This window comes from Stegastes partitus, unplaced genomic scaffold, assembly GCF_000690725.1.
Source record: "Stegastes partitus isolate 25-593 unplaced genomic scaffold, Stegastes_partitus-1.0.2 Scaffold337, whole genome shotgun sequence".
NCBI classification, from domain to species: Eukaryota; Metazoa; Chordata; class Actinopteri; family Pomacentridae; genus Stegastes; species Stegastes partitus.
Window position 1 is genome coordinate 457,156 of NW_007578068.1, and position 64,994 is coordinate 522,149.

General features: G+C 41.5%; 2 protein-coding genes across 9 annotated transcripts in view; one reads left to right on the forward strand and one right to left on the reverse strand.

The window, feature by feature from the left end:
• The window catches only part of ppm1h (protein phosphatase, Mg2+/Mn2+ dependent, 1H), a 38,743-nt gene extending 25,076 nt beyond the window's left edge, over positions 1 to 13,667 (forward strand). Inside the window, exons 7-10 of the mRNA XM_008284007.1 lie at positions 4,248 to 4,311; positions 6,533 to 6,640; positions 11,544 to 11,695; positions 12,055 to 13,667. Coding sequence (XP_008282229.1) covers positions 4,248 to 4,311; positions 6,533 to 6,640; positions 11,544 to 11,695; positions 12,055 to 12,202 — 472 coding nt within the window. The 3' untranslated portion in view covers positions 12,203 to 13,667. The remainder of the gene's footprint in view (positions 1 to 4,247; positions 4,312 to 6,532; positions 6,641 to 11,543; positions 11,696 to 12,054) is intronic.
• An 8,307-nt stretch (positions 13,668 to 21,974) lies between these two features.
• On the reverse strand, positions 21,975 to 59,130 carry mon2 (MON2 homolog, regulator of endosome-to-Golgi trafficking). 8 transcript variants are annotated; one of them, XM_008284010.1, is made up of 36 exons: positions 58,639 to 59,130; positions 51,251 to 51,314; positions 49,303 to 49,430; positions 45,833 to 45,964; positions 45,235 to 45,364; positions 44,929 to 45,026; positions 44,395 to 44,520; positions 44,035 to 44,229; positions 43,494 to 43,618; positions 42,616 to 42,755; positions 42,196 to 42,349; positions 41,199 to 41,389; positions 40,730 to 40,811; positions 39,939 to 40,120; positions 39,169 to 39,281; positions 37,974 to 38,078; positions 37,534 to 37,614; positions 37,352 to 37,425; positions 37,010 to 37,100; positions 36,766 to 36,867; positions 35,359 to 35,361; positions 34,388 to 34,498; positions 33,475 to 33,641; positions 33,132 to 33,294; positions 32,269 to 32,562; positions 31,918 to 32,116; positions 30,621 to 31,291; positions 29,978 to 30,121; positions 28,973 to 28,990; positions 28,293 to 28,421; positions 26,065 to 26,255; positions 25,923 to 25,983; positions 25,712 to 25,835; positions 25,255 to 25,462; positions 23,247 to 23,329; positions 21,975 to 22,740 (listed from the first exon to the last, which is right to left on the reverse strand). In XM_008284010.1, exons 1-36 carry the CDS (start codon positions 58,744 to 58,746, stop codon positions 22,577 to 22,579), a joined length of 5,151 nt encoding a protein of 1,716 aa, XP_008282232.1. In that variant the 5' UTR covers positions 58,747 to 59,130; the 3' UTR covers positions 21,975 to 22,576. The 8 variants fall into 8 exon arrangements, with proteins under 8 accessions (XP_008282232.1, XP_008282235.1, XP_008282230.1 ...); XM_008284013.1 differs by having other exon boundaries at positions 30,648 to 31,291; positions 33,475 to 33,650; XM_008284008.1 differs by having other exon boundaries at positions 33,475 to 33,650.
• Between the last annotated feature and the right edge of the window lie 5,864 nt (positions 59,131 to 64,994).

The window sequence follows — 64,994 nt, forward strand, 5'->3', positions numbered from 1 at the left end:
TCCTTCTTTAATGGGAGGGTATGAATACATTTGAGAAGGACTGTATGTACTCAAGTAGCTAATGGAATTTTCAGGAATATCTTGGATTATTCAATCATTATTATATATTATAAAGTGACTCTTGAATCTTAATATGCAACTTAGCTGACTAGCTGTCAGATCAGTGTTTTGGAATATAAAGTAAAAAGAGAAAACAGAAGAGAAATATAGAAATACCTCAAAATGCATGAATCCAGGGTGAGTAAATATACTTGATTGCATAACAGCACTGTTGTTGCAACAGTAATTAAGATATTCCGAAAATTGAGGTTCTTTATTTTTTAAGCATCTGAATCGTGTTTACCCTCTGCAGAATATATGTATATATATGTGCTGATGCAGATGCCAGTGTTAGAGGGACAGTGAGGGTAAAAGGCAGAGTGGACCGAGGACAAAGCTGGTGACAGACGAGGGATGAACAGTATTTTTTCTGACAACATCTCCGTGCAGTCGTGTTTTGCGGCTCAGCTCAGTTCAGCAGATGTAGGTCAGTCAGTGGCTGTGTTCCTTATTGGGCCCAGAACTCTCAGCCCGCCGTCTGCCTGCTTACTGTCTCAGCAGTGCAGACGGCCTGTGATGTATTTTTAATAAGGTTCTACCCATAACCCAGTTCTGCTTCTGTTTCACCCGGACTAAGTCTGGGTCTTAAATTAGTACCCTGTCAGTCGGCGTTGCTGATTGCTCTGTTGTGCGTGGGTGTGACTTAACTGTGTCATCTCGTATAGGTGCAGTTCACAGGCTCTATAGGCGTCAGAGGATCAGTTTTTGATGTCTGCGCGGCTTTTCTCTGTCTCTGCATGTACACGTGCGCGTTCAGCCTGTGTGCCCACATGCTGTGCGTGTGTGTGGGTGTACGCTGCCGTCCAATTCCCTCAAAGGCATCTATGATCAAGGCTGTGCTCTAATGAAGGCATACAGGCCTGCAGCCCACCTCTCTGTCTTCCTCCCTCGCTTTCTTTACCTCCCTTCCCTCCCTCAGCCAGTTGGACCGGAGTGAGATCTGGCTTTGGCATCGCAGACTGTAATGGTGGTCGTTGGCCGGGACGGCAGGCAGGCGGTTTTTGTTTGCCCAGAGTGATGGATGTTGAGTGGTCAGCCGTGTTCGGCATGATCCAGACGCCACGGTAGCACAGGCAGTCAGGTGGAGGGAGGGAGGGAGAGAGAGTGGGGGTAGATGGTGGGTGGCTGCAGAAGGAAAAAAAAAAAAATGAAAAGAACAAGATGATGTGGTGGCCACAAAGGAGGGCAGTGACAAATGACAATGAACAGTTCTGAAGCTTTCTCCCTTTGGTGCCCACGTCCACAGGGGTGTCTGCCCTCCCCCCTGATCCTATAGACAGTGAATGAGGGAGGAGGGGGAATAACGCACACTTTCATCACTGTCATATGGTGCTGTGCAAAAGTGTTAGGCACTGTGAGGAAGCTTTAACAAATATGTGCAATAAGTAGAAAAACAGTGAATTAAATCAATGTTAAGTGTGGACTCCCCACCCCCACCCCCTCCTTGAAACAGCACATGTTCTGCTCGGCTCAAGGTAGGTAGGTTGTTCCATAGAACTTGGCCCGTTCTGCTCTTGCTGTCTTCTGTATCTTCATGTAATCTCAGTTTGACTCCACGACGCTGAGATCAGGGCTCTGTGGGGGCCGGACTATCTCCTGGGGGGACCTTTCTTGTTGCTGAAGATAGTTCTTCACGACTTCATGGCTGTATGTTTGGTGTCACTGTCCTGCTGCAGCATGATTTTGGGGACTGATTAGACATCTCCCTCTCAGAATTATATGATTGATAAGCATCTAAATGTCTATAAGTGCTAAAAACTTTTGTCCTGTATTATCTCACTCCCCTATGCTGCCCCTCCCCTCCTCTCTCCTGCTCCGCCCGTTCTTTCTCTCTTTTTCCATTATGCCTTTGTATTGGTATGACTGATTCCTACAGCTTGCATTTGGAGAATCGCTGGGTCACTGCCATTTACTCTGGCCTTGCTTTGCTCCTGAGAGCACCACTCAATCTATGAAAAGCCCATCAAGGTTGCCCAAAAAAATTTGTTTCAACCAACTGTCAATTGCGCCAATTTGTCTGACTCATCCGGTGCTGACACAGGCCCCGCCACAATGTCACCTCGATGTCTGTCGACAGGTGTGTGTGTGTCTGGTTGTGTCGAGATGTATATAACGGTCTGTGTGTGTGTGTGTGTGTGTGTGTGTGTGTGTGCAAATTATGATGCAGCGCACGCACTGCTGATGTTTTTTCTGTCACCCCTCTTTGCACCAAGCGGAGATGACATCACTCTTCTTCTTCTCTCCTGCCCTTCCTTAGTCACCTGCAGAGAAGATGATACAACTCCCCTCTTCCCTCCTTCCCAGTGTCGCTCTGTTCCTCCCTCCCCCCCACGCCACTCCTCCCCCCCCAGTTAGTCACACGCCGCAATCTTACCGGGCAACCAGTACAGCCCTTGAATGTAAAAGCGGCCAGTGTTGTGGTCAGACAGTACGGACCATGAGCAAATCTCCTTGCTGTTTTTGATGTGTCCCCAGAGCAGGGAGCAGGTATCATAACAGGATTAATGTGTATCTTTCTCATTCTGTCACACACTCGTTATCTCAAGTCTGACAGGCTGGATTCGCAGTAAACACACGTCTCGAGAGGGAGACTGTCCCCGACAGCAGGCTCCGGGGATTTCATCCAAGACATCTTTGAAATAATGACAGAAAGCGTGTGCCTCTCTGTTGTAGTTTTTTTTTTTTTTTTTTAGGAGACACTTCTTGAAGGTGAAATACTAAAATGAAAGGAGCTTGAAGTAATTTTGCAGGAGAAACAGTGTTACAATAAGACCTGTTTTAATGGTCAGTTTAAGTTTCGCGTCATCAAACTGCTATTTTAACCGTGTTTTTTTTTGGGGTTTTTTTCAACGCTGTAAGCATCTGTGAGGAAACACTTGTGTGGACTGTTATTTTTGCGATGCAGCTCTCCGCTCAGAAGAGGCTGCAGACTGTATTTCTGTGTTTGTGGGCTGTGTGATAGTCCTCGCTCTGCACAGTTCAAAAAGTGCTGAGTGCAGCAGTGTAGCGCTCGCCTAAGGTGGAAACATATGGTCTCTCTGAGTGGAACCAGCAGTAATGTAAAAACCATCCCGGTCCCTGCTAATCTGCTTCATAGCAGCTGAAATGCATTGGGTCTGGTGTGTGGAGCAGACCTGGGTCACAATTGGTTTGTTTCAACAAACTTTTTAAACTAGCTGGCTATTTTCATTAACTTTTATCATCAAGGGCATTGCAAATTCACTTTAAGCTATTTTTTTTTACGTCAGTTATGTATATTTATTCATTCGTTTCCTCCAATCTGAAGGCTAAAATGAAGAATAACCTGTATTTCTAAATGTTATTCGATACAGGTCGGGACTCAATCAAAGCCAGATTTTTTTATTCGTAGCACCTGGTCTGAGTTGTGAATGGAAAACTTTGTCCTGGCAGCTCGTCTGGAAATTGGCTCAAATTTGTAGTGTTTCTGGTACAGTAAAGTTACACAGCTGTTCCTCTGACGTTCAACTGTTCATGGATGAAAAAGCGCACATTCACTATGAGCGCATGAGCAGGAGTGTTGGGTTTCTTTTCTGCAAGTTTCTGAGCTGTAAATGTGAAAAGTGTATCCTAAGACCTGGCATGAATACATACAGTATTTTACAGTCTTCTTCCTCGTGCTGCAGCTCCGTCTGGTCCCAGTGTGAAGGTGGTAAATTATTCATTAGTTGGGAAGTTTAAACATTGCTCTGAGAACAGAATGTGAACGTGGATAGTCTTGCATCATTCAGCCGTTTTACATCCAGACCTTCAGAGGCATACATGCACGTACACGTACACACAGCTGCTGCAGAAAACCAACAGTAAACCAAGAGAGTCTCACACATCCATAGACGTCTTCTTTGTCGCTAGGGAGACTTTTGCAAGATCAGTTAGACGGGAGAAAAAGAGAGAGAATTATGCTAAGGCTGTGTGTCATTCTCTGTGATGTCTGGGGGATTTTTCTTTCTTTTTTTTTTTTTTTGCTTCACCCTCTCTCTTTTTCCTACTAACATACCCTTTCACTCCATGCCAGTCGCCTCGGCAGCAGGGCCTGTGGGGGGCACGGAAGCGATGCATCTCAAGGGCACGTGTGTGCCGCCTGCCATAAACATAAAAACCCATTAAAGTGTCTTCTCTCCTCTGCGCAGGGCTTATAAAACCATAGACGACGATGACCTAAAGTTTCCCCTGATCTACGGCGAAGGGAAGAAGGTAAGAAGTGCTCGGCGGCCGCTTGCTGACAGAGTTACTCCCACGGCCTTGTGTGCCTCGCCTGTAATCAAAGCTCACCAGGGCACCATTAGTCAGCCCCCTCCTGCCACTGTGTGGAGGAGCCAGCCGGTGGAAAGCATCCCCGGCCCTCTTTTTCTTTTTCCACAAGGATCTCGCATCCTGCACCAACCTATAGCACAGACAATTTCTAGGCCCTAATGGACTTTGTGCTCTTATGTCCCTCAGCTGGTAAAATGGAGCACTAACACAGCTAGGGGTGGAAGGAGGGACTCCCATCTGAAGCCGTCCTTTAGATGGATATGATAGTAGAAGGATGAAAATATCCAATAACTGACGATATGTTAATTGGAGTCTTACATCACTAAAACAATGAGTTGCAGGAGATTCTTGTCAGTGTTTTGACACAAACACAAAAGAAAAGGTCATGAGCTCAGCGCACTGTTCCTGACATTTTCCTTCCCCTCAGTGACGCCGTACATGCGGCGGTGTGCGGCATCTTGTCCTTGTTGAATTGAAAAGGTCAGAGAGGAAACATGATAGATTAGAATATCTCCTCGCCGTGGCCTTCTCCAGCTGTTTTTTTAATACGCGCAGACAGTAGATTTATGTTTGACTGATGACAGGGGCAGATGTCACACCACGGTGTTCTCTGCCTGCAACCACATTCAGGTTTACCCCGGTGCGGCTGCCGGTGCCCACGTCGTGTCCTCTCCCTTTGAAGTGAGGCACGGAGATGGATGGCTAGATAGAGCGAGGGGAGCTTTGTGCGAGGGAGAGGAACGGCAGAGCACTTCAAAGCCCCGGCGCGCAGCCTGCTGGGCCCCAGCGCTCAACAATTAATCCCAGGATGTTTCCCCTTCTCCGCTGGAGGAGCTTCGCCGCCACTTTGAAACGCTCTCCCTTCTCTCCACCTCTCTGTCTCCTCTTGCTCCTCCGTTCTGTGCTGCATACTGATCCGAGCTCATCTCCAGCAGGCCTCACTTGAACCTCATACTTAAATGCCCTTTGTCTGTACAGTGGATTCAATTAGCCCACTTCCCCAGTCCCGTGCCTGCATCCATTTTTAGAGGCAGTCATGGAGATCTGTCCAGACAGTAGGAGTCCAGTTTCATTCAGCTTACAAATGAATATAATATCATTTGAGGCTTGGATGATGATTTAATGCTCTGGGATAACTGGAAGATGCTGATATTGAAGCTTTTTTGTGTCTAAATGCTGCTCATCCATCCAGAGAAAGATTCCCACTGGGAGTGCTCTGTAAAATGTCAACAGGGTAATGCTGTGCAGGTTATTTTTTACAGTTATCAGGGATGGTATACTAGCGTGAAGTGAAAGACTCGCAGGAGGTTCACCGAAGTCTTAACATCATCCAATAAACATTCGCAAAACACTGTATATGCTTCGTCGAAAGTACTCAACAGTAGAAGTTCACTAGAACAGTCTGAGTCAAATGACATGCTCACCAATACCTACACAGTTGTCAAAATGATCTTTAAATCATTCATCACGCCTATGTTTTTTCAAACTTGGACTTAACTGAGAACTCTAGCGCTATCAAGTTACAGAATCATTTCCACTTAAGTCCTTTACTTGGTCTTATTTCCTTTGTTTTAGCCAAACATTTCATTGTGCTCAACAATTTAATTGCCCAGATCTGGAAACACAGAAACATAAATGGAAATCTGACATGATTACGATCAGGATGATTACGAAGCTTTTAAGCAAACCCTCGGGCTAACCGATTGTTCCAAATATTTGAAAAATCAAGATAAATGGTAAAATGATTATCTGAAATTGAAATAATCTAAACTACTGGCTTGTTTCCAAACTGTGTAATCACTGCGCTGATCATGTTTCGTAGCCGATAGCGGTGCCGTCATTATTCCCAGATCTCTGCAATTTATCATGACCACCAGAAATGATGGCTCAAATTTGGATAGTGAGTAAAACAAAAAACAAAAAAAGAAAACAAGTTTTCTGAAAGGCTTCCACTGTCTCCCTTTTTACTCTGTGTTCAATAAAGAAGGATGTCACTCATCATTAGAGAGCACTTAGATGAGCAAAAACAAAATGAAAAAAACTCTTTTCGAGAAACTGAAACATTAGCGTTTACTGCTGCTTTTTTTTTTCACTCAAATGAAGGTTGAGTTTGAAAAAAAGAAAAAAGAACTGTGCTTCATGTGCTGCTGATCTTTTGCAGGCTCGCGTGCTGGCTACCATCGGGGTCACGAGAGGTCTCGGCGACCACAACCTCAAAGTGCACGACTCCAACATTTACATTAAGCCCTTCCTGTCCTGCTGCCCAGAGGTATGCACCGTTTTGAATTTGATCTTTCACCAGGTCCCTCCTGGGGCGGCACTATGCCGTGGTGGTTGTCTCGCTGCGCAGCAAGAAGGTGCAGGGTTCAGCTGGGACCTTTTGAATGCATGTGTGGGTTTCCTCTGGGTCCTCTGAATTCCTCCCACGGTCCTGAAACATTACAACATGCATGGCAGCTCTAAATTGCCTGTAGGTGTGAATGTGAGCGTGAAACCTGTCTGTCTGTATGTGTCAGGCTGGCAACATGTCCAGTCCCCGGAGGGTTTTAAAATGATGTGAAAAAGGAAGTACATTCCTTGCAAACCGTTGGCTTTATTGACGTATCTGGACAAACTGTTAATCCGCTTTGAAACAGCACCTAAAGAGGAAGGAAATACATATTAGCCACAGGGGTTTAGCTTTTTTAATCATTTAGCCATCAAAACTATATATATAATAGAAAGTAACTACACCTTTGGTCACAGAGGCTGTTATAACCCCCTTTAGCCAAAATTACTTCTTGCAGGTGTTCTGCACACGTGTCCATCAGTGCTGAAATTTTTTAACCAGTCCTGCAGAATTCCTACATTTGTAAGAGGTTTTCTTGCATTTCTTGCATATTTCAAATCCCACACAACACTATAATTGGATTCAAATCTAGATTAGGCCATTCCACAACCTTCCTTTTCTTCTTTTTCAGCCATTCCTTGGTGGATTTGCTAATGGGCTTTAGCATAGTTATCACGTTAAAAGGTCCACTTCAACCTTCCCTTTCAGACAGATGGCTTCACATTAACTTCAAGCATTCTTTGATATGATGCAGAATTCATAATTGGATCAATGACTGCCCAGTCTCTAAGGGAAGCAACTCCAAGCCATTACATGTCCACCAACGTGCTTCACAGTTGTACGAGTTTCTTCTCCTGAAAAGCTGATGTTCTGCACCTAACACGTGATTGTGGCTAAATAACTCTGTGATTCCTCTGTTCAAAGTAAAGAATCCTAAAGACCTACTCTTTGCTTGCACATTCACTGGAAAACTGTAGTCTTTCTCTATTGTTTTGTTGTTGTTGTTGTTGTTTTTTAATAGTAAAGGCTTTTTCCTGGCACGTCTCCCAGTCAGGGCAAAGGCATGCAGTCTCTTTGTGATTGTAGACGCAGCACTCTGACATCAGCAGCTGCACAGTTACCTGCAGATCCTGTGATAAAAAAAAAAATCTGGCGGTCTTGGAAACTTCATGTTGCATCAGACGCTCCGCTCTTGGGCTGAAATTGCTGGGGCGGCCAGTTCTGGACAAACTCCAGTCATTTGAAAGCTGCACCACTTGTAGATGATTTCCTTCACAGTGGAAAGATTCATTTCAAATAATTTGGAGATCTTTTTTCAATCCTTTGCCAGACTCAGACATCCACAACCTTTTTTTTTTTTTTTTCTAATGGCCTTGGGGAGCTATTTAAATCAATGACACCACAAACTTCAATAGCAGAGAGAACAGTAGACCTGAGATGCCAGAGGTTTAAATGAAACTGGACCCACCTGTCACTGCCTAAGGAGGCTCTAACAGTCATCTAATCTAAAACCCTCATTTCAGGTATATAGATCTGAAAGTGTGACAGATTTACCTACTTCATCTGTTTCACTGAATGGTTATTTTTCAATTCATTTAAAATCTAAAAACAACCTTGTCGGTGATGTCTCAAAGAAAATCAAGTGTTTTCTTGTTAAATAGGTTTTTAAAAAAAAAACTCAACAATTTCCACTTGCAATTTTCACATGGATGCCACTAGTGGATTCTGTCCTCTTTCACAATGTGCAGACAAAATAACATTCCTTACTTCCATTATTCTTTTGAGTTTTAATACTTGGAATAAACTAAGTTTTGGTGATTTACTCGTTTTTACTTGCTTCCTCTTCTCAGACACCTTCACTTGTCAGTTTACACTATCTATCCATCCTTTAGACAAATTACATAAACTTGTTGCTGACAAAAAGGTGGGTGTTTGGGTACACAAATACAGGATGATGCACACAGAGCCCTTCTTGCGGCACATATACTGGTATTACTTGGACTATTGGTGAGGAAATCTGTGCCTCCTCCTCTCTGGATTTGTTCCTGTGTGATTGTTAAATGTCCAAAAAGTAAGTTTGTCTCGAAAAGTAAAGTTGCATCGGAGGGCCGGAACCTCGTGATTCTCATTGTTAGTATTTCTGTTATCAAACTCAGTCGTTCCGAACATATATTCATAACCGATCATCTGCATTTGAGCATTTATTTATGCAAATGGGAAGAAAGAAAAAAAATGTTAAAAAGTAAACTGGGGTCATCGATGGCAGCGCATTAACAGCGCTGCAGTGTTTTATGATGGATCTACAGTTTTATTTCACCTCATAATCGTGACCTCTTGATAAAACGAGAGCACGGAGGTAACGATGTAAAATGCCTCTGGCCATTAGCAGTCAACACTGTGAACTGTGTGGTCAGCATGCACATTAACATTCCCCGCTGGCCATCGCCCTCAAATGACCCCTTTCCTTCTGCACATGATTGCAGTAGTCACGAAGCCCATGAATTCTCTTGATCTTTAATTCATCGCCCTCCGAGTTCAGTCATAGTTCAGGATCCTTTTTGATGTTTCGCCTGAAATGCTTGTAGTCTCTATTGTTTCAGATGGAGTATAAACACATTAGCGGTATGTGGGACATGTCGTATCTGAGCACAGCATTAGGTGGGAGGTGGGAGAGGGCCCTGCAGGGATGTCAAGTTGGAATTACCGATTTCTCTAGAAAAAAGGCTGGAAAAAAAAAAAAAAAGCTGACCTTGGCAGATGGAGTCATTATGGCGTCAAATATGGGTGCTGGGTTAGAAATCAAAAGCTTGTGTCGTCACCTTTCTCCCAGAGATATTCTGTCGCTGAAATCTCTGTTGAGAATTTGACTCGAGGAGGTGCCGTCTCTTTCATGGATTGATAGTCTCGCTCATTTTCTCTCTTGACTTGTGTCACGAGGTTTACCACAAAAGAGACTCATGATCCACGCGGAGGTCATTCTAATTCTTTTACAACTGCTTTCACAGGCGCCGTGTGCGGTGCTGTTTTCACAGTAGCCTCTGCAGTAAGTCGGTGTGTCTGCTGTGAATAAGCAACTCCCCCACAGTAGCAAAGGAATTACTTGAAGCAACCAAACAAAGGCAGTGCAAGGCCACTGTACATTCTTTTTGCTTGCTATTTCAGAGCACGCTTTTGTTCAGCCATAGTAATTTCAAAGATTGTGCCTCTCAAGAGTTGCCACAGTAACATGAGGATGTCTTTACTCAAGAATATCTTGGAAAGGATTGAAGCTGACAACAGCTGAAAGGGATCGAGAGGAAGATGTGCTGAGAAAATGGGAAATGAATAGTTGGTTCACCTAAATGAAGAATAGAAACATATCTTCTCTCTTACTTAGTGGTTTCTAGATATAGAATAGAATGAAACTTTATTGATCCGTTTGGTGTAAACCTCAGGGAAATTGTTGTACTAGAAAAACAACACAACACCAACACAACATCAGCAACAACAGTAACAACAACAGTAATAATAATAAGAACACTGGATACAGTAACAAAATTTGCCAAAGTGCCTAAATATTGCACACAGTCCAATGTCCTCACTCCTCACCCCTCGCTCCCTACCTCTCCCCACAGATATGCACATAGTTTTGGTTTTGCTTGCAGATATTTTCAGGTATCCATAATGTTTGTAGAGATGTCAGCAGTGTTTGTGGTGTAGCATGTCTTTTTCAATACACATTCCTTTACAGTATATGTCTTGCATTCGACAGTTTTAATTGAAACCACGTTTTTTTTACAGAGGAAATAATGTTTATGAAAACTGTGGACAGTGAGCTCTGTGACTTGTCATCTATTTTTAACCTCGCCAGCTGTGTGTCTCAGTCAAGCGGAAATTTTCGCTGAAAAATAAAGCCAATGTGTAATTGCCAAAAACTGCAGTTCCTCAAATGTCCACTTGAGGCTGGCACCATCAGACAGACAACCAAGCACACTCACATTCACACCTATGGACAATTTAGAATCACCAATTAACCTCAACATGTTTTTGGACTGTGTGGAAGGAAGCCAGAGAACCCAGAGAGAACCCACGCTGCACGGGGAGAACATGCAAACTCTATGCAGAAAGATCCCGGGTGTCCGCACCGGGACGCGAATCGGCAACCTTCTTGCTGTGAGGTCATGGTGCTAACCACCAAGCCACATTGCTGGCACCCAAAATCGAGTTAATCCCCATAGACCGCCATGTTATAATGCACAAATTGACAGCAGAAACAAAAATGTTTACAACCAAGTAAAGAAACGATTTTGGTCTCTACAGGCTACTTCTTTTATTTTGAGGCACTACTGCCAGTGCCACCTTTATTCTTTTAGACATGTAATTGATCTTCATTGCAACATTTTCCTGTAAAGTGCTACGTGGGCTTGTTTTTACCATTTGTGCTGTTGGCTTTGTGGTAATACTTTATTCAAGAGAAAAAAAGAAATATCTTGTGTATAGCTTCCGAATAAGGATAGGGTTTTGTGCTGATAGGTGAGCATATGTCAGGTTTGACATTATTGTTCACCGCCACGCGATGTTGTGTGAAGTGTAGCAAATTAGCATCTATAAGGTAATGCATTACTTTTTTATTAAGTGAAGTCAAGTATATTACTGTTTTTGAGTAATGACCCCAATTTTGTGTAGACTTCATTTTGACACTTTCAAATTGCGAAAGCGCTACATAGTCAAAACATGCTTAGAATTAGTATGTTGTAGAATCAAACTTAATAAGTTCTCTTACTGTCTCATCGTACCCTTTAATGCTAGCGATAACATTTTACGCAAAACTCTCAGGAACGTTTTTTTTCCCCTTCACCTTTAGGTCAGAGTTTACCCATTAGCGCAGTGCGAGCATGGAGCCGATGACGTTCTGGTGCTGGGAACTGACGGTCTGTGGGACGTCCTCTCCAACCAGGAAGTAGCCGAAGCCGTCACCTGTTTCCTGGCGAACTGCGACCCCGACGACCAGCACAGGCACGTTCACTCATCAGCAGCAGTCGGCAGTCAGAGCTGAACTTCCTCTCACCCCTCGTCTTGTTTGGAGAAGATGAACATTGTTATCTTGTTGCAATTATGCAAATTTCTAAACATTTAGATAAGTCATTTCTCTGATGTCTAGGAAAAGCTTGTGAGACTATTAGCGGGGCGCTCTGTCGCTTCTCCTCCTGTGAGCTCTGTTTCCAAAGTTCACCGTCATATTTTCTGACTTTCTGTTGCCACCTGACTGCATGCAGATGTGCTTAGTCAGACGTTGTGCAGAATTATTATCTGATCTGAACATTTATCTGATTAAGTATCACCACCTTAACCATTTATCACTTCTGTTGCATCAGGTACACAATGGCAGCTCAAGACCTGGTAATGAGAGCGCGGGGGGTGCTGAAGGATCGAGGCTGGAGGATATCCAACGACAGATTAGGCTCCGGAGATGACATCTCCGTCTACATCATTCCCCTCATGTACGGCAACAAGCAGAACTAGCCAAGCTACGAAAAGACAACAACCGCCACAGCAGCGTAACCCCGTCTCCCCGTCTCCCCCTACCAACTTCACTTCTGCAGTTTCCCTCCTCTCCTGTTCTCTTTTAAAAGTGCTTTAGTGTGGACTTCCTCCTTTGCTGAGGGATCCAAGCTGTTCCTGGTCAGAGATATGGAATTTCTGGCCAGTTTCTTCTTGATCATCCTCAATTAGGGTGATCTTTTTTTTGACTGCTTCCTTTTTTTATAGAAAAAAAATTGAAAAGTGGGGTTTTATTTCAGTCTCGAGGAAGCCATCGTGAACTTTGTTGCGGGGCAACAGCTGAGGAGCCTGGACTCTGGTAGACGAGATGATGACGTGCATCTCAGGATTGCTGTTAGTAACTAATGCACATTATTTATAAATGTGAAAAAAAAAATGTAAATATTCCGAGACGTAAGACATTTGATAAGTGTTTTCAGTTGAACACCTGTACAGTGTAAACAAAAAAACTACCCTGAAGGCTGATGTCCTGTATATATTAATTGTTCCTCCTCTGTTCCATGTAGGTTTTTAATTAACGTTAATTCCGTTAGTCATCGTTGTAGTCACCTGTTGAAAGGTCAAAAACAAAAATCTTACGAGCCTTATCTAGACTGTTGGTTGTCATCACGCTGCAGGTGTTAGTTTTGTTCATTTGTACCCTTTGCACTGCGACACTTCGCTCACCGTCAAAGCAAAACTGCTTCCGTTGAAAATGAAGAAAACCCACTTATGAAGAATTCACCAACACAAGGATCCACCGTCAAGGTTTTGGCTACATGAGACCAAGAAGTCTTTCTGCTGCACTCGTTCTCCACCAGCCTCCGAAACGTCTTCCTTTTATTCTAATTGAGACATGTTGTCATTGTCCTGTTTAAGTGGCGGTCTGCATGCTACGTCAGGTGTATTATCGCCTGCTACCTGTGCCATTATCAACTTGCATTGTCACACTTTATGTATAAAAGTCAAACCTTTCGTCAGACATGTTGCCCCCCCATTAAAAGAAACTGATCCTCATGAATAACCGGTGCCTCTAACAATACTCTGATCTGTAACGTCATTTCAAGTGTAAAAAACTCTTGCCAGTTAAATGGACAACTCTTACCTTACGTGTCTCTACAATCAATACTGTTCTCTGATTCAGTGGTTTTCCACATTTTAGTTAATCTCGATGTTACTATTTTTATCTTAACTGCTGTACAAGTGACTGAAGCTAATGGAACAGAGTAACTCAATGTACAAAATGTAAATACCGTTTTCAGTGGACACTTCCCTCCTTTCTTTTATTGTAAGCTGATGTACATCTTACCGAAACCAAAACCCGTAATTTGTACTGTTTTAGAAACATAGAAACAGTGTAAAAAAAAATGGTTTAAAGGCTCACTTTTCTGCTCTATTAAAAAAAAAGACCGTTTCTGACCTTTTAACCGCCTTTTTTTCTCCCTTTGCTCTGCTGTGTCATTGATTTTTTTTTAAAACATGGGTGTAATTGTGAAGTACAGAGGAAAATACGATAGGAGAAGTTGATTGAGCTTGGCTCAGGAAAAGCAACAGAAACATTACTCAACATTCAGGCCAACGATTGGCGTCTATAGTGGTTTCTAATAAAAACGTATAGAATCTTACAATGCATATCATTTTCCCAAAATGAGATTAAGTTAACTTAATTAAACTTAACTTTAAGTTATATTCCTATCTACAGCACTGTATATTCTGGAGGTTTTTAAAGAGGGATTTGTTCATGCATCACTTGAAGCCTGACTTATGTAACCTTTTATTCCTAAAATCGTGGCTAAAACTGATTTATTTTTTATTTTTTTAAATCATTTATAGCTTTTGATAAGATTTTCTGATTAATGGAGTGATTTTTAAAAAAAAAAAAAGATGGCTCATAATGTCAGCAAAATGAAACAAGAATTTTGAAGCTGGCTTTATTTAATAATCAGGGTTCTGCAAATTAGAACATATTTTCATAAATAACCCCTAACTTGTATCATCAAACATAAAAATTCAAAAAATTAGCAATGTTAAATTTGAAAAAAACAAAAAAAAACAAAGTCCTATCATAAGTAATCAGCTGGGAAAGTTATTGTTTACCCTGTTTACCTGCAGCAGTGTCTGCCCTTAATGAAATAATTGTCAAGCACTGAGTTAAACTGCCATTTAGATGCAATTAAATTCTCTGTGTGCAAATATTTGTATGTAAAATCTGAAGAATGTTACAGGAACTGTTGGCTTGAATGGAGCAGACTCTCCTTCACTACAGCAACTGTGAAGAATAAGACCATCACCGCTCTGACAAACTGTGTCAAGTGAGTCCCGAAGCAAAACGTGGATGAAGGGTATTAGTTCACAGAATAGCCTGATAGAATGATAGATTTCACGGTGCAGGCTGCTCCAAGGGGTATTATTTGACACCGAAGACACACACACACACACACAAGTAATACAAGAAACTTGGTAATTTGACAAAAGAAAACTGCACGTCTCCCTGTTTTTGATTGTTCTTTCTCTTTAATGTCTCACATAAATAAGTCCAAGTGTGTTAATGTGAGACCAAGAAAAGCAGGTGAGGAATGAAAAGGAATATGGCTCCCTGGTTTTTTCAGTAAGACTTGTGCAATGCTGGAGTCCTGCAGATATGATGCAATACCAAATACTCGGAATACCCCAGAGACCGAAGATGTAAATCAAGTCTCGGGATAAAGCCTTCATAGTTCAACATGACAGGAGAATCTGATGAAAAGAGATGCATTCCAGAGCGAGAAGAACGAGGAAATCTGATCGGCCCTTTGACACGAGACAACGTTACCTCGTAAACATATGGAGGGGGTGATACTGGGAAAACTTTCAAGGGAGATACAGTCCAGTGCACGACCACAACCCACTATGGCCTAATAATAAACATGAAGTACAATCATCACCCTTTTCGATGTAAAAAATAAAATATAGAGGCTTTGTGAAAGTGGAATTTATGGAAGAAGTGTTGTGGTGGATTGCATTTCATGTCACAGTGTACCTAATAAAAAGGCCAGTGGGTATATATCTGCTATTCTCAAATGTCAAGTGTGAATCTTCATGTTAGTTTTAGTACTTTATGGTGGATTTATAGTCTTTGGATTGGTTTATAGTCGGTGTTTTATTGACTATTAGCATGAAACCGAGGCGGCATAATGTACTGCTTAACGCTGAAAGAGCCGTTTGTCTGTTTGTCAATCAAGGTTAAACAAAAAAATCAAATTCTCTGAAACTTGGTGAAGAGAGAACCCAAAAAAAATAAAAATAAAAATTGGGATGAATTAAACTTTGTGGCAGATCTGGATCACTTCCTTTAAAACTGCAAGACACAGCGTTGGCCTTGGCAGAAGACTCAACTCTCTCTTGCTTTTTTTTTTTTAGTTCCCATCTTTTTCTGCAGTAACATGTCAAAATGGCCCCTATGTCAGGGCTATCAAAAACACTCCAGCTCTTGCCTTGAAAATTATAGATCAAGGCGTACAAAGCATTGATAGCTTACTGTTTTTGCAGACAAAGTTTAAGGTCACTGAAAATTGACCTTTTGAACAACTAGGGGAGAAGACTTTCAGAAACTGTTTGCACCGTTGCCTTGTAAACAGGGAAAACTGAGTTTTGTTTTTTTTTGCTTTTGATGTCAGCGTGTGTGCAGATATCTCCTTTGTTTACGCAATTTTGTGAAGTGGTGCATGTGTCCAAAACACACACATTAATGTAGTTACTCATCCATGGTGCTGAAGACCAGATGCATTAGAATCAGTCAACACATATGATTCCAGCCTCCCTTAATGCACCATCGTTGGTACTCTACCAGAACACTGTATTTTTTTTTCCAGGCTTCTATTGGCCAACACGAGCTTCAGTGTTAGTGATATATGAGCGCCTGTTGGCTTGGCACGCTCCTGATAACGCTTTAATTGTTTTGTTTTTTTGCATTTTCACGTGGACTAAGCCCAGATTTCATGCAGTCCACACACATTTAATTGGTATCAATGAGCTTAATCTGTGAGGCTGTTTGCACCTGAGACCAATTCATAAGCACTGCTGAGCAACACCGTTTATTATTTACAGCGAATGTTGACTTCATTTTAAAAAGTAAACAAGGTTTTGTGGCATTGTCCATTCATAAAACCAAGTGCTTTATTTTTATGTTGTTTTGTTTCTTCATTATTGACCTGTTTCTGTGATTTTATTATAATTTCCTTGTATTTTCCAGTAACATTTGGACACTATAGTCCCTAAAATAAAGCTGAATGAGTAAATGGATGGCAAATAAACAGTCTGAAGGACAACAGAGCAGTGAGTCAGGAGAGGTTTACGGACCACAACACTTTTAATCACTTGTAAAGATCAGGATATTCAAGTATTACATACACGTATACCTTTGTGAATGCTTTTACACACATTCAGAGGAAGATAAAGTGCTGCCGTGGGAGTCTCACACTCTTGGGTGCTCTGCAGGAGCTGCAGGGCCATCTGGTCCCCACAGGCCAGCGTCGCATCCTCCTTCAGTCAGGCCAGCACTGATCTGGCACTCCACTCCCACTCTCCACACGTGTGTGTGCGTGTGTGTGTGTGTGTGTGTGTGGTCCAGATTGGATGACGGCAATGATGAAACAATCATTCCTGTGGGTGGCTTGTTTTTCCAAGGTCACAGCACTCCCACCCCACCCATGGATAGATCTGAGGGAGATGCTGAGCAGGCTTGGACCGAGATACTCATCTCCTGTAATGGAAAGGTGGCACGTCGCTTCACTGCAGTGCAACATGGGAGAACGGAGGCCACAGCCTTGAAGCCTCCTTTCAGAGGACAAAAAATGCTTTTAAAAAAAATATCTATATTATTTTTGACATAGGTTTATTCCTTTCTTCCAAATAGTGCTGCAAGACACCATCACTTTTTTGTGTTATTCATCAAATCTATGAAAAGCAAAAATAAACAAATACATAAACAAAATTGTGAAAATGCTCATTACTGATCCAAAGCCAAAGAATATTACATTTATATAATCACATAAAAAACAAGTAAATGCAAATGTTTGGGGGGGAAATGACTAAAATGTAATTTTCAAAACAGTGGCCAAATAATTTCTTACTAAATATTTCCACTCTCCTTGTTGGTGTTAATTATTTTCAGACTGCTCAATCATTTAGTGGAAAAATTCTAAAAGATTACACAATTTATAATCACAGCTATTACAGGCAGGTTGCTTTAAACAAACATGAATCAGCAACAGTTGATTTATCAAGTTATGTCTCAAGTAATAATCCCAAACATTTGATTGGGTTGTTAAATGTGTGCATTTCTCAGTCTTACATTCAACTATTTAGAATGATCTAAACAAAGAAAAGCTCAGGCAGCACGTGTGAAGCTACTTGATGACACAGAAAGCCCACATGAGGGTGGACCGTCCTGTTAGGACAAAGGTGCGGCTGCTGCAGCTGTGATACCCATCTGAGGGGGCAGATTTTCCACAAGAGGCTCTAATTTACTGCTCTGGGGCTTCGGCTGCCTCGAGTATGATTTATCTGCAGCCCAGCTCGAATGAAAGCTTCGACACAAGATGGATGGGAGGACACAGTGTAGGCTGCCTGTGCGCTGCTCGCTGATCCATAGGCTGGCTCTCCTTACAGTCAGGATATGATAAATGATGTTTGGCTTTTCCCCCGGAGGCCGGATTACTTGTATTTCTTACACGAGACAGACACTTATTTGAATATAATGCAGACCTGTAGGAGCTCTGCTCAACAGGAACAATCGGTGGTTTATTTACTAGTGTGTCTCTTTTTCTTTTTTTTTGCAAAGAAAAGAGTGTTTCTTTTGCAACCTACGTGTCTCCACCATGAGTAGCAGGAGTAAGAATGCATTGTGTAATATCAGCACAGATGCTAGTGGGCAGAACTGTGGCCCAGGATGAACATAACTCCATCATAACACACTATCAAGTGTGAACTCATAAATATTTCATGGGGAGTCTTCTTGGAAGGTCAAAGCAGGATTCAATCTTCAGTGAGTGAGCTGCCTGCTCTGAGCTGGGCTGTGGGGCAGGACTGCTGCAGCCCCCTGCACGATCTCATCGACTCAGTGCTGCCAGCCAATCAAAGCTCATTGTACATTCTGGTCGCCACCCCCATCACGAGACCCCCGACGGCTCCATCCTAATGTGCTCCAGAGCAGCCAGATGCTGCCGGGCAGCCGAGGGACGATTTCAAAAGGTTAACTCGCAAACGCATGACCGACATCAGCACTGAGAGGAGGACGCCGCTGCTCCACACGGCCGTGGGGAGGGATGGAGGAGGGGAGGGGGTCAGGTCATGTGTTTGTGGACACACAAGAAGAAGAAGATTTAGCATAATAAGCAGATGATCGCGCGAGCAGTGCGGGCAGGATCCATGTCCGCGCTCTGCGTAAAAAGAGGCGTTCAAGTGCAGGAGGAGCACCCGATGGTATGCAGCAGCAGCAGCAGCAGCTATTAACAAAGGACACGGAGCCATGAAGCCAGGCTGTGCGTATCAGAGCAGATGTATTGTAGGACACCTCTGTGGGCAGCAGGAGCCACGTCACTCCTCTGCTCATAGCAACAGTCCTGTTGACCTACATGCTTTCCTACAGTCCGCCCGAGCTGCTGCTGCTACTGCTGCTGGAAAAATGCAAATCCACTCACCATCATCATCATCATCATCATCATCATCATCATCCCTGCACATTTGAGCATGTGCATAGCAAATTATTAAAACTTGCACATCACATGCATGCACCCCCCTCTCCCCCACCCTGCAAACAAAAGGTCAAAGAAACTGATGGAATTAAAACTACATACGACAAAGTGCCTTTTCTCCCCCCTCCTCCTCCTCCTCCTCCTCTTCCTCCTACCCTCGGTCAATGACTATTTTATTACATGTATGCTTAAAATACAACGATTTTTTAAATCACCCTGCGTTCAAATACAACCATAGCGGCGTGCATTACCTGCAAATAAAAACACACAAGCCGTGAAGGCGCGTCGGGCAGCGGGGCTTTCTCCTTGTGCCGGAGCGGAGGCACCAGCACTAGCAAGGCAGTAGCTTGCGCAGTCATCTCCATAGCGGGCAGTGTCACAACCCAACCAACAGCACAAACTACTACCTCAGCCAGTACGTGGTTCAAACACGACGGGGCGAAACAGTAAAAAAAGAAAGAGAGGAGACAAAAAAAAATAAAAAAAGAAAGAAAAATTGCAACCGTCTCGACCGGAGCGCCGTTCCCACGCAGCCGAGGATGGTCCGTCCTTCTCCCGCTTCGCTCCTCTCCAGTGTGCAGACTTGAAATAAGAGGGAAACCCCGCCCAAGCAGACCTGCTTCTCCCCCCCACCACCACCACCACCTCCTCTCGCTCTCCTCCTCCTCCTCCTCCTCCTCCCTCCTCTTCCTCCTCGTTTTCAGTGCAAACCACAAAACGGTCCTTTCCCCTCATATGACCCACCGGATAATCCCAAAGCTATGGCGCGGGGACCTCCAGGAGCACTTTAGATGGAGTAGAGGGGGTCCTCATAGCATGCTTTAGTTTGCAAATTCCAGTGGAAGTGCTTTCTCTCTCTCTCTCCCTCTCTCTGTGTGGAGAGGTGTTTTCTGTTCCTGAGGTTCCCCCTGTTGAAACTATAACCCCACCTACTGTACAGCACAGACACATCACAGAGACATGTTCAAAAGATCCTCTTTGAAATGTCCCTCATCTGTAAGGCCTGATCCCAGTATTTCAGAGAATAGCTTACAGCTCTGCAATACCACACCCAGATCTTTTTGTGTGTGTTTGGGGAATTCTCAGTGTGTTACTGGTCTGTATCAATATGGATCAGTAGGCTAAATGATATGAACTGTGCACACCTGGCCATATGACAGAATGATCATCATCTATCACAACAGGATTGCAGCTCAGGATCATCACAGGGCCACAAGTCCATCATGATAAAGGAAAATATAGTCAGTATCAATAGTTACTGATAAATTACCTATTTTTTAAATACAGGCTAGGAAATAATGGGTTTATGTTTAATTTAACTATTTTTTAAGGTGCTAAATTTAATGTTAAGAATGAAAAAGGCAGAAAAAACAATAAACGACCAGGGAATGCGCCTCAGTGCACACCCAGCATCAAGTCCGTCAGCCCCAAGGGTTCTATGTGTTGTTTGATTGTACAGTCCATTTTGTAGGGGGGGAGAAACTGCAGGTTCTCATAATGAAAACACAAAGTTTGGTTGTATGAACAACCCCAACAATGCTCCCTCCCAGGATAACAAACAGCCCATCATAACCCCTGATGATGCAGCCACTTCTCCCTGACTGTGTCCAAAATCCCCCCACTACACCCTACATAGTGCACTATATAGGGTGTTTGCCATTGTGTAGTGCTGTCCAAATGTTGTTACAAATATTACACCCTATATAGTGCACACGAAATATCCCACAATGCACCGTGAAAAGTAGCATACAGCCTATGGTCACTAGTAACATGGACCATCATGCATTGCATGAAAGGAAATGCAAGCTAGATGAACGAGAGCATGAAAACTTGTCGCTAAAATGTAAGTAATTTCCCGTTTATGTTTTGTTCAATTTTATTTTATCTGTTACTTAGCGATGCAATAAACCGTGAATTTGATGTGTTTACACTATGCTGCTACGGCACTAATCGTGGCGAGCGAGCAACGTAATTAATAGCTCGAGTAGTGTCTGAAATGTTGCTTTGCAGAGGTGCTCCCTAAATAGTTCACTATATAGATATGAGTAGGGAGTGAATGATTTCAAACACAACCACTTCACCCTCTCTAACAAGGCTTCTATGCAGGTCTCCCGAGGTGCGCTAGTCTGTGGCCGTCTGAGCCTCTCGTCAACCATATCCATTGTTGATGCAACCAAACTTTTAATTACGTGTTTTCAGGGCAGTTAGCATCTAATGCATTTAACAGAATAGAATACTTTATTGATCCCCCATTGGGGGAAATTTACAGTTCAATAAAGTATTCTATTCTATGCATTTAAGTGAAACACTCTATCAAACAGTTGCAATATTGCAACTGATGACGGTACACATCACCATCGTTTGATCACCCAGGCCTCCATTATTATCAGCTATTCTGCTGCTTGTCTATAAAATGTCAGATGACAGAGAAAAACAGTCCAAGACTACGTCTTGAAATAGTGTTTTGTCCATCCAGTCATTATCATGTAGGACTCAGGAAAGCATTTAATCCAAGATCTACATCTGAGAACCAAAACCAGACAACTTTATTTAAAACAAGTTGCTGGACTAACTGATTAATTAATTCTGAAATATTCCTGTTTGACTTAAACACCCTGTGATTCAGCCTGACAGATTCAGTAGCGCTGGCTTGTCACTAAATCACAAACTCACTAATTCACATCTAGCAAGCTGAACATTTCCCCCATGGGAGCGCTGTTCAGTTCATATAAAACTAGTTCCTCACATGCCAAGTGGCCCACAGCACAAGAAGGCAGCACACCTGTAGATAGAGACGCCTCAGAGTCGCCACCTACAGGGGAAAGAAGTAGTTGTAGCTACACTTGCACCACCTCCTGGCAATAGGCGTTATAGCTTTTTCCTTTTATTGTCGGCTTTTTGGTTTGTTCGTTGTGAATCTGCAAAAAGATCTGTAGAGGAGTTTGTTCATTTAAAAGACCAGCCCCAACATTAAAACAGGAGAAAAGCCACTGTAACTGAGCACACTCACGGCACAGAGCTGATTGTAGAATTGTCCCGTTTATTTTATACAGACACATACATCCCTTCTCAGATGGCTGGCTAAAGATGACATGGAATGTTACAGTAAGATTTGTTTTCTTGCATAAAATCCTCACTGTTGAAAATGTTGCAAAAGTAAGTGTTCATTTTTAAGATCGATAAAGCCCCAAGTTTTTGCATTTTTTTTCTTAATTACATCATCAACACTATCACCACACACTGTACATCGACGCAGCCTCTTCAGGAGAATGAAACAAACTAAACCCAGAGGCAACACTGCAATGTTTTTTTTTTGTTTTTGTTTTTTTTGTTTTTAAATTCTCTGTAGTTAACAGGCGAGTGCAGCCAGTCTGTATGAGAATGGAAAGGGGCTAATGCGTTATCAGCTCACATGAGAAGCATACGATGATGCGTATGAAGGTCGGGGTCATCAGCGTGGTCTGAGGCGGCCTTGGATCTCTGTTCACCATGGGTTGCTTCATGTCACCGTGGATGGGGACTCATGTGGAGTTCATGTCCGTGCGCTCGCGAAGCGCTCAGATGAAGAAGACACATTCAAGATTTCTTCATTATAAAAACAAGGAGCTGAGAGTGAGCCTGGTCAGGACTCTCCATTCTGGACTTTGGAGACAGGTGGCTGCATAAAGTCTTTAAAGGGCCCCAGGGCCTCCTTCAGGGCTGAGCTCACCTCAGACGAGGAGCACGTAATGCACTCTACCAGTGTGGGGTACAGGGCAATCACCTGAGCCCATGTGTTGCCATCCACTGCAGGCGGTAAAACAAAAGAACAGCAGAACAAGAGGGGGGAAAAATACAAAGGAGGAGCAGGGATGGGAGGGAGAGGAAGGAAGAGAATATGAATTGTGATTGAAGGCAATCAAAGCAATAATTTGCTTGATAAAATTCCCCACAGGCATATGGAAATGAGGTTTGCCTCAGAATAAAGGGCAATATAATGCAAACATGTTGAAGGGCACTTCAAAAACGTAATTTCAGAATGTCTCGCTCCAATCTATTGGAGTCACAAAAAAAAGAAAGAACATCATTTCGTGTAATTGACCTGGCTGGAAATGTAAATAGTTCTACCCAGATTGGAAATAAAACTCGTCTGAAAAACAGTCCCAGCTGTACTCTGACATATTTATCAGGAATGAATAGATGGTAGTTATGGTGACATTACTGGATTTTTTATTTTTTTTAATTGTATTTTTTCATTACGCCTCCTTGTCCTTCCAAGATTCATTTAATCACTGACACAGTTTGATACTCACCATTTTCTGGCTGTGTCTTTTTAAGTGAATCCATCAAAGTGCTGATAGCTTTCAAGACAAAGATAATCTCTGTCACTTGTTGCCTAAAATGAAAAAGACCAAAAGCTTCATTAGCTACAAAGACACAGAAGTAGGGGGAAAGTGAAAAAGACAAGCACAGAGGGGGAGCGCTAACAATTAAATTAGACATCAGATCATGGGTGTGAGTGAAATTAGAAACTTGTCCATAACAGAGTAAGTTACAATTTAAGTGTCCACATTATGCTCTTTTACAAGTTCACAATTTTATTTTTGTGGTCTGCTAGAATATGTTTATATGCTTTATTGTTCAAAAAACACATTTTATCTTCTTATACTGTACACTGCTACAGCACCTCTTCTCACCTTTGTCTGAAACACTCAGTTTTAGCTGCTGTCTCTTTGAGGCCCCCCTATGGAGCTCCAGAAAGCTAGAATTTATGCCTAGCAGTTACCTAAATTAGTCAAGTTGCAATTTACATCCATGTCTGTCAATACTCATACATGCAGCAGTGACAAAAAACAAAAATACTGAGTCAAATTCCTGCTGCAAAGAAGCTTCAAATCCAAAACCGTGGATGCTTCACACACATGTTCTGCCCGGCGACACAGAAGATATATTCAGTATCCAACCAAATGTGAAACACAGCCACAATCTCCTCTTCTGTCTCAGAGATGTGATGTTGATTACTGGCCGGAAAACGTGGATGTCGATGTCACAGTGAAGGCTACCTTATATAAAATGTCATCACCTCATCTGATTGTAGCCTATTAGACATCTGTGTAAAATGAATTCTTATTTAGGCTAAAAATGCGGTTTGTGAGTTCACAGCTGCCCTTGACCATCAAATTGTAATCAGTTCATCCTTCAGTCCAAAGAAATGTTGCTGCCAAATTTGAGGAAATCCTCTCAAGGCATTTCTGATATATCGCATTCACAAGAGCAGGAAAAACAAACCAAAAACATGACACCTTCGGCCATGGCTTACACTATCGCGAAATTCATAGCAGCCAAAAAATGTGGTTCAACTGGAGAAACACGAGGTGCAATCAAAAAGCTGCTTCGGCCGTGACATGGAGCACAGTCGCACGCATGTGACGACACTAAATGCCATGAATCAGGATTGCGTGTTGAGTCCTGTGTTACATGCGTTTTTTGGCCACTGGCAGGTGAATGGTTGCAATTTCACCATGGACCTTAAACTGGAGCAAAGGGCAAACATCATATTTTAGCAGCCGGGATGATCCAGCCTTCATGTCAAGGACCATCACAGGTGACGAGAGGTTTACCTGCAGCTCAGACCCACAGAGCAAACAGCAGTTTTCGCAGTGGGAGAGCCCGCCTTATACAAGATTAGAAACACGCCAATTACATGCTTGTTGTTTTCTTCAATGTGCACCACAAATTCATCCATCAATGTTGATTTCTACTGTAACATCCTGAGATGTCTGAGGAGCAAAATTTGGTGCCTGTACTGTGTCATGATGACTTTTGTGTGCTGAAACTGGGCAGACCGCCTGGTGACAGTGTGGTGATCATGCAAGATTTTTTTGAATCACCAACACAAATGTCATTCCCTACCTGCGACAATTGGCTAACTGTGACTTTTTCCTCTTCCCAAAATGACATGCACGTTACCATAACCACACAGTGAAGGAGATTCGGTGCTCATTGCAGATGATACTTGACATGCTTACAGAACCAGACCTCCCGGGAGGGTTGCAAGCGTGGCAGGAGTGCTGGGAGCAGTGTATCACGGCACAAGAACACTACTTTAAAGTGGACTGCAATTGAAAATGGCACCTTTTTTGCTATGTGCACATGCAGTCGCTGAACATTTTGATAGAACAATGCTGGACACATGGACAGAACTGGAGTGGACCTGGTTGTGTATTTGTAAATTCTCTAGTGGCTACAGGTAAAACAAAATGTGTTCTTCGCCAAAGCATGTGAACCATGTTCAAGGTTATCCACGTGTGGTGGTTTTACCTGGGCAGGGGGCACCTTCCGCTCAATCTTTCATCCTCTACGTAGCGTCGGAGAACATCCTGGGACCTCTTGAGGAGCACAGAGAGTGCCATGCGAGAGATGTAGCCCTCCTGCGGGGTGGACACCTTGTTGCTGAAGGAAAACTGCAGCAATGTCTCAAAACACACCTTAGAAAAATCCTCTCTCATCCGCACATCTATCTCTGCCTCTGTTGAGAGAAAACCATTTCCATATTAGATTTCAGAGCGATTTACCGTGAGTGGACAGAGCAGACTTTACTGTCTCACTCAGCACAAAAAGAGTTTGACATGAGGACATTGTTGGTGATAAACCACAGGAACTAAACCAAGAACTTAATGGTTACAGTATTGTTCCGACACTCGGCGACCCTGCTGTCTAACCAGTGTCAGTAATACAAGTAAGTCAAATTATTTTAGCTGCCAAAATCACATATTACCTGTGAATGAGGGAGACTGTGAGTGAATGGAGCCTTTATTGAGCATAGTCATGATCTGCCCAACAAAATCTTTGGGGATGAAATTGGCAAATGGTAAAATTTCTGTGCTGATCAACTGGACCACCTACAATGAGAAGGACACAAAGCAGATGTGGAGAAATTCTGAAGACAATTTTACATATCCTACTGGATGCTAAGAACAAACCTTTACCTCCACATCAATGGCCTCATTCTTCTGAAATTCCTGGATGGACAGGTTATCTGGTGGAGTGCTGCAAAAGGAACAGATTCAGCTTACCTCTTAGAATGTCTAAATTTTGCAAAGTCTGAATTAAGGCTTTAAAAATCTGTACCTTTTGGTAAAGAGAAAATCTTCAAAGGCATTGGCCAGCTCTGGCCACATAGTGTCAAACTTCCCAGACGAGGCGTGCTGCCGTGCCACCGGCAGTCCGATAGACAGCACCTTGAGTAGAGATGAAACGGCGAGCTTCCAGGTGCTCTCTGATGGACAGGCATACTTCAGACCTAAGGGCATTCTTAAAGTCTTGAGGGTAAAAGGAAATAGAAAAAAGAAGAGACAGCAATAACAATAGATCGTGAGATTGAAACACAGAGGAAGACTTCAAATAAATCTTTAAAACTGACAGCAGTACCCCAAACTTTTCACCTTTGTTTCTTTTATACTGACATGTGGAAAGATAAATTCATCGTATCTTCAAAGCAGCATTTCAAGACATTTTTACACCAAGCAGAGGTCCTATTGAAATTTAATTCAAAACCAAAAAAATAATGGACTGTCTTCTCTTTTCCGAGAACAGCTGGGTCCCCCCAAGGTTGAGATTTTTACAAGTATCGCCTTCTTGCTTTGGAGCCAAAATAAGGGTGGGGGCCAGATTTGGATCTGTCTATAGGGAACCTTCTGAATAGTTCCTTGGCAAATTAACTCTCCTCAGTTTGGGGTTTCCTATAAACACACTATGGGAAAAGAGCAGTTAAATGCAGGTGTAAAACGTGGAAGAAATTCAAGTCTGTCAGCTTTAAGCAGCTAAGCCTTTCTCTGAGTTCCACCAACAAAATGTTTCAACGTTTGATAGATTGCATTCGGAAAACGGTTGGAAAATACTGGGCATCAAGATCACTTCACATTATGGCTGCACAATATATCATTTCATCGATACAGCGTTGTGTGCGTGTGAAAGCTAAGTTCTCACTTTCCAAGAAAAGTCTGTCAGATAGAACGTAATTGAATCCATATACACTAAGATTTATTCACAGGACAGAGTTTGTTGATGTGCAGGCTCTACGTATGCACAGTAAAGTGACAAAGTTGATCAGAAACAGGCCCTCTGTCGGCATTTCTTGCCACCACACGAGGCTACATTTGCCCGATTATTTAAATCAGCACTACCAAGCCAGGAAAAACAGGTATTCAAGTCATCTTGTTAAAGCTCCTGTATCTCATTCACAACAATGCAGAAAAACAGAATATTGCAACGATAGTCTTGAGATAATTAGTGTCAGGTCAGAGAGAAGTGAAATCTGCCCAGAGGCTGATGAACAGACTCCCAGAATTAACTAGCGATTTTAAAATATAATGTACTAATTGCATGTCATTGGGCTTGTTTTTTCCCTCATCCCACCCTCTTGGAATGCAACTTACAACATTTATTCCTTACTAGCTTGTTTCAGGCAGCACAACAAGCTGTAAACACAACACTGACATATTATCACCTTATAAAGCTAATATGAAAAACATGTTAGCAGATACTGGCTCATTTATACATCCAGGACACAGAGCGAGATTAGCGTCATTGTGTTTATGTCCACATAATGAATGAAAGCAGCTGCCTGTTGAGGCCAAAGACAACCAATGAGTCAAGCTGTTGGCCCGAAAACCAAAACAATGAGTTAGAAAATCCTAAAAAGCTCACGAGAGCTCAGGCGAACTGTAGAATCGTGAAGGTTTGTCATTATGAGGAAGCCCTTTTTAGATACATTTCACCCACTGTTACAAACATTTTGATTACAGCCACTTTAATAGAAAAGCCACATTGTAGTTCCAAATTTAGGCTTTCTAGATCTAAATAGAATAAAAAAAATAAAAAATCGCAAGTAATCGGGTATGCCAGAACTTGCCTTAAAGTTTCAACCCACAGATATAACAGCAGTTTCCTGCCCTGTGTAATTCTGTAATTTACCATTTAAATTATAAAAACACACTACCACATTTTATGAGTACACAGGGTTCAACAATAATTGGGACTCAATGGGTGGCCAGTACAGAGTCCTTTACAAAAAGTAGACTTAACATGTCCCGCTTCTTTACTGGGCCAAACAAAATTTACCCATCGTTTAATGCTGCCCCCAGTCTAACTGTGAAACGTTCCCCACCGACATGCAGATTACAAACAAACATTACAAGTGCTTTGGTATTGAAAATAGGTTTTGAGGTTCCTATTATCTGAAAAAAAGTTTGTATTGTTTTGACAAAAAAACAAAAAAGAATTTCTATTAATTCCAAATGTTTACTAGAACTTTTGTGACCTTGGAAGCTATGAACATCCCGTCCTTGTGAAAATACCTTGATGATATTCTGCAGAACTTTCTCATTGATGACAGCTTTGTGACAGGCTGTTTTATGGTACAGGTCCACCACCACCTCCAAGGAGCGCTCAGCAAAGGGCACATAGTTTAAGGCAACCCATTCGGCCTGTGGGGGGAAAGAACATTTAACAAAAGAAAAAAACAGGGATGGGCATTAGTCTAATAAATTTGAGAACTGTTATCCCTAACTTTTGGCAGATCCACATTCAAAGCAGGGTTTAAAGGCACACTTTGTATATGTTTAAGTATACAAGTAGCACACAAATGTATTTAAAGTGACAGTGACAATTAGTCCACTATGGCTTTTGTTAAGCTTATATGCTGAAATGTTATAGCCGCACAAGTTACTTGATTCTACAAAGTGTGTCTTTAAGTAATAAAAACAGAACCACACGTGTGCATATGAACGTCACGAAAAATCACAAAAAAAAAAAAATCAACTGATAATGGACTCCACAGGACTGTGCACACAGAGGCATCACCACCAGTTAGTGGCAGGCAGAGAAGGGGGGAGCATGGAGTGAGTGAGAGACGCAGATGAGACGCGAGAGCCTACCATGCGGACCGATATCTCATCTGCCGCAGAGGGTAGGTCATCACCATTCAGCACAGCTTAGTACAACTACAGAGGTTGCTGAAAGAGATGATGAAACTCACCGGTGCAAACAGCTGGATCTAAAATGGTTATCCAGTGAGTAGTTCCAAGAAACAGAATGAGAGAAGAGTGCGATTAAACTGTTGTTTTGAAGTTGTATCGAATTTGCAGTGGCTTGTTGGCTAATGAGATTCAGCAATCAGGACCGATTTGGGGGAAATAAAAACACTCACTCCTAGCATCAAGGACTTCAGTGGCAATCTGACAACAGTGGATACAAGCCAAAAAGGCAATAAAGACCACCCATAACATCTGTTTGGCTAAGTGGGAATTTTGTTTGACCATCTCACTTAAACAATTTAAACAGATTCAGATAAACAACAATGCCCCACATACGGCTGTAGCCTACATGCAGGACTAACAGTCAGTCAGGATTTAAGACTTGAAGTATGTAGGGTGACTATTTCTTAGCATAACTATACCAGTCTGCCAGTGTTGGATGAAGACAACTCTCAGCATTGTGAGCATAATTAGCATCTGCTGGATTTTCTAATTTGATGGCAAGCCACTTGTAGTTTCCGAGAACAACAAGAAATAAAAAGACACCGATACTGAAACAATGTTGTGAAAATACTCTGCTGTTTTCAGAAATTAAGCAGCGTTGCTCAGGCTTACTTGGTGCGTTGGAAATTAAAGTTTTCTTTAATGAATATGAACTATGTTGGAACTGAAAAGCGGTGAAACATTTCTCTGGCATGCTGCCAGCAAGATGAATCATGAGGGAGGAAATCTGAGGAAGCAATGGCTCGGGGCTACAAATGAGGGTTCAGAAGAATCTGTTAATCTCATGAAGAGCCACGATAGGGGCTTCATAAGGACTCCATTGAAGGGGCAAGGGAGAGGAGGTGCTTTATGAATATCAGATAAGAGGCATGATTTTGCTGAGAATGGCTGAAGAGAGCGATGAATAACAGTGTACGCCATCCAACATTCTAATGAAAAAACTATAAAAAGAAATAAATTGCAAATGAAAACCGAGCAGTCAAACAGCCAGCTTAATTTCCTACCTGGTTGTATTTGGCATTGGCCACGTGTTTGGTTTCCATCCTGCCGTACTGAGGAGGCTTGCAGGAGAACTCCACGAAAAGTAGCAGCTGTTCAAAGATGGCTGGGTACATGACCTGCAGGTTCTCCGGGCCCACACAGATGGCCTGCAGCAGGGAGGGAAGGGAGGAACAAACACTGCTGACATCCACCACGGGACTGCATATTGCATAATTTAGCAGACTGACACATTCTTTCCTGGGCTGAGATGATACAAAATGGGAATAGATAACTGACAGGGAGAGTAAAGGCTTTCTCAAAAACACTGAATTTATACTATAATGTAAACATTTTATGATGGCTTGGTTAAATAAGCAATCTGAAGATATCCCCTCTGAGAAATTGTAATGAGCACCTTTTTAACATTTCCTGACATTTCAAGGCTGAATAAATAAATTAAAGTTGCCAGAATAATCAAAAATGAAAGGAGAAAGCGAGAGGGATGATAGACAACATAGGTCTTCCTTCAGGGTTTGAAGTGGAAAATTACATTGTACATATTTAACAGCACAAAGTCAACATGACACTGAACCCTGCCCTTATCTTGACATGATTTGTATGCTGCAAAGAGTATTGTATTTCATATGTTAAACATATATTTTTTACCATTATTTTTTCCATTTCCTTCCCCACCTTCTGCAAAACATCCAGCGCAGTGAGCACAGCTTCCTGCAGGCTGGTGAGTACCGCCTCAGTGTACGAGGGGAGGATGAAGGGCGAGGCATCACTGCTGATAGGCACAGACACGGCCCCATGGAGGATGACCCCTAGCTTTTTCAGATCCTCCATGCTAAAGTTGGCTTTGATGTGCTGGTAGAGTGCTGGGAAAATCTGGATCAATGCTGTGAGGAAGGGCTGGCTAGGGATGAAGGAGAGCTTCTCTGTTGGGCCACTAGGCGGCCTTGTGCTGTCCGTTCCTGTTCGATACCACGTGTTCCACGCAGACCACCACAACGCCGAGTCCTCTAACGCTGACTCCTCCCCTGGCGGGGGCGCCTGCAGCTCAGCACCATTGTACCGCGTCAACCGTTCAACGAGCGAATCTGAACGCACCAGGGGTCTGCCAGGGCCGGACGCTGAGAGGGGGTCGATGAGCACTGGTGGGACGCCCATGGCGGCGAGCGCGTCACCTGCTTTGTCCGAGTCTTTAACAGGTGTGACAATCTGTAGGATCTCTTGAAAGCTCTTGAGAGCGGCCAGGGAGACCTCGTTGTTTTTGCTCAAGGCGGCCGACTGGATGTGGTTCAGCAGCACCTCCCAGGCCTCAAAGAAATCCCCTGCAGATACACAGCGAAAGGATGGCACAGTGTGAGGCTGCCAATTAGCAGCATGTGTCAACTGGAAATAATTGTGACATTTAGCACTTTGATATATGAGGTTTCAAGCCAACATGAGGCAGCGAGTAGTTCAAAGGGGCCACGTAGCCATAACTATGGCCACAACTGCAGGCATCTAAGCCTTTTAGCACTGTATCCTGATCTGTCTGATATGGTTATTAGGACCACTTTGAACGCTGCACAACCATCCTTGGGTCGCCCATTTAATGAGGTAATTGCCAGCTATTCAGTTATTTATTATATCTATGTTGTATGTAGAACAAGGCAGTCTTCATCTTAGTGACTTTATGCGTACTATGTTGGGAAGGTGGTGTATGTTATGAGCCACCTCTTGTAACGAGTGAGTCGAATACAGTTAATGAGAAGCAGATGTTCTATTATTCATATCTCCCTGGAATATTAATCCTGTCCACATGAGGCGCAACTAAATGAGTGGCAGTACACCAGTAAAAAAAGCCAGACTGTGTGTGAACTATTCCTACACTGGGCACAGATTTATGAATATGTTTCAACATGTATACCAGACACACAAACTGAGTGTCTACAAACATTGTGTGTGGGCTCACCCAATTGCTGAAGGAGATACCGCCTCGTGTTAAAAATGCGTGCCACCCCAGCTAGTGTCAGCACCCACGTCTCTGCCCACTGCTTTTCAGCGGTATCGCGTGAGTGGTGGATGAGGATGTTCCCGCCACCGGACTCGATCTTCTCCTTGTCCGCCGTGGTGGACGACGTCCTCACACAATCTAGCAACTGGAACAATACCTAGAGGTAACACAAAGATATTTTAATCAAAAAATTCAGTTTAGAAGTGCCAGAAAATGTGTCTTTTTTTTGTTTGTTGTAGTAATAACATTGTTGACAACCTCCTGCCATATAACACAATCTAATGACAAGGACAAATTCTAGCATGTTACCTTCCAGACCACAATATGCCATGTTGGCTGCTGCAGCAGGGTTCCGTGGGCGGCGATGGTGGAGAACAATGTTTGCCCGGCGCTTTTACGCACAGCAGGCCGTGGGTCGACACACAGCTCTCCCAGCTTGGCGTACAGGCACAGCCACAGGCAGTCGAAGGGAGGGGCGGGGTGGAAAGGCCTGTTGAGGGTCTCTCCTCTCTCCTGAGCCTGCTTCTGTAGCGCTTCCTCCTCCCTCTCCAGCTCCTGTGTGATGGCTTCACCCCTTTGGAAAAAGTAGTCTGAAATGTTCCACTATGGGCAAAAAGGGAAGTGGGGATAGAGAATAGGGGCGTAAATCGAGGAGGAAAGGTGGTAAGATGCTTCTAGCGGTTAGGCTATCTATTACAATAAAGTAATCTCTGAGGAACTGCCACACTTCAAGAGAAATAATACAGCAAACCACAGGTCAATATTACACTTTTCATGTCCTGAATACTGTACAAAGTATCTATAAAGTGTCAGTGGAGCAGCTGAGTGCTGCTAAATTGGATACAATCATGCAAAAAAGGAAATAAGTTATATTGTAATTGTTTTATCATATTAAAAACACTTTGTTTGTTTTGGAAAATTCATATTTGAAAAGAAAAGTTACCACCATGTCACTCGATAACAAACAAGTCATATTATCTGTTAGCATAGCCATGCTTCTCTGTCATTGTTTATCATTTACCAGTTACATCATATCATTCTACTGGTGGCCTCTCAAAATCTCTGGTTGATCAAAAGTTGCATTACGTAAGAGCAGAGCATTCACCATCTGCAGGACTCCTGCCTGTGTGTATAAGATAACGCTTGAAAAGGCAAGACATCTGTAATCTCACCAGTAAGCCAATGGACGTGAGGCTGATGTTGAGCTCCTGGTTCTGGAGGCCAAAGCTGCCGGCTACATCCACTACGATCTGGAGGCACGTGCAAGGCATGGTGGGTAGGAAGTCTGTTACCACCAACTGCAGGCACTGGAAGGCTGTTCGGATCAATGACTCGCTGAAGGGGAACAAGACACATGGCACACTTTGGTTTAGTCTCTTGAAATATTTGCAGTGTAAATGTGGATATAAAAGGATTTTAGGATGGTTTAGGAAGTTAACTATTTGCATTTATCTTAAAAGAAGAAATATTAGTAGTGATAAAATGGGTCATATAAAACCTCCCATGTGCTCTTACCCTTGATCATTGCGGATGGCTCCTATAACACCCAAAACAAGGGGCCATCCAGGCCCCAGGCTGTCGCCCTGGCTCTGGAGGATCTGCAGCACACATTCGAGCTGTTTCTGCCGAATGTCTGCATGCAGCACGTTGGACAACTCCTTCAGGGGGTTCAGCAACAGAAGCTGCAGCCGCTTGGGGATTAAAAGAGGAAGCTACTGATTGATTTGTTAACTGACAGTTAATTCTTATTTTGTAAATTATGCTATCACAATGCTGCATTGTACACAATTAATAGAATCAAAATCTGGCAGACAATAAGCATATTTTATACACACTGTTTCACGTATTGTGTCATTGCACTTAGAAACACAGTATTTAAACACAGCAACATACAGTGGTAGGCTTGTGTGCACAGTGGGAAAGGCCATAAAGAAATAATGTGCATTTCTGTTGGAGAGTTATTATTTTTATGGGTCTGCACTGTTCTATTAACCGTCACACAGTTCCTCTGCCCTCTTTTAGATAAGCTCTGTGCAATTCCCTTTATCTGTTTCACGAAGGTGAAGGTCGTGGGCTCTGTGTTTATGAGTGACAACAGAAAACGACTGTAGCATTTCTGTTTTTCACATTTTAAGCATTTGGCAGACACTTATCTGTCATGACTTACAGTGGAAGGGATTTCTCAAATGTCAGCATTACAGTGAAACCCATTAAAGACAAACAGTGCACCTATCAAGTAAAATACTCCAGTGTCCCTACAAAGTTCATAAAATACAGAAATCCTCAGAACAATGAAAAGCATTCTGGTTTTTTTTTTGAAGGGGGGTTTGTAGCTTAGTTTGTCCTCAACATTGTCACACAACTGTCTAAAGCAGATCTTAGTTTTTTTTGTTTTGTGTTGATCATAAATGATTGTGGTGTTTCCTACCTGATTTTGGGCCAGTGGGGGGTCATGTTTATAGGCAAGGCCAGCTTTTATCAGCGCTGTCAATGCCTCAGCCCCCCACTCTCTCATTCTGGAGTTTGGGTGCTGGCAGACCTGCAGGACACATCACATACACAAATGCAGACACGTGCGCACAATGACAGATCTGATGCAAAAGCTATTCAGAGCAGTTTTTCCCAGCAGTGGCCATAGTGGGTGGGCGTGAAACAAGTAGGTGAAATAAACCACAGACTGCGTGATCGCGACTGGGATCCCCTGTGACAACAGATTATGCTGTGACAGACAATGTAATCATGGAAGTACGGATGCACATGGAGATGGCGGGCTGAGCAGAAACCAGTACAACAGTGTGGTACAAAACCTAAAGAATCCCTGTGAAAACATTTTAGCTCGATCACAATCATCCCTCTTTACTAAACTCATTTGAATTTTTATGGCATCAGACTTTTAAATTCTAAAGAGGAAAAGCAGTCTTGCACAAAGACAGACTGCTAAGTAGACACTGTAGTTGTACTGCTTTTGAAACCCAGATAATCCATGTGCATCCACTTAAAGTCTCACATTTTCATCATAGTCTTAAATACAATCTACATCTGCAAAAAAAAAAAAAAAACATAGGAAAGGTGATGCCATTAGCACATTTTCTTTAACATAGCACTTAATTTGAGAAAGCACGCAAAGAAAGATATCCAGCATTTTATCTAAGCATACTTTGCAGGTACAGCTTTAGATTTTGCTTCTTTGACAAATCAGGGCTTCACATTGACAAAGTGCGCACAGTAATGCAGGATCAAACAGTGACAGCGGAGCAAACGCACTGTGGACACATTCTGACATAGCGACCTCTCAACTCCCAACATGTAAGCGTCAGATTGAGAGGGAAAGAAAACAGATTGGAATAACAAGATAGATGGGGAAAGATGATCTTTATAGAGGAGAGAATCTGAGCTTACCTTCTGCAAAACAAACAGGTGTGCAAAGAGAGGGGAGATAGATAAAGAAAATGAGAAAAGAACCTCCAAACAACCACCTTTATAGATATATAAAAGAGCATTTTCTCATAAAAATATGAGGACATGACTGCTAGCGACTACAAAAAGTGCAGAGTACACCCTGTCTCTGTTACAGCAAGTTCACACATATGGATACAAACAGCTGGCAATGGGTGGCCTTTAATGAATCTGTAGTTCTGGGTGTTGGGCAGAGCATGTAAATTAACTTTAGCGGCTTAGGTTTTTTCTGACATATCTGCTGTGCTGTATCGTATTACAGGTTGTGTTTTGTTGTACAGTTTTTTTTCTTGAGTACACAACATCATAGTCTCAGGACATCCTTTCAACCTTGCTGAAACTATTTTAAAGGCACAATGATGCCCAAACTCTCAAGTCAGGTTAGCATTTCAATCCTCTGACAGTCCCAGCCTCGTTCATGGCAATTAGCTCCTGCCTGGCTGCTGCTCGCTCTACGCCAGTGAATTTTTTTATTAAGTTGAGCCTCTGTCAACTTTCTTCGGTGCGGTAGCAGGATGTGTTTTTTGAGTCTGTTGAGCTAAGCAGGGGGTACGGCTCTCATTCACAGTGAATAGCACCTGAACCTCCTGCTGGCTCTGCTTTTCAATGTGCAAGCAGCCCATTAGGAACTGATGAACGTGCAAATATACTGAACCAATGTACACATCACAGCGTTAAGTGAAACGCATGAACAATGAAAAAAATCCTTCACACACTTCAATCTAATACAAATTAAACCCCATCATTCAGAATTTATTTAACTGTGACACAAATTAATAACTTTCACCTTTTCTGTATTTTCAACCATTTTTCTCCTTTAAGTCACTTGACTGAAGCTGCTTGCAGAAATAATTTTATTTTTTACTTAAGGGGCTCTTGTGCTCCAGTCTCTGTGGAAAAATGTCCTTATTAGAGCCTTAGCACTCGGTAAAATAATCCAAAAGAATGAAAGGGCCAATTACACCATTTTGACATTCTTTTAACTTCTGGTATTCATTATTTTGAGAGATTTGTTCCAAATCTTCAATGAGATTTCTAATGAGACCATCAGCTTTGGAAAACGTAACCTGATCACTCATGTAACAGATCAGCAAATGAAAGGACTTCATGTCTGATCAAAGCATAACCAGAAAATTAAATTACATATTCAAAGTGGCAGAAGGTAAGCTTTGTCAGCAACCTTGGCTGACAAAAATCAGACCACATTTATTAAGAACTTTATCTTTCATTGTTTATTTTTTGGTGTATTATTTCTGCTATGTCATTTAAACGAAGTGCAGTCACAATGACACTGTTGAACAAAAATCCTTCATCTACACCTCATTTGTTTAAGTTGAAAGCAGAAATTACCTCCAATAAATGACCTGTCAGGGGTCTCCACAGGATCTCAATACGATCCATGTTCACCAGGCCAGTTTCCAGCAGCTTGGCAACTGCAAATAGAGATGGTTCCTGAAATATGAACAGAAACAGTAGGTAAATACTGGATACCTTGTATACCAAATGCAAGTTATCAAATTTTCTGAGATTTAACCAAATCATGATTAAAAAAAATAAGAATCCTGAACATTAGTGAAATGCAGAAACTCTTTACCTTGTTATTTCCATAAGCCATTTCCATGGCTTCCAGAGAGAGGGAACAGAGAGCATTGATCAGGTGATGCAGGGACACATCATCCAGGTACCTAAGCCACACAAAAAACAGACATTGCAGATAGATTACATATGTATATTTCACTTAGTATTAAAATGTGAGAGGAGATTTTAAACAGGAACCACTATTCTCTCTCTATAAGAACATACGGTATTCTTCAGAGCTGTTCAATTAATATTTATGAAGATTTTTTTTAAGGATATCTATTTAAAAGCATCAGAATGAGTAATTGGAGATTCTATACTGAGTGCTCATATTCAGAGATAAAAGATTGATCCTTACTGGGAGCTCTCAAATAACCTAGACAGGATGTTGGAGATGACAGGCAGGTCTGTCATCACTGCTGTGGTCAGTACCTGTTCGGGTCAAAGACATAGACACTTAGATCATCTCTTTTAACAATGAGCTGAGAGGCAAAGAGTCTCAATTAATGCTTAAATACAGAGCTTAAATAGAAGACTCACTGTACTGGGCCCCTCCACTGCTCGACCAGGCTTCAGGGCACCACCCACCCCTGGCTTAAGCCCCAGGATCCACACTAAGTGCTGGGAGAGAAAAGTAAAGAAGATGGAGAGCTGGAATAGAAACTAAATCTATATCAACTGAGAAGGTCTTGAAATGTATACCAATGTCCAGCTAGATATTTAGCTTTTTGTTCACACTTGATAGGAAGATATGTAAATGAGAAAGTTGCACAAAGCACAAACAGTTTTAAAAACAAGTGATATAATGTTAGAGTTATTCTTGGCAGTTATTTCTTCCCTGACAGACAGTGCAAGTATACATTTATGCATGCGTAAATGTAATGGATATGTACAGTATGTGCCGTGTCTAATTAGTTATGGTTGTGTGCATACTTGTGTGTAGCTACAAGTCAATGTGTGGTACTAGCTGGTTGCATTACCTGAAGTGTAGCCAGTACCAGTTGCCAGGAGGTGCCCAGAACTGCCCCGTGGCAATGCGCCAGGTTCAACAGGGTTCGCATACACTGGATGTTCTTGGCAGTCAGCTGACAGAGGAACAGTCGGTTATAATACAGTACGTTTAAATGCAAATGATTCCAGGCATTTATCTAATGCACTTGATCAAAACAGTCCATTATGTAGAAAGTAGAAGAAAAAGCTTAAATTTTCTGTCTGTCTAAAATTATAATCCATTAGTCATGCAGTATAATGTTGGTCACAACTATATGAATTGCAGTTACAAGAGAGGGAGGGGGAATACATGAGCACAGTGTAAAGCTAACAAAAAACAACAACAACAATAATATATTAACATTACTATGGGGAAAATTCTGATTGCAGCATCATTATTCCAAGTCAGGGTCAAGGTCACTGCGCATGTATTTTAAAATGTTATTGCCCCTGAGGGAAATTAGATGCACAAGCATGCCTGACGTGCCTGTGTTAATAACCGTTGTCCCTTACCTGAATGGTGCCTTGAGAAACAAAGTCTCTGTTTTTATGAGGGTATTATTAGTGGGTGTTGTGCATATTATGCATATTAATAACACCTACAGCCTGGTAAACAAATAGCTTTGCTTTTACCTGAGTATGTGTGTAGCTGCTCAGAGAAACAAGCTGAGATGGGACTGCTTGTTTGTGAATTAGACATTTAAGTGATTCTATATATAGTCTATGTACACAATACAAATATATCATATTAATTACACGGTTTTATTATATATACTATACTCCTAAATTAATACTACAAGTTTGAATTGAGTGCTACCTAAATTATTGTTCAAGGTTTGGTTAGCGTTTTTTCCAGTCTTGACTTTGGAGCTCATTTAGACTTGGCATCACCCTTTTTATGAATTTGTCTTGATTTGGATTCAATTGTGTTTTTGGTCATGACTAGAGTTCTCCTTTAGAGAGGTTGTATCCTCCCCAACAGCAACAGTTTGGCTACTTTTTGCCACTATTGTCTCTTTACTGGAAGACTATTGTTTGTATAATTTGTCTCGATTACAAAATCTTCACAAGCCTTCATTCTGGAAAACTGTTACATGAATTAAAATATTAAATGTCAAGTGTAACCATTGCCTCTTCAAAACTGTGTGTGTGTGTGTGTGTGTGTGTGTGTGTGTGTGTCCTCACCACCACAGTGCCCTGGGGCTGGGCGGTGAGTGGCTGCCCCACAGCCACCACCTGCTGATGGGATTCACTGGAGGGGCTGATAATCTGCACACTCTGGCCCTGGATCGAGTAGGCTGCGGAAAACAGATCCAGACAAATGCATGTGCATGTGAGCGCGCCCGCACACACACACACGCGCGTGCACACACACACACACGCAAAAACACAGGAGCCTCGTCTTTCTATGGGGTTCAGTGATACACACAAACAGATTCTGTAACAAGCTTACGACATGCAAGAAAAGCTTTCTTAATTAACTCCAAGGCAAACATCCATCGTGAGTCAAGACCCAATTTGCCAGCTTTATCTCTACAAGCTGATATGCAAATAGTGAATGTCTGAGCAGTTGGTTTGAGAGCAGCTGTGTGTGTACGTCTACATTCCCCAGACACGTTCTCCTTGGTGTTCCTAATTAGAAGCCACAGTAAAAAGTTATGGATTAATGCAATAAGAGTAGGGCAACAGGGACAGGCAGAGTGCCAACAGTTTACATGTTGAGCACATCTAACCATATGGGGATCAGAGGTGCTCATTAATATAACATAAACACACATGACCAGAGGCCATCCTCAGGGTGATAGAGGGGGGGATTTGTAATGGTTTGTAGTATTATTCAGGAATTTTGGTTGTATTTGTGGGGGCAATTAAGTCCCTCTTGTGAGGTGCAGCGCACACTCTGCTGTCTGTGTAGCTTTAAATGATATTCTCAGTAGTCAACTGCAGAGCCGTACCTTTGCTGGAGAGGTTTGCGGCGTTGCTGCTGAGAACAGTTAGGGCGTAGTGTGGTGGCAGGGAGGCCTTGCAAATAGCTGTGATGAAGGCATCACGGGGCGTCACCAGGCCTAGACGTCCACACAGTGAGGCCATGGTCAACTCTGCTTTGAGGATGTTCTCTGTGGCCGTCTCATCAGTGCTGAACACAGGGGACAAAAGCAGAAGAAAGAAAAAATAAATAAATCTAGTCTGGAACTCACATTAGTATGATATTTTCTCATGGCATGCGTGTGGTATTAAGTAAGTGGTAATGTCTTCATAAATGCCATAAGGGATGATTTGGACCTTTATTCAAAGAAAGATAAGATTATTATTTAACACAGAGGAAAACAAGAAAATGTGTGATGTGTCCAAACTCAGTCTATAGATTTAATTGTGAATTTAAAATAGCAAACTTGCTAGTTAACTACATTTTTTTCAAACTACTTATTTTAAAAAATGCATTTATTTTGCAGCACATAGCCTCCTAAGTCATTCAGTCTACACAGCACTACAAGGAAACAATTCAAACCCAAGTTACCCTCCTTTGAGCAATTTACAAGTTATTGGAGCACAAAATAAAACGTAACCCATTCACAATACACACTGTCAACTGATTTGCATACTATATAGCTGAAGAGGTGAAAACATTTTTTTTTGTATGTGTAATATTAGGTAACTCTCTCCTGCTTGAATCACTAATGTAAACACATAACACGACTGCTGACTACAAAACAATCCTCTCTGAGCAGGCTGTGGGTGTATTTACCTGGCATCCAACAGCAGAGACAGAGCAGCCAGGAGACCACACCAGCAGGCACTGACCATCTCCTCCCACACCAGGTGGGCTCCTGAGACAGAGAAACAGACTATTACTGGCTTTATTCAAGAAATATTCCACTTCAGTTTGGACAGCATGGTTTATTTTTCTACCTAGTCTGAAAATGTAAAGATCTACACAAATAAACCGAACCACCAGGGGTCATAGAAGTGCTGCCATCCAAGATCCTAATTGCTTTAACAATCATGGAGTAAAATGCATATTTTATAAATATATTTGCACAGTTTGCACAGACACATAATTCCCCCCCAAAGATGCTGCTTTTCAGTTTGCTGCACCTGTTCAAACTACACCTCTACTTCTCTGTTTATATTTTAGGTTATTCTTAACATTTCACTGCACAATCAGAGCATGATTTTCTTCCACTTCACAACTTTCCCCTCTTGATTATTCTCACCAGGCTGTGGCTTCCATTCCTGGTCAGGGTGTGCCTCCCTGAATTCAGCTGCTGCCTCCTCCTCCATGGCCAGTTCTCTTTCAATCATAGAGGTGATGCCCCTCACTAGGTCAAGCAGAGCACTGAAGGCCACTGACATGGCATAGCCCTCTGGGATGGATGGAGGCTCAACCTTGTCCAGCATCTCTAAACTGGGGAAAAAAATGGACGGAACAAATGAAGTGAGATAAGTGTAACTGCTGGTATGTACTGAATTTTCTGTCAGAAAATTTCCAAACATAGCACCTCACTACAACAATTACTAACATGTCGACATGTTGCATGAAATATTTCAACCTTTGCTTTTCAACACTGAATCGTGGTCAATTGAATTTAGCTTTTTCAACAAGACTTTTACAAAAAAAAAGACTCACATCAAAGTGAAAACAGACTTCTCGTAGGAATTAATTAATTAATATAAATAGAAAAATAAGTGACTGCATAAGTATTCACTTAACTTGGGTGAATACTTTTCAGAGGCTCTGTATCACTGAGCCCCAACGCTCCTTAATGCTATACTCCATCCTGCTTTTCAAAACTACCAGCAAGAAACCTAATTACAGCAAATACACACCATTACTGCCGGAGAGGATAATTTAAACAACACCTCTTTGTTACAGGAAGGCCTCTGGCTAATGTGATTCCCTGTATTTTAAACCTTGCTTCCCTGTGAAATGCCACAGACTAATGACAATAGTGCCTTTGATCTCTGCCTTACTATGATCCCCTGTGGTTTAGAGAAAAAGTCTGTATCACTGCTCGCAGAATGCAGCTTAACAATAATCCTGCAAACTTACTTATATTTATGCTATTTTGCAGCATAGACTCGGTTGTTCCTACAGCTGTTCACCTGCTCTATTTCTGTGTGACAGGAATTATATATGTGCATTATAAAGAAAATACAGAAAGGGAGTCAGAAAGTGTAATTTTCTGAAGTATAACCAGTAACAGTTCTTACTATGTTGCCTTGGCGCTGCCCTGAACGCTAACAGTCATAAGCGGGATCCAGGTTCCACGGTACTCAAACGCTGCCTGAGTGGTCAGAGTGCCGCTGACCCCTCCCGTCCCTGGGCCGCCCTGTGCTGTGCCCTGGACCCCTGAACCCGACCCACCTAGAGAGGAAAGAGGTAGGGGAGTGCACAAGATAAAGAAACATCAAGTGTATTGATGTCATTTTGAGTTTCCTGTTTAACCAGAATACGCATGTATAAAAGAAGATCTCTGTTAAGCCTTCTCAGAAATCTGAATTTCACATGCATTTGCACACATCTCTTTAACATCAACAAGACTTTATGGACATGTGTGGCTTAATGTTCAGTGAAAATTTACAGCTTCAGGAACGCCAAACATGATTACTCTTAAAAATCAATCAACTGACCGGCAGGTGCACTGACAGCAGCAGCATTGCCCGCATTGGGGACAATGAAGAGAGACTGGATGAAGGATCCCAGGGCGTTGACGATGTCTCTGAATACCTTAGTGGAGTGCTGCTTCATGTCGTACGACTGGCAGAATGAACTGAAAAAGGGAGAAGAACTCTCAACTTTGTGATAAAAGATCAGACACAACAACAAACTGGCCAAATAACTGCTGACACTGGGCAGAACAATACTACGAAAAACATCATTCAGACTCTGCTTGGCTCAAGCTCAGCTGAATGCTGTGACGTTCCGCTCAGAATTCATCAGACTAAGCTCGACTGGCAGGCTCAACTTCCATCAGGTTCACTTTGTCAGTCTCTGCTGTAAATAGTGGCTGTTAGCACGCTAACTCCAAATAATGTTAAATACTGGCATGTTAACCTGCAAATATCATCTCAATCTTGTGCAACAGTGAACATCTGTGCCAAATTTTAGGCCAGTCTGAAAAGTGAGCAGACATTTCACCATGAATCAAAGAGATCAATAAACAGACTGAGTCCCTGACCAATGGCGATACTAAAAGAACCATGTTAGTGTCATAATTAATACTCTTTTATTCCATTTAAACCAATTTGTATTGCGTTGATCTCCTTAGCTTAGATAAATCAGTAATTACAGATACATTCAGCCATTATGAGCAGATAAATTGCAGCGTTTGGCTTCTAATTGAAGAGTCATTAAGGAGAGATTATCAGCAATATTAGGACCAAATTCAGTCTTCTTTTTTTTAATCAGTGCAGGTGTACAAGAAAAAAAAAGGTAATATTTAACCAATAAAGGAAAAGTAACATTTTGAAGTTCTGAGACTCCTGAACTAAAAGTTATATTTACTCACCGTAATAAATGAGGCTGCACACATAGCCTATGGACTGATTCCACAGCCACTGCTCTCAGCCATTGCGGCTTCTCTCCATCCAGAAACTTCACTAGCAGAGAAAGGAAGATCTCACACTCAGTCACCTGCAAAACAAACATACACATATCAGACTGGGAAAAACATTTGGCCAGCTAAACAAAGACAGACTGTCAGGCAAAATCCCTGAATCCCTTCAGGCTTTGAGGAAGCTATTCTAAGGCTCGCAATGTGTAAGTTCTTCTTGACGGACACGGGCAACAAGACAAATTTCCATCTCAAGACTTGAAAAGGACACAGTTAAATAAAAACAGCTGCAATGCTGAATTACTCAAATGCAGCTAAGCTCATTAAAGTGCTTGATGCAGAACTAAGACAAAACTACTACAATGCTAATCCGATGCTAATCAGGCCAGATCAATTAAGTGTATCAGCTCTGTGCTCGAGAAAATCCCTCAGACATGAATCATCCATCGGACAGAAGTTTTGGCCAGTCGACCATCGCTGCAGACTGGTCCCTTACCAATAAGCTGTAAAAGTGCTTGATGAGGACTGAGACCACGCGCAGTAACCTCATGCAGATGGGAAAGTAAGGTTTCTCCACAGGGGCAGGTGAGGCGGCGCTGCTGCTGCCCTGTCGGAACTTGATGTTGGGGGAGAAGAGCTTGATGACAAGGGGACACACTCTTTCTTTCAGCAGGAAACTGAACTCCTGGTGCTGAGTAGGAAACAAAGAAAGCAAAGGGCATTGGGATAGGATCAAGCATGGAAATATTTACTAACACCAAGATTCATTATTCATTGAAGAGCATTTTAATTGAATACACTAAGGTGTATAATTGTGTCTGGTACATCGACCATAACATTATGAGAATGCGTGTACCTGCAGGAATACTCCAGGAAAATCATTGAGGACAGACTCCAGCAGCTCCAGGCCAAATGTCCGGGTCATCTCTGTCATCCCCACCAGCCAGTAGGGGGCATCAGCATTCACCAGCTGGCACAAGTCCTGTAGGAAGGCACATAAGAGCATTCAAAACAATGAAGCATTATGTCCTACACACATTACAGCGGCTGAAACAGTACATTCACTGAGCTCTGCTGGGAGGATAAGCATCATCACACAAAAGTGCAGCGTGGGTGAAAAATAACATGGGACTTAGACACAAGGGAGCATTGAGTCACTTTGTGCAAATTTCTGTTCATTGCATACTTAAAAGCTGTTAGTTCTTACTTATTTTCAACTCCAAAATTCAAGGTAATAAGGTTGGCAGTAATTTTGATTTCTTGTCTCTTGGCCTCACATGATGAGATCATGAGCAATGTTTTGAAACCAGCTTCAACAGTCAAAATGTTTCAGTCTCGCTGATGGAAGGAGGGCGCTGTGTGGAGGGTGATCGCCTCCTGGTGGATGTACCTGGAACAGCATGTACGCATCCTTGGCACTGGGTCTCAGAGTACTAACGGACCTCCGGTTGGTGTTTCCCTGGACAGGAGGAGGCTGCTCCACAATGCCTTGAGGTTAAATAGAATTGATATTTTACATACTTAAACAACTCAGTGAGAATACAAGAGTAAAATAAGTTCAGTAACTGAGAATTTAACTGTGGCTGCAAACATCAAATTTATCTGCAGATACTGAACGACCCTTTAATGCCACACTAAACCTTCCTTCACTGTATGGACTGCGCATTTCCTTCAAACAGCACCAGTGTCCTCTAACCTTTAAAACGCTCATCCTCAGCCACCATCCTCTCAAACACCACAGTGACGACTTGTCTGACGGTGGCGGCCGCTGTGTTGTTGGTGATGTTGTCCTTGGTGAAGTGGAGGCGGAAACACAGGACAATGGCCTGGATGAGGACAAAACGTAAGTATTATGTAGCATATGCATAAAGTATAAACCGAACTGCAGATGAGGTCCATCTTCAAGAGGGGTTAAATAAAATGTTCTTTGGCCTTGGTTACTCTAGGTGTAAGTATCTTCATATAGTAGATGAAAGTTGTACTTTTGAATATACCAACGCCCAGTAACATTTAACAAGAACACTGTGAACAGATTAAGTCTGATAGTTCATATAATTTGACTATGAGTTAAGACGCTGCACACACTGGAGCAAGGACACCACAAATCAAAAATGCTGGGTGTCCTAAAATATTATAGACAGATTAATAATACATAGAAGATGAGTCACTGAGGAAAATGAGTGGCTTATACTGATATCTGCTTGAGTGTGCATATACAGTATATAGATACAAAAGAGAAGGACATGTATAAATATAAACAGTCTGCCTGATGTATGATTGTGTCGGCGTCATACCTTTGAAAGTACTTCATCATGTACAACTGTGTTGGTGGTGAGCAGGACCAGGACCGTCTGTAAAAGTTTCAGCTCTTCCAAACCATTTTCCATCAGCTGCCACAACATGTTGATGATGTTCCCCGCCGCTGCCTGTATCGGACACAAGAACGCTTTAGACTGAAGCAATGATCTTCATTTAAAAAAAAAAAAAGTAAAAAAAAAGTGTCTGTACATTTGAATTGTTGTGTGGAAGTACACACACTTGTAGCTGAATAAGGGAGGCAGCACCAGAATTACTAGCTTCTAACAAAAAAAAAAGTGAGAGTTCAGCCCGAAGTCAGAGCCCTTAATCACAGACATGCACATAAACACACACTTGTAGGAAGCAGCTGGCAGTGCCTGCTTAGGGGTCACAACATCGGAGTTCAAAAACAACAGATCTAGCTGCCAGTTAATGTTGATGCTGACAGTAGGTGACACTCATGTCCTTTCTTGGGTCAAGCTGTCCAAAATAAAACTACTCGACACGCATCCTCCCCCCGTGAGCTGTTCTTATTTATACCAAGTGGCTGGAGTCACAGGTGAACTTTTGACTCTTGCTTTTATAATCAATTAATCTTTGTAACCTGCCAAACAGTTGTATTATTACTATTATCTGTCTAATTCTGTTTTAGCTCGTAATTCACAGCTACATTTGAGATACTGCAGGATTTAGCCAGGCCTTTTTTTTTCTCAGTTCAAAATTTTATACTACATTGCAGCTAACAACCAATTGTACAGGGATGCAGTTGGTGTTGGCGTCAAAGTTAACTCTGTTCTTGAATGTCAAAGCATCATTCAACAGCAACAACCTTGTTTTCTGTCACATTTTACCATGCAGAAATGTTTTTGCTTTGTTTTTGCAAAGGTTGATGCCAGGATTTTGAAATGCTGACAGTTTTGTTCTGGGGGTGATCCGCTCCATCAGATGCCTTTACCGGTGCCATCAGTCAGAGGTAATTCACTGTCTGTTCTGTCCTATTACAGTATTTTCTTTCAAGACGTTTGAACAGATTCCTCTCCCTTCCCCAAGGAAACAAAATGACATTTGACTATCTCTGCATTCTCTCTACATGACAAAATGTCTCTCAGGGTTCTCTCTGGTGGCACCGCAAGAATCAGAAAGGAGTTTGGCTTTGTCTTTATGTGGCCCTCAGCCTTTAAACGCTGATGTTCAGAGTTTATGAGGGGGAGTGCTGCTCGCACGGAGAAGGAGAGAAATACAATGTTCAATGGATCAGAAAGTGTGTGTGTTTTGTAGAATATGTGAAGTGTGTCCTAGATGTTTGACGGGTCCTAAAGTGTGATAACAACCACTCGAAGACAAGGACAAAGAACTCTGGAAGAGGATGAAAAGGAAACAAAGACTAACTCGAAAACTTGCTGAGAAAATCTGCCTCACTCACCCACAGTGAAACTACATTTATCATCGCCAGCATCTTTGAGGTGTGAAGATATGCAAAATGTGAAGTCTGACACAGATTAGCGCTGAAACGAGTAACTGACAATTTGTATAAAACAAGTGAATTCAACATCAGTATTTTTTTATCGATCAGATTTCGTGATCTTTTATAGATCCAAAATGATTCCGCTTCTATTATGTGAAGATTTTTTTGTTTTTTATTCTTGTACAATTATTGTCTAAATATTGTAAGGTTTGCATTTTTAGTAACATAAGCAATGCAAAAATACAACACTGGGCTCTGGTAAATAGGGACGTGCCTTTTAAAAAAATATTTTCTAACATATTATAGCTTACTGATTATTCAGAAATATCAGAATCAGAAATACTTTCTTGACACCCACAGGGGAAATTGCTTTTGGTTACAGGTGATCCCATTTAAAAGTCTTAAAAGTATAAAATGTATAATAAAAATATAGACAAGAGTATTAACATGAAATAAAATGTATCTAAACACAAAATCTAAATGTACATTCTACTCTTGTAGTATAATAATAATAATACTACCATTTACCTACAGTTGAATTTTTGATTATTGCACATAGAAATAGTTATTCCACATTAATAAAAAGTCCAAAGTCCAAGGTAAAAATATCTTTGAATAATAGCAATGATTTTTTTGTAACCAAGATGTGCTTAGTATGGACTGAAAAGAGAGACTTGATTAAAAATGACACCCGGTAGCCTGTCGTGACATTTTTAAAAGCCAACTTATGCTGGTTGTGTAGAACACGATGCCTCCTCTTCCACAGGAAGAAGCTTTGAAACCTATTTCAGCATAATTAAATAAATGCCTGACATCGAAATATAGAAAGCCTTGGGTAGCTCAATAAGCCTTTAATATCAGTCTTTTACGGTGTATTAACCAGGCAGTTGTGCAGCTCCAGACTGCCAGTTTGGAAACAGCTCTCCTCTCAGGTCTGACACCAGCATGGATGTTAAAAGGGCTCAAAACCACTTCACCCATCACATATGCTTATATAAAACCACCTTTTCATTTAAGGAAGTTATTACAGACACCCATTTCCTAAAACGGACACCTTATTTCACCTAGCTCTTCGTTTAACTGCCACTGCTCACACAGATCATGTAAAACTGTTGGAGCAGCTTAGCGAAACATTTTCTAGGCCAATGGTTTCCTCGAATGCAGAAACTCTGTCGATGGCTCCATGAATAGGAGTAGAGGGAGAGGAAGTGGGGGGTTGGTGCCTTTCAAACGTAGCCAGCAGTGACAAGAATTAACTGAGATGGACCGTTCTAATATTTACACTGCCTGATTGGCTAGTGATGAGTTGCACTGATTCCGGCATTGATCAGAATTAACCACCCTTAGGATATCAGAAGAAAGAAGGCTGCTAAGGTGGTTAGTGAATTTGATCCCTGAGGTCTTTATCCATATTGACTTATTTGGTGGTTGGCTGTTGAAAATGAACAGCAGTTCTCAATCCACCAGATATAAACGGTGTTAAATCTTGACACAAACAAAGCTAAAATCCGGTCAGCTCAAGCACACAGCCCATCTGAAAAGCTTAGAGGTGTTTTTTCCTCTTCTTCTTTTTTTAAACTGTTCTTTAGAAATTTGTTTTCTTAACACCTACAAGGGAACAACATTCTCCACAAGGACACGAGTATCGACTTGGCACTCTTGGAGATGACAGTCACCTTGTATCTTTTGTAAAGTGCAGTGACACACGGTGAGAAATCCAGATGAGAGCAAAGCAGTCCTACTGAGTTGTTAAAACCAGCTCACTAAAAAGAGCACAAACAAAAAGAATACCATGCAGCAAGAAGAGCCTAAAAGCATTTCATATTGGCAATCACACTACTGCTTTTAGCAATATTCTACAGGTATTTTCACCTAGTTTGTTTTACATAATGCTCTATTTTAATGTGCACACATCTAAACTCTAAATGAATGTAGGTTTTAGTGTATTGTCTGTATGTATATAGCAGCATTTCAAAAGCCCAGCCAGCTCACGGTGCTCACCTCAGACACCACCTCGTGGGACATGAGTCTTTGGATTGCAGCCAGACACAGCTGAGTGATCTTTGGCTCTTTGGTGCCACAGCCCATCAGAAAAGGCTGCACAACCTCTGAGCTGTTCTCCTTCAGCGCTGCAGGGGGGAAAAAAAAACACAGATAAAGACTAAACATCTCTGTAGATTTATTTATTTTTTTAATATAAGTACAGATACAATTTAGGAAGCAAAACACATTTCAAGATCTAATGGAAGATGCTGTTATGCGACTTCCTTAATCACATTAAACTAAATGAATAAAACACCTTAAAATGAATGCAAAATATAGAAAAGCATGTATTAAACACAGAATTTTAAGAATCATTTGACATTTTAAAGCTCTTCTTATTAATGCTAATACTGCTAGTGCATCGGAAGAGCTGGAGAACTAACATCTTACTAAAGAACAGATGCACTGTTTGAGTTCATATAACCCTCTGTTCTGGGCTGAACTGTTATTTATACACAGTTGACTTATGAATCCTTCACAAATTCTTTAAACTGTAAACGTAACATATTTTTCTTTTTGGCTTTATCATGTAATTTGAAATGACATACAGTCGTCCTCAAATGTTTTCATACCCTCCAATTAAAGAAGGAAAAAAACAGCTGGCACTGAAATAAGTTGACTTGACAAAAGTAATAATAAATAAAATTTAATGAAAATCATGACATTGCTTTTGAATTGTGGTTCAACACAAACATGTATATATATTAAAAAAAATAAGCAAACAAGCATGATGGGACCCATAAATTAATATTTTGTTGAACAACCCTTTGAGCAAATCACTGCAATCAAGTGTTTTCTGTAACTCTCAATCAGACTTCTGCACCTGTTGACAGGTATTTAGATTTTAGCCCACTGCTCATCAGCAAAGTGCTCTAATCTTTTTTTTCCCCCCATTCTTTTTAACCACAATTCAAAAGCAATGTCTTATTTCATTAAATTACAATTTAGCAAATTTTTATTTATTACTACTTTTAACAGTTTCTAGTTATTTGAGTGACTATTTTGAATTTTGCCTTTTCTTTAATGGAAGGGTATGAATAAATTTGAGGACGACTGTAACAACAACATGTTTTAAAAAAAAAAAAAAAAAGTGAGGCGAAAGATTGGCCTTGGTACATTTGTTGTGTAATCAGCTTACAATCGCTTTTCATCCAACTACCTGTATCAGTTTCATTGTTATTACAAAGAATTTTGGTTCTCCAGTGATTTACACCTGCGTAACAAGTTTTGCCATTCAGCCAATTTCTTTTTTTTTTTTTTTATTCAACAACTCACTGAGCTGACAACCAGCAAATCCAATGCAGAAACAAAGATAAATGGACTCGTCAGCAGTGACTTGGTGTACAGTTTACAGTCACAGAGGGGCAGCTGGATGCAGACAGTCATCAGTGGAACTCAGAAAATGTCAACAATGTGTCAACTCGGCAAATGTTACCAAAAGCTGGACGTGTTTATCAAGACAGCACTGAAAATATTTTCTATTCGATGTCGAGACCGTATTAATACACAGGCCTCATTTGTCTTTCAACCAAGATGACACGACGATTTGTTTCCAAAGCTATTTGCCCGTGTCTTGCCACAGGCCCGAATGCATACAAAAAAAAATAACACAATAACATCAAAATACAGTGGGCAATGTCATTCTGCTGTTTTGCTTATGCAGTCGTGCATTTTAGAGGACGGGGTAGACATTTATCAGCGGCGACATTGTGCAGACGTCAATGCGAATATGGCAGTGCTGCAGTTTAAACCGGCAAAAACTCTTATTATCATTCGCGAGAACATTATCATGCTGAATTTAAACAGCTCAAAACAGACTCAAACAAACTAATCTCCAATCATTTTCAAATTAGAGTGAGCAAATCACATCTCTCAGTTGTGGTTTAGCAGCAGCCTTATCACTCACCTGCCAGTATGTCTGTATTCCTGGCTGCAATGGTCTTAATCTTCACGATGCCAGACTCTGCGGCCTGGAGGAAAAAAGAGAGGGTGGGGGGGTGGCGGGGAGAAGGGTGACATTTAGGTTACTATTTGATGTAACATATCGAAAAGTGCTGATTGTTACTACCGGTGGTATACACAGCTTCGTGTAATGATGGCCACAGGGGAAAAACAGGAAGGCATGGCTGCAGAGAAACAGAAGGAAAGCTGGTAAATGTGCTAAGAATCTGCTCCAACTTGAGAGGGCTGTGCTAGGAGAAAGTGATTTCCCCAGTGAGGTGTCTTGCAGTGGTGAGACGCTAAGAAATGGGAAAGAGGGGGAGGAATGTCAGCGAGAGGAAGAGCAAGAATAGGGGATGACATGCAGACAGGCTAAACGCGAGCTGTTCTCTGTTTGTGTGTGAGAAACACATTTTAGCAGTCAAAACTGAGGCTGTTCTTATCTTCCTACAACAAGCCCGTCCAGCTTTTCTCACCAACTCCTGCTCCTCCTTTCCCCATCGTTTATCCCCATCTCTACTCCCCTCACTGTTTCTACCTATTCTCAGTTTTACTCTACCTTCACTAGATCTACTTTCCCCCATCATTATCATAAGAAAACTTTTGGTCTCGTACATAACCTGTCTAAAAGATTTGTTTTTAAAATGTGAGCAAAGCCCACAAATGAGAAGACAGAAGCTGAACAATGGCAGTCTGCATGGAATTTGGAAATACCTGAAATGTCACCTGCCTTGCTATTTAGCTCATCTCCACATGACTCCCTTGCAAAAAAAAAAAATAAAAAAAAAGAGGAATGTATTTTACCAATCTAGTTTTTCATTCTTGAAAAATCACAGCATCTGACATTAGTAGTAGAAACAACATTCTCAACCGAGCAAGGAGCCAATGGGCCTACATTACCTTGATGCATTTTTTATGGAGTGACTACATGGTCTGACTACATCCTGAGCATGCATGTGTTACAAATGACTGGAGCCTTGACTCCCTTCTCAGAAACTGCATCATCCCATAACAACTGCATAGAAATACGGCGTGATTCAAAACTGTAAAGACTTTTCACTTAGGTGACCATTTATAGTTTAACCTCTTAAGACCTGAGCTCTATGTATTTTTTATTAGAACAAAAAATATAAAGAAAATAAAAATATCCATCCATCCATTATCTATACACCACTTAATCCTCACTAGGGTCATGGGGGGCTGGAGCCTATCCCAGCTGACTCAGGCTGAAGGCAGGGGACACCCTGGACAGGTCACCAGTCTATCACAGGGCTACACTTAGAGACAGACAACCAAGCACACTCACATTCACACCTACGGACAATTTAGAATCACCAATTAACCCGGAGAGAACCCAGACCGCACGAGGAGAACATGCAAACTCCACGCAGAAGGATCCCGGGTGTCCTCACCAGGACGCAAACCGGCAACCTTCTTGCTGCGAGGCAACAGTGCTACCAACTGTGCCACCTTGCAAAATATATTTAAAAATAAATGAATAAAGAAATAACAATAATACTTCTTAAAAAAAAAATTTAATTAAGAAAAATGTAACAATTACCTACTGTGGTAATATAACACAAAATGTGATGTCCATGCATGTGGATGCCAGGTCTTAAGAGGTTGTGACGTGGTTGTTAAATGGGTGATTATCTTAGCAAATTAGTGAAAGAAAGCAACAAAACTTTCTACCAACACATTCTCTACATATACAATATTAATGCATGCCGAAATTAAAAGTGAGTCGTACGACTTTTGATTAAACACCCACTGAAGGTGACAAACACTGTACGCTATGATATTTCACCAACAGCATGATTATATCGCTTTAACATGTCATTTGAACAGCCACAATGTCGAGCCACTGTGGAGGTCAGCAATTCATAACCTGCCAAACTGCCAGTAACCAAGCAACCGTAGGTTAGTGGGCTGAGCGTTTCATACAAACTGCACAGCCTATTAACGTGCAGCTGCTTAAAAAGTTAATCTCTAAAAATGCTGGTCTCCCTCTTCTCCTTTGTTCCTCAAACAGAGTTGTAGGTCTTTACAGGGCCAGGGAAGAGCCTTTTCAGTCCTGAATAACTGCAACCCTCCTGTTTCTACTGATGTTCCCAGCCCATAATATGGGATCTAAGTGAAAAGGCAAGTGTCATGACTGCAACGTCTAGTGCTGTGAAACAATATTTAAAGCTTCTTCAAGGTTGTTTAAATATATGCCAAAGTTAGAGCTCTGGCCTGGTGAGCTTCTGACTGGAATCATTAGTTGTTAAATGGACTAGTCGATCCACAGATTATTAAAGAAGGAAAAAAAATCAAACACTGCTTTGTCAGCATGTCAAAAAAAAAAAGGATCTGCTGCCAATTTTATATCATTGTCAATTAAATGTTTACTTGACTTTGTTGCTCAGATAAAACAACATATTTACAGGCATCACTTCTGGCTCTGGGAGACAAATTGTTGAGAAAAAAAATAGCAATTAAAATAATTGTAGTGGCTCAAGAGGATTTGTGCTTCTCAGATATCTGCCCACCTTCAAACCTGTGATGCTCCACAAACAACTTTATACCACAACACATCTGCGACATGTACAACAGCTGACAATCTTGTGGACTGAAATGAGTCACTCAGAAATGTTTCAGCTTGTGGCACAAGGGCAGCGAGCGAGACGAGAATGCTTGCTTTAATCGCAGATGTATGAACAATGTTTCAAGTCCCATTCAAGTACGGTCTTCTTTGAGCTTAATAAAAGTTCAGGCTTTGCAAAAGTACAAACGTATGTCTAAAAGCAGGAGCAAAATTGACTGCATGATTGAGCTGAAGGACTACAAAAAGTCTATGTGAGGACTGCTGGCCCTGAGGACAACTTTAGGTTGTGATTTAACAGGATAAAATCCTCTGAAATGTGTCGAGGCTGAGGATTATGAGATGCATAAAAGCTCCTTGAAAAATGATTTTAAACAGTCTCATCTCTACTGCAACTCCTAAAATTCTGTTTTCCTCGCTGTAGAATCTGTGACTCAGTCAAAAAGAACCAGTAAACCAATAAATGTCTCTAATTAGAAGCAGATTGTTTGTGTTTCCTTTGTTCAGCCTCCAGCAGAACCATGTGCTTCATCTTCAAACCCATTAGAAGGAATCCTCCCAAATGAAAAATGTCAAGGGTTTTGCACAAAACCTTGTAACTCTCCACAGAAAAAATCTCACACTGGCGGACTCACATGGCTGACTGAAAAGTGTGAAATCTCTCTTTCCATGTAAACACATATTTCCACCTACTTCACAAAAAGCTTCCTCTTACTTTTCTTTGAAAAGTGTCAGATTTATTAAGTCACCACCACCGTGCGGACGGGAAATACCACCGGTCTGGTGATGTCATCGTAGCGAGAGAGCAGCAGTGAGTTTATTTTATGAAAGGTTTCTTTCATCAGTCTTTATGAAAAGCTTGAGTCTAATCATGGAGTTTTTGTCTGTACTGTGAAGTAGGCAGATATCTAAAATATGACTCTGCTGAATGATAAAAGCTTAGAAATATTGTCATTTCAACTACAATAGAAAGATGAATAATTTGTTTTGTTAGCATTCAAGCAGAATCACTGGTTACTGCTACAAAATTATTTTGTACATAGCACGTAACTCTCATGTAATTATCGTGAAAGACACTTGAGATGTGATAAGCATAGCCGCACTAATAATTCCTTCTCAGTTTTTGATCAAAATGAATCACAGGAACTGGGTAACAAAAGCATCAAACTTAAAATTAAAATTTTGGGTAATTACAGATTGGTTAAATAATGAATTTCCAAAAGCACAATCATAAAAATTTCTGTGCATTTAGTCCACAAAGCCACACATTTAGCCCCTTGATCACTGGTTGTCTTGTAGCAACCAGCAGCATAGTGTCCATGTACATAATTAGATTAGATTAGATAGAACTTTACTGATCCCTTTGGTAGGGTACCTCAGGGAAATTGTTGAATGTCCGTGTCAAGTCCAAAAAGATGTACCCAAAAACAGACGGGAATAAATGTGGGACACTACATATGGAAAAAGAATCTCAACACTGAAAAGAAAGTGACACTAAATACTGGGCTCTGGGATACAAGTAATGTCAGTGCCAAGAAAAAAAAAGAAAAGATCAGGAAGTCTTCAATACTTTCAGTTCTTCTCAAGAGCTGTGTTTGTGTGAGGACCCTCTAAGCGGAACTGACCCACGTCCATGAACCAACTCATGTCTTTGAAAAGCAACAGCAGCAAAGCTCATCACAGACTGACTTCCTTAGAAACACGCTGTGAGAGTCTCTAAACTCAGCAGTTTTCTGGAACTGATTTAGCATGTTGCGAAAAAGGGCTTATTCAGTCAGATTTTCAGTGTGGCCAAATCATCCCCGCTTGTTGCTGTTACTTTGTCTCCGTGCAGCCGACATGACCTGTCGAGCAAATGAGTCGAGCTAAGCAATCCATACAAAGGTTGCCTGGGACGCTTTCATTAATCTGCGAGTTTTCCCCCCAACACAAGCAGTCACATTTGACTGTGAGCTACATACAGCTGACAGTACCTGACTCATGTTCAGAGAGAGCAGAGGGCTGGCTGTCTGATGTTTTTATGTTTTTTTTCACTGAGGCAAAAGCAAAGCCCTGGTGGTTTCACTGACTGCAACTCAATGGAAGACAGGTTCTGAGTTTGATGCTATGATACAAAAAAAAATCAATAGGATTCTTCTTGGCTGCTCTTAACCCTGAGAAACCACTGGCTGTGGTGCAATGTCACTGTGGGAGATGGATTGAGAAATGGAAGAGGAGGAACTGGTAGGACGATTGGCTGGGAAAAGAAGCTGGAGCTTTCTCATTCCTCTTTGGAAGTGGCACACAATGATTTAGTATTAAGTTTTGATCATTTACTTAAAAACACTATTTGTCTAGAAATGTTTAGGAGCGAAACCCTTTAAAAACGTGCTGAAAATGTAGGTAAGACAAACAAAAATGCATTTTATCAAAAGACATAAAGGACTTCTGTTAAACAAATTTAAATTCTTACTAGTCTACATTGGTGGGCTGAAAAAGCCACACAAATCATTAAAATTCAAAAGGTGACCACCAGCACTCAGCTTATTTGTTGAACAATAACATCTCAGCAAATATAACCATGACAGTCTGGAATGGAAAGGTTATTCCAATCACAACACCATCAATCAGAGCGTGAGTGAGCTCAGGTTGTGGGCAACATCAAAGAGGATCTTTGCACTGCTCTGATCCCTGAGGGAAGGATGCTGGTCAGGACCAGAAAACCTGGGTGATAATAAATCAATATTTGAAGCAGATGCTTCATAAGGCCCATAGGCATGGGCCAGCAAGCAGCCTAAGATGTGATATCAGCTGTGTACCTTTTATAATCTGTCATTTCGAATCATTCAGCACTGAAGTCAAGGGACTGAATCTGTAGTGAGAGGAACACAAAGGAACTGGAAGCACTTGCTGAGCTATTTCTCTTTGTCATTTTAATATTGCTTTTATCTGAGGTGAAACCTGAGGGAAAACAAACTCAGCCGGTCTTGCCTGATATGTATTGCCCAGCTGAGTTTCTATAGCCACAAAAGCCTCACACACACAGTAGAACATTTCCTCTAATGACCTGTGTGACCACTGTTACATATGCAAGCAAACAGTGAGCTTGCTATACCTGGGAATTACAGGGAGCTAAAGCAGACTGAGATGGTGTCAGTAGAATTAAATAACTTTGGCAAACACTCACTCTTCTCTGTGTGCATTTCAGTGACAAGTGAAATAATGGGATATAATACATATCCACAGTCAGGAAGTGCAGTGCAATCAAACCTTGACAGAGAGTGAATGGAGGTTGTGTTTATCCAGTAACACCAGCCTCATATTTACGTTTGTTTTATTATCAAGCCTTCATATTAAGTTCTAAAAGAAAATAATTACATTCCAGGTGTAAATGATCCGGCTGCACACAGAGCAAGTAAATAAAAAGAGAGTAGTGTTTGGGGTGAAGTGGAGTCGTGAAAGCTGGACTGACTGTCTTCTAAGTGTGAATCCTGCAGTATATATACACTGTAATGGGCCTCGTCATTGCACCTCCTTGTACTATTCTGCTCTCAGAGTAAGTCATTAAGTCATCAGAAATGTCACCAACGCTGGAACACAACAAAGTCAGTCAGCAGGCACTAACAGCACAGTGAGCCATTTAAAGGAATAAAAACAAAACACTTGCATGAAATCGCTCTTGGCTCCGTCAATGCTGGCAAGCTCGCTGTCAAACCAACTTGCAACGTCAGATCACAGACACATCTTCTGTGACTAAAGTCCTCAAAAATAACATTTTCTTTGTAATTTATTGCATTTTAAAACAAATTCTTCAGCGGCTCACAGACAGTTTCTAACTAGTGCTATCTATGCGGCCATGCTGACTTCATGTTTGGCTTTAAATGTGAAGCTTCTACATCTATTTCTGATGTCCAATTACATATAATGGGGTTGAGTAGTCATACAGTGCAGAGTAGGGGATGTAAACTAGTCAAGTCAGCTTTATTGTCAGTTTTGCCATATGTATAACATACAGAGAACTGAACATTGCCATACTCCGAGGCCCCACGGTGCAAAATGAACATAGAAAAAAGTATAAAAATAGCAAAAAAGAAAATAGGAGAAAGTAGAATATAGCTATAAACAGGATATAGACAAAAAGCGGTGTGTGCAATTCAAGTTAAAGTGGTAAGTCCCTGAGAGTAGTGTGTGTGTGAGATTAGAGTTACGAAGACCTAAACCACCATTTAATCCATTGTCACCTAAAGGCAGACATTAAACAATATAAATAAAATAGTTTACTATTTAAATGCAGCTTCAAGCCTATTTTAAAGAGATGCTTTAGCCACATTTGAAGATAAATGTCTGCTTCATGGTACAGTCAGTCCTTACACTGAATCCAGTGAATGTGCCACAGAAATAACTTGCTGTCAGTCAAAACAGGTAGCTAGATAGGCGCTATTATGTAAATAAAAACCTGAGGCAAATGAGTTTATTTGGCTGCCCTCCATTATGAGAATACCTCAGTTTAACCTCATTAACCAAAACCTGTGACAACACCTGTATATTCCTGTATCTGGACATTTAATAGGTATGAAGGCCCGGCAACAACTTTTAATTCAGTCGCCCAGTATGAGGACAAGTCAGTGTCCACATCAGACAGCAGAGGCCCAGCGGCTGGTGGGGAAACCGGCTCACACAACAAACCTGTGTCAAATCTACACTAACAACAACGTAAAATCAGATTCACAGAAGGGACACGAAGCTGAACACCGAGGCAACGGCTGTGTGAAGCTAACTAGCCGGCTAACCTCTTTGACTGGAGGGAATTTCTTCTTGCACTCCATCGACAGAGAGCGCAGGTCCGTCTGCATGTTCTCCAGCAATTTCTTCACCGCTTCGGGACTGCTCGTCGACATCTTTGACGGCGTCTTCGACAGGAATCTCACGAAACTTTAAACGTTAGAGGAATGCGGGAGCGCAGTCGCCCCCCGCCCCATCCACCGCGGGAATATAATCCGTCGCTACTTTATTCGCCTCCCTTGGAGAAAATAAAAACGCCGCGGTCCATTGACACGGTATCCCACTTGTGTGCTGTGAGCGCCCGTGCGCAGCAGAGCAGCGATGACACCGGCATACGGTGGCCCTCTTCAAAGCCCATGGACGTTAGCGTCACGGAGCAGCATCGTTACCCCAAATATCGGCTTCTCACGGCTGCTCACTTGGCGAAGAAATTTGCTAAATTGAGCAGTCTGCCATCAGCGGCCGTGTCAGCTCCACTTTCCTTCCCACAATGCTTCGGTGGACAGTGACACGTCACTCGGACTTCCGTAAACAGTGACGGCTCGAGAACAGCGACTGCAGCGACCTCTGCTGGAAAACACGGACACTGACAGACCGCGGACCACGGCTGGACCACGTCTGGGCGCTTCCAGCGGAAAACTGTTGGAGCATTTATTCCACATCCTTGACAAGGTTGCTATTTGTACATTTGGTTGCTCTAGAGCAGGATTTTGTCATACTATTTAAACAAACAGTGTTGCCGGAGAGCCAATAGAAAAGTTCCATTTACTGTGCCTATAAGAGGTATTCATTGGAACTTTTTCCACTGTACTCCTATTCAATATTGAATTATGATAAATTTTTTTTAAAACAAGATTTTACAAAAAAAAAAAAAGACTTTTGCAAAAGTGAAAACACATTTCTACAAGGTAGTGTACGAACCCCGGAAGGGACATAGAGAAAGAAAAAACAGAGAGAGGGGGGAAAAAATAGAAGTATCTTTTGCGAGATCTCACAAAGCTCTCGGGATCTCACAGACTTTTGCGAGATCTCGCGAAAGTCACATCAATTTTATTGGATGTTTTGTGAAAACTGTGCCTCTTGCTAAGCACTGCTTGAATGTCTTTAAATTTTAGGCCGATTTCAAAATAAAACTCAATAAAACTCTTGTACGGCTGGGTGTCCTCCATTGTCTCTTCTCCATCCTGCCCAAAAGATACATATACCTACAGTTCCTATAGGTATCCTATAGTTCTTCTTCTTTTGACTTGGCAGTTGGCATGCAACGTTCAGGTGCATTACCGCCACCTACCGGACGGGAGTTACCTATAGTTTTGCGATACCTCACAAAAGCTATTGCGAGATCCCAAGAAAGTTCTCGCAAAAGATACCTCTATTTTTTTTTTTTTTTCAACCCTCTCCCTGTTTTTTCTTTTTCTTTCTCCATTTCTCTTTCGGGCCGCTGTTGTAATGTAAAATGATAAAAAAATAATAATAAATAAAAACATAAAATAGCATTCACATTCCCTCCCATATTCAACACAGGTGCAGCCCACTGGAGCTTTAAGTAACACACTTAAAAGAAGATCCTGTGAGCACAGTGAATGTGTCTCAAGTGATTCTAGTATAAGGACACCTATGTCTGTCACTGGTAAATTAGTAGTCCTGGCTGTGACTATGCCCTAAAGACAAAAGAATACTTCGAGCAATACTATGAAAGGGTCATTGAAAAGCCTATGAATTAAGCCTCACAACATTAGATGTTGTGTTTTATGTTGAGCCTGTCTGTAACTCACTCTTGTTTTTTTATTCTTTTGTTGTTATGAGGACAGGTCCCACAGTGCTGTCTGTCTGTGACTTGATGTTGTATTGTTTTATTTAACACGTCTCTCTTGAGAATGAGACCCCATGTCTCAACGAGATCACCTGTATAAATAAAAGGAAATATTAATAACAAGCCATATGGGAGACTATCAAGTCAACTAGAAAAGGCTGACTTTAGAGTCAAGGTTTCATCTTTTGAACATTCGACTCGATGTTATGTTTGATGGACACCAAACACTGCACATCATCACGAACACACCATCCCCACCACGAAGCATGGTGGTGGCAGCATCATGATGTGGAGATACTTCTCGGCAGCAGGCTCTAGAAAGATTGTAAAGGTAGAGGGTAAAATCAACAAAGCAAAGTATAGGGAATTCCTGCAGGACAACCTGATGAAAGCCTGACTTAGGAGAAGATTTGTTTTCTACAAAGACAACTGCTCTAAGCATACAGCCAAAGCTACGCTGAAATGGTTTAAAGACAAGAAGGTGAATGTTCTGAAGTGAATGAGTCAGAGCTCCAATAGAGAATTTGTGGCTGGACTTGAAAAGGGCTGTTCACTCCTGATCCCTGTGCAACGTGAGTTTGAGCAGTTAGCAAAGAAGAATGGAGTAAAATTGCCTCCATATGTGCTGGGCTAATTGAGATCTAGTCACACAATCTTATTGCTGTAATTGCAGCCAAAGATGCATCTACAAAATACTGACTTGAAAGAAGTGACTAATTATGCAATCAATTGTGTTACATTTTATATTTTAAATTAATTGACATTATTTTTTAGAAATCTGTTTTCACTTTGACATGAAAGACTCTTTTCGGTAAATTATTTGGAACAAAGACTGTATGGCATGATTCAATGTTAAAAAAGCTGTAAAAAGTGAAACTTCAACAAGGATGAATGCTTAATGTAGGCACTGTATTTATATAGAACCTTATCATGCAGAGGTTGTTCAAAGCCTAAAATATGTAAACTATAAAATACAAAATTGCAATCAATTAAATTCTATAAATCAAAAACAGCAGACAAGTTAAAGTTCATACAAATTTATAGGATAAATAAAACTAATTGACTAAAACAGCAGTATGAGACAGAAGATGAGAAAAATAAAATCATGTGCTTTAGAAAATAAAAATGAATAATTTAAAGCTGTGGGGAAAAGACAATTAATAATTAACACTCAAATATTTATTTAACATACTGAGAATATGGGATTATTAAATAGTAAACACATATATAATTTAGGCAGCGGTATCTTAAATATTTACATTTAATTATGTATTATTTCATTTTCTACACATATATTCAATTCCCAGTTCAAACATATTGCTTTTACAGTTTATTACTGTACATTTTAGGAAAACGGCAGACTGAGGTGCATTTATGTAAATTCAGAGCATTGTACAGTATGGATATTGTTTGCAAGACACAAAAATCTGAAAAAATGATTTGTGTGGACACAACAGGAACACTGATTCCCTGAGGCTATGCACTGATAACCAGAAGGACCACATGTAAACCACACCATGTCCTGATTCTCTTAATGCTGATGCATAGTTAACAGAAATAAATATGATGATTTAGCTTTCTACTTTGTAATCCAAAAGCAGCCAAGAAACAACTCAGTCTTTCAATGAACTTGTGAGATGTAGTTGCTGCATCTACCAGGGAGCCCTTCACCGTTTGCTTTTTGTTCTTTCGGCTGCAGGAGTTCAGTGCTGTCTTGTAGAAGAAAGAGCTGTTCTCCACAGGGAGTTGGTCTACAAACTTCCACATTTTGAATCCCTTTTGAAGTGTGATGAAAGGGAAAAACAAAAAAAACAGAACTGATACAAAAACCAGACCTGATAGTAGCAACAAGAGAGTGGCAAAGCTTTTCATACCATCCAGGTGAAGCAGAATGACTTTCAGATTAATAGTCTGCATTAAATCAAGTAATGTCCTCTGTTCCAAACATTTCAGATTAAATTGCATGTCGCAGTTTCAAGTTTCAATACTCAGCATTACCCTTAAATCGTATCTTTAGCACAACGTTGACCACTATTTTATTGTGATATTTTATATTAGAAACAAATAATTGATTCCCAGCATCTCGAGCTGCACTCCAACCAGGGTCACATTATTCTGATGACATTATTTCACCAAATATGTCAAATTGTGACATTTCACTTCAGCACCACATACTGAGTCCTGTCAAAACACTGAAACAAAATACCCCGAGCAATTTCTGATATTTCTGAAGATTTCCATTATTTTGAGATGTGAAGAAATGACAGAGCAAAGCTTTCTGTTTGTCGTACAATCTCCTTGGGGTCACCCACTATAAATAATTTCTTGTATAAGCCATTTAAGTTTGTTTTGCGTGTACCAGGATCATACTGTTGACTGACACAACACCGAAAAACCACCTGCTGATCTGGAGTTGTGAGGGCACATGGATTTAAATTCAGAAACAGGACTTTTTATTTGTGAAAGAAAAAATACTTAATGCATTCCACAGACATTAAAGGATAAATGTAATTGGTAATATGCTACAAAACCAAAAAAATAGATTATGTAGCAATGGACTATAGCATTAAGTCTAGTCATACACTGTGTATGCTGCAAGGTACTTTCTATATTATGTGCTGCATGTATTGTTACCATGGTCACTGGCAAGGCGATGTCTCAGATAATAGATTGATTGTTGCCAATTAATTACAATTATTTTTAAGGTATTGCAATATTCTTATGGTGTTAGGGTGTGCATGTTGTAACTTTGTAATGGGATGCTTTAAATAAAACCTTGTGTGAAGCAAAAAAAAAAAACAAAACACATACATTGTAGATTGTACATTGCATGCTTAAATAGCTAACATGAAGATTACACAATGGAAAATAAACTATCATGTACAGACAATACATTACTATTTACAGTATTCCCCCTTCTGGGTGTCACAGAGTGGGCTAGGACCCAAGTGTAGACACTGCAATAGGCAGGGATAGATTGAAATGGAACCAGGTTTATTTAAAAAATAAAACAAAACTCAAACTGTTACAGAACGAAGAAACTAAACACTAAGGAAACTAAACAGGGAATAACTAACCTGATGCAAAAATACTAAAAGAGGTAACTAAACTAACTGTGGGACAGATGCATTGACGTACAGGGAAATGCTGATTAAGATGAACAAAAACAGAGATACTCACTAAACCAAAACTAATGAGGGGGAAAAGGGCAGGAAGGCTACAGGTTGGAGTCTGGTGGCAGGAGAAAGCTGGCTGGGAGATGCAGGCTGAAGACAAGCTGACAGACGGCTGTGAAACAGGTAAATGAGATGACAACCTGGCACAGAGTGAAGGGAAGAGCTGGTCTTTATGGGAAGGAGGTGATTGGGAGCAGGTGAGTCTGGAGTTTCAGCTATGGGTGATTGTGTTTGATGGGGTTTGATTTGGGCTGAGAGGCAGAGAGAGAGAGAGAGAGAGAGAGAGAGAGAGAGAGAGAGAGAAAGAGAGAGAGAGAGGCCCAGGCTGGGTGAGGGAGAGAGGAAGAGAAAAAGGGAGCCAGGCAGGGGCTGAACAGGGATCCTGACACTGGGATATCCATCCATCCATCCATCCATTATCTATACACCGCTTAATCCTCACTCTCACTAGGGTTGCAGGGGGGCTGGAGTCTATCCCAGCCGACTTAAGGTGAAGGCAGGGGACACCCTGGACAGGTCACCAGTCGATCACAGGGCTACACTTAGAGACAGACAACCAAGCGCACTCACATTCACACCTATGGACAATTTACAATCACCAATTAACCTCAACATGTTTTTTGGACTGTGTGGGAGGAAGCCGGAGAACCCAGAGAGAACCCACACTGCACAGGGAGAACATGCAAACTCAACGCAGAAAGATCCCGGTGCCTCCACCGGGACGCGAACCGGCAACCTTCTTGCTGCGAGGCCACAGTGCTACCAACTGCGCCACCTTGCAGCCCACAGTCAATGTCACTATTCATTTTCATACAATAACACATCAACTATATGTGTATATATAAGTGTGGCCCTGCGATGGACTGGCGACCTGTCCAGGGTGTCCCCTGCCTTCGTCCTAAGTCGGCTGGGATAGACTCCAGCCCCCCCGCGACCCTAGTGAGGATTAAGCGGTGTATAGAAAATGGATGGATGGATGGATAGAAAATGGATGGATGGATGGATGGACATTGACTGTAATGCAAGGCGGGGAACCAACTACAATCTTGCCCAGGGAACCAGAGTGAGTGAGACTCACTCATGGAAATAATACTATAGTTATTTTTTAGATTTCTTGTGTTTGTAAGTTTGTATTTATCTTCTGTCCTAGTTTTTAAAAAAAATGCTTGAATTCATACGTCATTAAAACTGATAAATGGAAATAAAACAAACATAAAATCCCAATAAATAGGACCTTGAAAGGATCAATAGGAAAACGTACAACTTTAAAACTGATGTTGAGTTAAAAATGTAATGCTTTTAATAAAACGTTTGTTTGGTTGAGAGAGCAACAGGTCATGTGACCACAGGTGAGTTCAGGGTCACCTGTGGGCTT

Bases quoted from the DNA above. Each gene is read 5' to 3' on its own strand.
- mon2 (XM_008284008.1), bottom strand. From the start codon at position 58,746: ATGTCGACGAGCAGTCCCGAAGCGGTGAAGAAATTGCTGGAGAACATG. The intron at 49,431-51,250 runs GTGAGTGATAAG...TCCCCCCTGCAG, and splicing joins GAATACAGACATACTGGCAG to CGCTGAAGGAGAACAGCTCA. The intron at 44,230-44,394 runs GTACACGCATTC...TTTCCTACTCAG, and splicing joins TTCCTGGAGTATTCCTGCAG to CACCAGGAGTTCAGTTTCCT.